Here is a 71,771-nt window from a genome sequence, read left to right on the forward strand (position 1 = left end):
TTTTCCTTGCAAATTTTTAAAATTTGCAGGAAATGTTGTTCTTACAAGTTTTTCTGCGAAATTTTATCTGTAGGTAATACTTTCGTGGATAATATATTTTTTAAAATTCGCAGAAAATTTTCTTACGAAATTTCTTGCGAAAAAAATTCGTAGGAAAGTTTTCCTGCAAAAAAAATTCACAAGAAAGTTTCGTGCGAATTTTTTCACAAGAAATTCTGCAGGAATATTTTTAATGAAAAAAATTAAAAAAATTACTATAAATTCTATCAATAATTCTTCAACTTTCAAATGCTCACAATGAATTCATACGAAGCATTTGTTTCCATGTCTCTAACATGTGATACATAATCTTTTAAATTCTAAGATTATAGATTATGAGTTTAATGCTCAACTATACAAATCAACTTATAAAATAAGTGTTACCCCAACTTATATACTCTTTAATTATTTTATTTTCAATCGATGTGAGACTTAAATTTTTTTTTTAAATATTAAACTTATAAATTTAAATATTTTTATTTTTATTTTTCCTACGGATTAAAATTTGTAGGAAAATCCGCAAGAAAAATTACCTGCAAAATTTTTCTACCATTTAGTAAACATTACTTGCGAATTTATTTTTGCAAGAAAATCTGCAAGAAACAAAATAAAATTTTTACAATATTTTCTGCAAATTTTTACCATGAAAAAAAATTTCTATGATCATTAAGATTTTAGCAAAATTTGTAAGAAATATCTGTAAATTATTTTTCGCAAATAAATTCGCAAAAAATTTCTGCGAATATTTTTTTGCAGGAAAATTCGTAAAAAAATTCTGGGAATATTTGTTTGCAGGAAAATGACATTTTTCTAGTAGTGTATTAAGATAAGCTGTGAAATTATATTAAGAAAGTAAATTTTAAACAATTCAATTTTATAAAATACATTATATATATATATATATATATATATATATAGAGGAGGAATCCATTTATTAGACTTACTTTGTTCAATAATTTATATCTGATAACACATTTTAACGATCTGTTATTTTTAAAAGTTCTTAATACATAAATTAAGTTTATAAATTTTTTTAATAATTTAAAAATTATTTAATATTACGTTTCATTAATTCAAAAATTTTGGAATTTTCAACTATAATTTTTTAATATTTTAATTTTGACCATATTAGGGATGAATGTGGGATATCAAACTATCTTAGCCATTTTAATTAGTTCCGCATTTTTTTTTTCATTTCCATTTATGTTTTTTTTTTTTTACTAAGCAGAATTGCTATAACCTAAAAATTGTACCTTTAAAAATCATATCAAGAAAGCTTTTGGCAGGAATTTTGACGTGATTATGGAAATGCTGATTCCTGTAATGCACACAAAATTCAGGATAACGGGATAAAGTTTTTGTTTTACAATTCCATGGAAGACAATTCTAAACAAGTTAAACGACACTGTCCCAGCAACATCACAAGAATTTTCCATAATTTTTTGAGCACTGATTTTGGTGTTTATTATTATCTATCCCACGGATAATGTTTCGAATGCTCATCCACGATGGTAAAACTAAAATTGTTTTGGAAAAGCATGTTACACGGGGCCAGTTATGATATTTATAATTTGCACACATAGCATAATGGTAAAGGTTGTCCAGCTGAGAGAGGCTTTACTTTGTAGTTGGTCAAACTTAACGAAGCAAGAAATGGGATGGAAAAGTCCTCTAGACTTCCACAAGAAAAACGTCTTCTTGGGATAGAAGAGAAAACATGGATGGACACAATACAACACAACACAACACAACATCGTCCAATACAAGCTCTTTCCAATTGTAATCTTGGCCCGGGTGCTAGGATCTGCTTTCTCAGGGAACTTTAGTTGTCTTTGCTGAAACGGGGTTTCTCAATCTTCATGGCTCTCTCAGGTATTTGTTGACTTTGACTCTTCCCCTGTTGCTTCTTCTAGAAATCAGAATATGCATCATGTCAAATGGGGTCTCCCCACTTCTTTTAGCTTTCTTCACATCTTGTTTACCTTGAGCTTTTGCTATAAGATACTTAGTTCAGGTAGCAAGTAAGTCCTTGCTTTTTTGTGATTCATATTGTTGCCTCACCAAAAGGGGTAGAGAGGGGATACAATTCCTTAGAGGGGGTGTTAATGGAGAAAGATAACTGAAAAAGTGGCAGTTTTTGGCACCCCAGAAGCACATGAAAAAGAAGGGGTGTCAATTGGTCAAGTCAACTTTGCCCCTTTTGGACTCAGTTCTCCAAAATTTATAATGGCATGAACATTTTTCTTTCTCATAGAATATTGCAGCCTTGTAGATTGGAGAAGATCAAGTTGTGTGTACGAATGTAGTCTAAGCAATTTTAGGTTCTTGATTCATCTCAATTTGATCCTCTTCCTTGCATTACAGCAATGAGCTTGACAAGGTGTTAGGTCCAGAATCTGTTGCTTGAGCTGATGAAAAGTAAAAATGAGAATTGAGAAACGTGACTTGTTTTTTTATCAGCTCAAGAGACTGCAGTATTTGTTCAAAGTTTAGTGTGATTTCCTTATTCTTAATATCATCACAAACCAGTGAAAACATTAAATGCACACTGATTTATGATAATAGTTTATTGAGTAAACAGTTTAGTTAGTCTTTGATAGATGTAATGTCAGTCATGTTATTTTCTGGACGATGAAAAATGAAATTAATTCGTCATCTCTGAACGATAAATATGCGTTTAATTGTTAAATTAGTAATGTGTATTCCGTTGATCAGATTAGCTTCTAAGGTTTGTGACAAAGGGACTAATTTAACTGAAAAATGCACATTCAAGAACCATAAACACTATAAGCATGTTTGAATAAATTTCCCCAAAAGAACTTAAGAGAAAAACAGAGTAATGAAACATGAAATTAGTGTTTTCATAAGTTAAAATTAACTTTTGCATTGGTTAAAATTAAGTTTTTGAAGAAACAATATGAAAGAGTTTCTATAAATTAACTTATGCTTGAGCTGATTTTAGATTATGGAGAAACTAATTTAATTTTTTTGTTCTCGTTTTCTTCTCTTGGAAGTGCTCTCGAATAAATTTACCCAAACAAGTCATTATTTGGACTAATTTGACTGTTTGCTCATAATTTACTAATAATTGGTAAATGAATCTGATAAGGTCTTTTTTTTTTTTTTTTTAATATCTTGATATCAGATTTAGGCATTTGGAATTGAATTGGAATGAGTATGCAAACATTTCCATCGGAAGTTTTTGGAAATTTCTGCTACCCTTGTGCCAACATTAGTGACTGTGTTCTTGTTCCACTGGAAGAAAAAGAGTCATATTTCCTTGCCTAAGTTGTGTTGCAAGATGATGGTTCTAGATGTGTTATCTTCTGGTCCAACAGGAACAGCCATTTCTCAAACTGTAGAGACCATTGCCGAGTTCCTAATTACTGCTAACGAAGTGCTTGTGAAGAAGGATAGTTTTAAGGAACTTGCAGCTTACATGGAAAGAATCAAGCCTATATTAGAAGAATTAAAGAAAGGAAAAGTCAGTAATTATGAGTCATTTAACCAAGCCATTGAGACCATGAATAAGGAAATTAAAGATGCAAAGCAACTGGCTCAAGAATGCAGCAAGAAGAGCAAGGTTTATCTGCTAATGAACAGCAGGTTCATTGTTAAGAGCTTAGAAAATCACACAGAACAGCTGAGTAGGGCACTTGGTCTTCTGCCTTTAGCCACAACAGGTCTTTCTTCAGGAATCCTTGAAGAAATTGAAAAGCTATGTGACAATATGCAGAGTGCTGGATTTAAAGCAGCTCTAGCTGAAGAAGAGATTTTAGAGAAAATTGATTCAGGGATCAGGGAAAACAATGTCGATCGTTCCTATGCCAATAATTTGCTATTTCTCATTGCTCAGGCTGTTGGGATTAGGAATGATAGGTCAACAATAAAGATGGAACTTGAAAAGTTCAAGAGTGAAATTGAAGATGCACGCCTTAAGAAGGACTTGGCTGAAGCTAGGCAAATGGATCAAATCATTGCTTTGTTGGAAAGGGCTGATGCAGCTTCATCACCTAGGGACAAGGAACTCAAATACTTTGCAAAACGCCAATCTTTGGGTAGTCAAATCTTGGAGCCTTTGCAGTCATTTTATTGCCCCATCACTCAGGATGTTATGGTGGATCCTGTAGAAATTTCATCAGGGCAGACATTTGAGAGAAGTGCAATAGAAAAGTGGTTTGCAGAAGGAAACAATTTGTGTCCCATGACCTTGATTCCTTTAGACACATCAATTTTGAGACCTAACAAAAAGTTGAAACAATCCATACATGAGTGGAAGGATAGAAATATAATGATCACAATTGCTACATTGAAAGAAAAAATCCAGTCTGGAAGCGATGAAGAAGTGCTGCATGACCTGCAAACTATTCAGAAATTGTGCGAAGAAAAAGAGCAATACAGGGAATGGGTGATACTGGAGAATTACATAATAACTCTCATCCAAATTCTATCAAGACACCGTGATATAAGGAAACATTCTCTTGTCATCCTCGGCATGCTGGCAAAGGATAATGAAGAAGCTAAGGTACTTAAATTCATACTCTCCTTATTGATATTTTAACAAGGTGCATACTGGATAGCAAATTTACTACATTCAATTTTTGGCTTTATAAAGAGATATATGGATTAATGAATGCCATAGTTATAGATAAAATAAAATAAATGCATTCTAGACATTTTGGTTAAAACTGATTCTAGTTTCTATAACACAACTATAACTGAATTTCCCTTTAAGCTAGATTCTAGAAACCAATCATAGACAAAAAAGAATCTGGAGAAGAAATTCGAAGTTAATGTGAATATGTGATGCAATCTATCTGACATGCAAAAGGATCGATTGGTTAGGACCTTTCTCATCCATTCCGCACCAGCATTAAACATTATAAAACACTACCAACATAACGAGCTTGTGAATCAAAAATATTTTCAACACAATTTTATCCAGAATTTTGATCATGTTGCACTCCTTAATCCTTTCTCTTCTTTTAACTAACTCCTCCTGATTTTCTTCTAAACCTATTTCATTTTATATGTCTACAAAATTGATGGTTGTATCTCCTTTTTAAGTGTTGCTTTACATCTACACACGATTTCATAATGGACATTCAGCCATGCTATTGAACTTTCTTATCTGCAGGAAAGAATTTCAACCGTTGACCATGCAATTGAATTAATTGTCCGGTCTCTTGGTCGTCGTCCAGAGGAAAGGAAGTTAGCAGTAGCATTGCTGCTCGAATTATCCAAATATGATTTGGCACGAGAACAGATTGGAAAAGTTCAAGGTTGCATACTATTATTGGTGACTATGACTAGTGGAGATGACAATCAAGCTGCTAGAGATGCAACTGAGCTATTGGAGAATCTTTCATACTCCGATCAGAATGTTATACAGATGGCAAAAGCAAATTATTTCAAGCATTTATTGCAGCGTCTCTTCACAGGTTCGTTTTTTAACCTACATAAGTTGAGTCAGTGTCACAGTATTAGTATTCCATAGCAAAATTATCTCCCCTTTTCTCTTTCTTTAAGAAGATATGCATGTAATATAAAAGATTGGAACCATATATATATATATATATATATATATATATATATATATGTATATATTTTATCGTGTGCAACCCAATAGAATAATAAACTTTGTTACGTTTTTTTCTATGAAGTTTCTAAGAACTAAATAAATTTTAGTTAAGGACAACGTTGGCTACAAAATCACAAGGGTGATTGTGTGAGAACATCAGAACAAGCCTTTAACATAATCTGTTTCTCTCTCGTTCTGTGCAGGACCGGATGATGTAAAGATGATTATGGCAACAAGTTTAGCAGAAATGGAGTTAGCAGACCACAATAGGGAGTCCTTGTTTGATGGTGGTGTACTGGTTCCTCTTCTTCACATGTTTTCAGAAAATGATCTTCAGGTGAAAACAGTTGCTATTAAAGCTCTTAGGAATTTGTCCAGTTCAAAGAGAAATGGACAGGATATGATAAGACAGGGGGCTGCACGACCGCTGCTTCAGCTCCTTTTCAATCAAAACGTACAAACCGCAAGTTTGTGGGAAGATGTAGCAGCCATAATTATGCAACTGGCTGCATCAACTATTTCTCAGGATGCTCAAACACCTGTTTTATTACTAGAATCTGATGATGACGTTTTTCATCTCTTCAATTTAGTTAGTTTCATGAAGCCTGTTGTGCAACAGAACATTATCCAGACCTTTTATGCCTTGTGTCAAACACCCTCGGCTTCATATATCAGAACCAAACTAAAAGAGGTATGAATCTTACTGAAGCTAACTTCACTTACAACAGCTAGAAGTGTTTGTTTGTTGAATCACTACACTAATGCATTAAAGAGAATAGACAAAACTCTGTACATTCTAGCCCTACGAATATTGCATGCCTAATCTAGCAAGCATCCAGGAAGCAATTGCTTTCAGAGTTGTTTTTAAGCACTCTATTAAGTTTAGGAATTCACTACATTTGGCTTATATATGACAAACAAACTTGTTCTCGTATTTCCATAATTTCCTGAATTTTCATTCTTCAATATCGATATGCCATGGCTGATTTCTGATAATTGATGGTGTCATAGCTTGCTAGTCTTCTTAAAATTTTATACCTTATGCTTTTTAACAAAATTAATACGTACATATAGACCTTATGGCTATGCCAATATAACAAACACATACACTCATAGTTATACCTTATGCCTTGTAACAGAATTATTACATACATTATACATATATACCCTATGGGTATGTCAATATATGGTGGATTGAGGATCAAAATTTCCAGTGTTTGGCTTTAAGTTCACTTACTGTTGTTCCGCCACTCCTTCACTTGTCCGGATCTAAAATGTTGAAACTATTTTCCAGTTTTTGTTGCATGTTAATATACCATTATTGAATTGTCTGCTTATTTATAAACAGTGCTCAGCTGTTCCAAAATTGGTTCAACTGTGTGAGAATGAAAACCTAAACCTTCGAGCAAGTGCTGTGAAGTTGTTTTCATGCGTGGTGGAGAGTTGTGATGAAGCCATCGTACTGGAGAATGTGGACCAGAAGTGCATTAGTACTTTACTCCGGATCTTAAAATCTTCATCTGATGAAGAGGAAACACTTTCTGCTATGGGAATAATATGCTATCTTCCAGAAATTGACCAGATAACTCAACGGCTTCTTGATGCTGGAGCACTGCCAATCATTAAAAGTTATGTCCAAGATGGGAAAGACAGAGATCATCTAGTAGAGAACGCCATTGGTGCCCTATGTCGATTTACAGTTCCAACAAACGTGGAATGGCAGAAAAGTGCAGCTGAAACCGGGATCATAACTGTTTTAGTGCAGCTTCTTGAGAATGGAACCACCTTGACAAAACAGCGCGTGGCACAGTCTCTTGCTCAGTTTTCTAAAAGTTCAATTCGCCTGAGCAGGCCAATACCAAAGCGAAAAGGACTATGGTGCTTCTCAGCTCCTGCTGATGTTGGCTGCATGGTTCATGGAGGAATATGCTCAGTGAAATCATCATTTTGCCTCTTGGAGGCTAATGCAGTGGGACCACTCACAAGGACTCTTGAGGACTCTGATCCTGGAGTTTGCGAGGCTTCTTTGGATGCTCTATTAACACTAATTGAAGGTGAAAGACTGCAGAGTGGTAGTAAAGTTCTTGCTGATGCAAATGCCATACCACTAATAATAAGATATCTTGGTTCACCCTCCCCTGGCTTGCAGGAAAAGTCTCTACATGCTTTGGAAAGGATTTTTCGGCTAGTCGAGTTCAAACAGACATATGGAGCCTCAGCTCAAATGCCTCTAGTTGACTTAACTCAGAGAGGCAATGGTAGCATTAGATCATTGTCAGCCAGAATATTGGCACATTTGAACGTGCTTCATGACCAGTCTTCATATTTCTAAAGGAAAATCTTGGTTCAAGTTCGTGTACTCAGGAGCTAAGATTCGGATAACCATGTGGAACTAACCTTCTCTTGATCCATTCACTGTGCATGACACAACTACATGCTTGGACAGGAAATGGAACATTTGCTTCTTTAACAGTGATAACTGCTTTCCTCAGTGCACCAACATATTGTTTCACTTACCAGGAGAACCCCACAAGGATATGGTGTTCCTCAATCTTGTAACCATTTGACCAAAAAGTTTTGCAAGTGTGCACTTGGCTAGTTCTCATGGAGTATCCCATTAGCTCTTAAACAATTGTGACCAATGTTGAGTTGGGGCTGTTAGTGTGTCATGGAATCAGCACCATTGGACATGCAGGGATTTATTTGGGGCCTATATTAAACGTCTCAAATAATATATAGCTTGTACATTTGAAGATTGATTGTTGTTATTGCTTGCTGTAAAATGAATACAGAATTCCCTTTATGGAATAATAATTGTATTCTTTGCTATTTGAACTCATTGTGATTCTTCTTATTATATAGTGAAAAGGTAGCGAAACATCTCTTTGTTATGACGTTGAGAACTGCACAATAATATTTATGCCACGCAGGAATATGTTGGCACAGGATGTCTATTAATCATATCCATAATATATATTGGAGTGCTAATATTAAATATTTTTTAACACATTCTTTATCAATAGTCATTTTTTAAAAAAAATTATAAAATTATGAGTGAAACTCGTTGATTCAGAAGTAAGACTCTTAAATTTTTTTTTGTAAATTTAATAAATTTTAGTTAATAATAGTAAGGGTGTTAAAAGGATACGTATTAAAAAAATGTTTGTAGTTATGCAACACGCATACAATAACAGACTATTGGATGAAAATGCAATCTAGAATTACACATAAGTTTGGAGCGGTTATTTTGATACACACTTGTTTTAGTATTATTATGAGCTTCCATGATGTTGATGTTGATGTTGATGGTTTCTTTTTATAAGCTAAGAATTTATTAATCACAAGTGGACTCTGCATAAAAAGTGCAAGTCATAGATAAAAAAAAATTGTTCCAAAAATAAGAAAAAATAATAAAATTTAAGGGACAGTTGCACAGATATTTAATTATATTGGTCAGTTCTAAAAGTTTTTTAAATGATCTAGAACTTAACTTTTACGAATAAAGAGATAAAGAAAACTTGTTTGGTGCCAGTTGCAATCGTTGATGAGTGGTTTGACATTTTAGATGATTGGTAAATTCTGTATTATAATAGTACCATTCCGTTATTATGTCATATTTTAAGTCATAAACTAATTTTAAAAGATAACATTTAAAAAAATGTCATTAAGATTCATTTTAATGATTTAAAAGACTACATCGAAATATAACTGTTTTTATTTTAATGTTTAATTGAAATTTGCGCTATAAAATCATTGTTTGTAGCATTTCTAATAGGTAAGGTGCACTTTTAAAAGTACTACTCAAAATGAAATTAATTTTGAAAAATGAAGTTAAGAAAATATACTTTAAATTAATGTTTTAAAATTTGATTTAGACAATTTAATTTAAATTGTAATTCATATTTGTGTTTTGTTTTTAAAAGTATAAATATATGGATCTTTTCATTCTGTAGAACTAACTTTAATTTTAACAGTTATTAATTATTTTCATTAACAATAAATAAATCTGAACTTTCTAAAATCAATTTTCACCCTTTTTTCTTATAAAAATATACAGCCAAACACCACACTTGTCATTATCCTATGAAATAATTGAACCATGGGTTCTCGATCAAGCTATTTTTTATTTTTTATTTTGTAAACCAACCACACTGTCTGAAGTGAATTGTCTGAGACAACAACTTCAAGTTTCCAAGTTCCAACATTTGAGGAACTCAAACCCAAAAAAGATTTGTTATGTAATGAATCAAGTGAAGCAAATCCATGGTTACACTCTAAGAAATAGCATAGACCACACCAAAATCCTCATTGAGAAGCTACTTGAAATCCCAAACCTTCACTATGCACACACGGTGTTGCACCATTCCCCAAAGCCAACCCTTTTCCTCTACAACAAGCTGATTCAAGCCTACTCCTCCCATCCTCAACACCAACACCAATGCTTCTCCATTTACTCCCAAATGCGCCTTCATGGCTTCCCACCAAACCAACACACTTTCAACTTCCTCTTCTCTGCATGCACTTCCCTTTCTTCCCCCTCCCTTGGCCAAGTTCTTCATACCCATTTCATCAAATCAGGCTTTGAACCTGACCTCTTTGCTGCCACTGCTTTGCTTGACATGTATGTCAAAGTGGGTACTTTGGACCTTGCACGCCAACTGTTTGATGAAATGCCTGTAAGAGGGGTGCCCACATGGAATGCTATGATGGCTGGATGTGCAAGATTTGGTCATATGGAGGGAGCATTGGAACTGTTTAGATTGATGCCTTCTAGGAATGTGGTGTCATGGACCACTATGATATCCGGTTACTCGCGGAACAAAGAGTATGGGGAGGCTTTGGGGTTGTTCCTTAGGATGGAGCAAGAGAAAGGCATAGTGCCTAATGAAGTAACCTTGGCAAGCATTTTGCCGGCTTGCGCAAATCTTGGAGCACTGGAGATTGGGAAGAGGGTTGAAGCATACGCAAGGAAATATGGGTTCTTTAAGAATTTGTATGTAAGCAATGCTGTGTTGGAGATGTATGCAAAATGTGGTATGATTGATGTAGCTTGGCGGGTGTTCAATGAGATTGGTAGCATGAGAAACTTGTGCTCGTGGAATTCAATGATCATGGGTTTGGCTGTCCATGGACAATGTTGCTTGGCCCTTGATCTTTATGATCAAATGTTGGTAAGCAGCTTGGTTTACCTTGTCCTTAATTTCATCAAATTAAATTATTCATTTGATTCCTATAGTCACTCCATTTTAAGCTTTAATCACTCAATGAGAAAACTGCAAGTTTAGTCCTCATACAAGCATAAAAGTTAAGTTTTGCCAACATAAACTTTCTAGCATTATAAAATCACTACTAATTTTTTTTAGTGGTGACAAATCGCTAAAAAAAACTGCATGGGAATAAAACTTATCATTTTTCTCATACAGGGACGAGAACTTAAAATGAGGACAGCTATAGGGACTAAGTGAATAGTTTAACCCTTTTAAGAAAGTGATTTTGAACCTTGGGAAGTTGTAAAGGATACTAACTATGTATGTCTGTGTTTCTGATGGTGCCAGGGAGAAGGAACTTCACCTGATGATGTGACATTTGTGGGCCTCCTCTTGGCATGCACTCATGGAGGCATGGTTGAAAAGGGCAGGCATATCTTCAAGTCAATGACCTCATCCTTCCACAATACTCCCAAACTAGAACACTATGGATGCATGGTTGGTCTCTTAGGCCGTGCCGGGCAATTAAGAGAAGCTTATGAGATCATACATAGCATGCCTATGAAACCAGACTCGGTGATATGGGGGGCTCTATTGGGAGCTTGCAGCTTCCATGGTAATGTTGAGCTTGCTGAGATTGCAGCTGAGTCTCTATTTGTGCTTGAGCCTTGGAATCCGGGAAACTATGTCATTCTTTCCAATATTTATGCATCAGCTGGCAAATGGGGTGGAGTTGCAAAGCTCAGGAAGGTGATGAAGGGAAGCCAAATTACAAAGTCAGCTGGACATAGTTTCATTGAAGAGGGAGGTCAACTGCATAAGTTCATCGTGGAAGATAGATCACATCCTAAAAGCAACGAAATTTTTGCCTTGCTTGATGGAGTTTATGAAATGATAAAGCTTAATAGAAGTGCATTTGAATGTCATTTGGATCAGGGATTTTACAACTAATCACAAGGAATACAATACATAGTAGATACACCAAAATTACCACCATGGAATTTTCATTCCCTTTTGTTCTAGCAAATGTGTTGGCATGATCAGTTTTCAATATTGACAAAAGAAAATGATATATATATATATATATATAAAAGAATAAATTTTCATATTAGTCTTTAAAATTACAATAATTAGTCTGTATAGTCTCTAAAATCATGAAAAAAAATTAATTCTTAAAATTAGTAATTATTAGTTATTTTAGTCTTCTCGGACTATAAATTAGAGATGACAATATAGGTTGAATTCCGTGGATCAACCCGTTTATCTTTTGTGAGTTAGATTGAATAAATAAACCTACAACCTACCCAACTGGTTAGCTAGGTGGATCAATCTGTCAATCCACTTTTTTTATGTGTTTATAATATAAGGATATTATTTTAATCACATATTTTTTACACGTACATTTTTCATTTATATTGTCTTTCTTTAATGGAAAGTATATTACATTTATCCTTTATATGAAAAAATATAACTCCTCTAATCAATTTTATAAATATTAATAAAATTATATATTGAAGTGATAATTTATATTAAAATATTTTAATAGAGAATTTGTTCCGCTTTAAGTGAGTTGACCATCATTATTATCCTTACTATAAATTAGGAATGACAATAGGATGGGTCGGAGGTGAGTTTTGCTTTCCCTATTGCTGCTGCTTTAAAAGGCAAGACAGGTTCGGGTTTTAAATAGTGAGTTTATATTTTTAAAACCCATCCTCATCGGATTTTGTTGGGTTCGGGTAAATCCATGGAGATCCATCAATTTTTTTATAATTTTAATTTACTTATACATTTTAAATAAGTTAAATTATAAGTTAATAATTATATTATAATATAAATAATATATATAATAAAATAATAAATAAGAAATAATTTATAAATAGAAAATTTAAGGATTAAATTAAATTTTTAATTAACCATATAAATTTAAACTTGTTACTTAATTATTGTTATAATTTAAATTATTTAATTATTAAAATAATTAGTTTGTATTTTTTTATATTTATAAAAATTAAACAAATAACTTTAATTTATATATATGTATATATATATATATATATATACACACACATATATATATTTCTCTACTGTAAAAAAAAATTAAGAGAAATGTAGCTGGACAAGTACATGGTGAGGCAGGGAGTTACATACCCGAAACAAGTCAGAGAAAATTCATACCCAATCAAAACAAGTTTTCCCAATCAAAATCGAGTTGGGGTTAGATAGGTACCCATGAAATGGGTGTAGTTGTCATGCCTATTATAAATATTTTCAATAATTTTGATTCTTAGTATCACTCAACTTAATCAGTAACTTCATTGTATATCAATCAATTTGTTCCAAGGGACCAAATTGAGTTACATAATTACTAAATTTTGGGATCAAATAGATAATGGTAGTCAAATTCAATAATATATTAATTGATTTTGTAATGTTAGGATCTAAATTAACTAATTGCGTAATGACCCAACATGATCTCTGCATTTAACTTTCAACTATTACCAACAGAAAATATAAATACAACTACCTAGGATGAACATACATACAATACCTAGATATATACATCATAAGAAAGCGAGTTAAGAACCTAACTCAATCTTACAAAGCCAACTTATAATGTGAGGATTGCTCCTCACTATATATATTATTATGGTCTTATTCCTAGTCGATAAGAGATCTCCAATATACCCCCCATGCTGAGAATTGGATATCTCAAGTGTGAAGTTTGCACAACCATGTTCCTAGATGATGTGAGATCTCCAACACATTTTCCCCACGTCGAAGATTAGACATCTCTAGCATGAAGTTTACAAAACTGGACATATGTGGGTGGTCCGAAAATAGTTTAATAATGGGTGGCCTGATAAGTCGACTAATAATTGATAATCGCTAGGATATAGGCATTTGTGGGTGGTTTACTAATAGTCCAATAGCAAGTGGTCTAATAAGCCCACTAACAATTGATAATTGCTAGGATATAGGCTCTAATACTATCTTAAAAAATGGGTTAAGAGTCTAACTCATCCTTACAAAACCAATTTATAAGGTGAGGATTGCTCCCTACTTATATAAACTATTATAGTCTTATTCATAGTTAATGTGGGATCTCCAACACACACCCCTTATGTCAAGAACTGGATATTTTGAGCGTGAAGTTTGCATGGCCATATTCCTAGATGGTATGGGATTTCTAACACAACCCTTCACGTTGAGGACTAAACATCTCAAGAGTGAAATTTACAAGACTGGACATTTGTAGGTGGTCTAATGACAACCTAATAGCGGGTGGCCTGATAAGTTCACTAATAATCAATAACTGCTAGGATATAGACATCTGTGAGTGGTTCAATAATAGTCTAATAGTAGATGACCTAATAAGTCCATTAACAATTGATAACTACTAGGATATAGGCTTTGATACCATATTTAGAAAGTGAGTTACGAGCCTAACTCAACCTTACAAAATCGACTTGTAAGATGACGAATACTCCCTACTTATATACACATTATTATGATCTTATTCTTAGTTGATGTGAGATCTCCAACAATACATGCCATAATATATATATATATATATATATATATATATATATATATATATATATATGTATGTATGTATCGCGCTCGCGTGTGTGTGTGTGTAAAAGTTTAACAACAACCGAAATAATATAATAATTATATAAGTACATAAATATGTATAATAATCCAGTGCTAAAATAATAATCCTAAATTGTTGATCAAGCAACACACACAATAACTACAAAAGGTAGCAAGTAAGCTACATCGCCAATCCAACATGGTTTTTTCGACTTAACCTCTACCTCTAGCTTATCCCTATCATACTCCCACATAAATATGATCATTGTAGTCCAACTACAAGAAAACATGTAAGGGCAATATAGAATTCAAAGGGATCAATATAATAAGTATAGAAGTAAAAACAACTATACTACCAACAGAAACAATCCAAGTGATTTCAACACATCATCAACTTGTAACTTTTCAACACAATGCAACATGTTTTACAACTTGAGCAACACAACAACACCAACAACACCTCAATTTATCATTCAACAACAAAGTAAATCATTAACCATTCATCATACGATATGAATATCACATCTCAATCAACACATCATCTGCACAATACAACAACTATAAGCGTTGGTCACGCATTTAACTAAGAGACGTTGTGCAACACAAGTGAGTAGTCAAAGTGACTTGACCCTATTGAACCAACAATACAATTTTTTCATTCCAACTAGATTAACAACCATTTTTTGGATAAAAATCCACAACAACATGGTTTCTTAGATTTTGTAACTTAAACTAAGAAAGTCTAATATTCCTATCAAAGTAGAATAACTTGGGTGTGGGTCTACCACAATATTAGCATACATAATTAAGCCTCCTATAGGATAAGTTCGCCAACTACCATCTAAATATTATGACCCTTCCATTACTGAGCTAGGATTTTAGCTTCAACCTTATACCTTACTGTAATTTGGTTTCTTTATAAACATATAACTCGACTTGGCCCCCATATGGATCAATAGTTGGTTACTTTATAATTAGTATAGTTTGACCTAATCCCTATAATATGGTCGTTTTATAGATGGTATGACTCAACCTGGCCCCCATACCTCATTAACTAAGGTCCTAGAGGAGACTCACAATCCACTTTAGGATGCAACTTCTTAAAAAAGGTTTTCAACAAAAATGGACTCTTAGAGTACCATAACACAATATCCTCACAATGGGATATTCAACTTTAAAATGATTTATCCTCTAACCTTAAGTCAATCAACACAACACAATACAACTTAATGTATTAAACATTCTCAACACAACCACCTAATATTTTAACATACAACTCAACTTACAACTTCCAACCATTTAATCATCTATATACATTATCCTATGTCAATGTATAAAGATTCAACATCACACATCCACACATAACATGTATCATTATTACTTACTCACATTATGTTCAAAACTTAGCCAAAAACAACACATTTTCATTAGACAACCCACACTCAACGCCATTCTCCCCTTGTAACGTAGCAAGTTGTTTTAGAAGGCCTAAAAGCCCAGTATGGGTGATTCAGTAGCCCAGAACGGGCCGTTCCAAACTACTGAATTGACCTATAAAATGTAGTTGAGAATGGGGCATTCCAAACCCTAGAATGGGTCGTTTTGGTTGGAGTACGGGCCGTTCTAGTTGGAGTACGGGCCGTTCTGGAGGAAGTACTGGCCGTTCTGGATAGAGAACGGGCTGTTCTGGATGAGTCCTAGAACGGGCCGTTCTGATTTCAGAACAGGCTGTTCTGCATGTGATTTTTTCACATGATGAAGGCGTGCAGGACGGGCCGTTCCAGATTCGGAATAGGCCATTCTGGCCACTCCTGGACTTCTATAAATAGTGTTTGGGTGGTTGAGGAGAAAGTGAAGCTTTTAGAAAGAAGTTTTAGAGAGAAGAACTTTGGGTATGTGAGCTCCTTTCTCTCCCAGATTTCTCTATATGATTCTTTTTCTCCTCTAGATCACTAATGCTTTCTGTCTTTTCTTGAAATTCAGATTAGGAAGCTTGCTTTGGGAGGATTGAAGTTCCGAGTTGAACTTCGGAAGGGAATTCTACTTCTTCTCAGTTATTGGCTATTTTGAGCCAATCTTCAGGTGAGGGAAACTAGAATATTTGTTGTTTAGGTTGCATGTGAGTTTAGAAACTCAATTGATGCATGAATGTTGAGAATCCATAGATGGATTGAAGAAAATCTCATTTTTTTGGGGTTTTTAGAAAAAGGAGGATTTTGATGATTTTGATGCATAGGTTGGATGCATGTGAGATTTAAGTTTATTTTGATTTGTATGGAGCCTATGCATTGTATTTTGTGTTTGCATGTGGCTAGAGTTGTTGGTTTGGATGAGAGTTTTGAAACTCTCTGACTAGGGTTTAGGTTAGGCGCAGGTTGAGCGCGCCAGGCGTGGAAGAGTTTAGGGCTCTCGGGTTAGATGTTGAGCCAGGCGTGATTTGGTTGCGTCAGGCGTGGAGACTCTTAGGAGTCTCTGTCTCAAGGATACCGAGCGTGAGTTGAACGTGTCGGGTGTGGATGAGTTTTAGGACTCTCAGGTTGGGATTAGGCTGGGCGAGCTTAGGTTGTGCCGGGCGTGAACATGTTTATGAATAAAATGATGCTAATGCATGTTAAGTTGAAGTTTTGGATCATGTATGTATGATATATGATGTATGCTGAGGTGTGATTCATATGTATGCATAGTGATGATATATATGAATGCTTAAATATGATATGGCATGAGTATATGTTCATATGTGTATGATTATTGATCATAATGGTGGGTAGACCATGTATGATGTATGATGCATTATTGCATGTGATGTCTTATGGCATGTGTATGATTGTTGATCATGATGGTGGGCAGACCATATATGATGTATGATGCATAATAGCATGTGATGCCTTATGGCATGAGTCTAGCCTAGGACTTGAGGAGGAGAAAAATATTTTCGAACTGGAAGAGCTCACATAGAGTCTCTTAAGAGAGTGGTGCTTGGATAGGCCACTGATATATGAGAGTGGTGCTCAGGTAGGCCACTAGATTTGGGAGTGGTGCTCAGGTAGGCCACTAGGTTGGGTGAGTCTCCTCTAAGTCCTTAGCTAGTATTGGAGCGGGGTATGAGGTCGAGGGTTATTCCCTTAACCAAGTACTTGGGAAGGTGGGTGGATCCTTGCGGATAGTCGGTGGGTGAACTCCACAATTGACTTGGTTATGCATGCCAAGGTCGTGGTAAGCTCGTACCCAGCTGTGCTAAGCCTGACGGTGGATCTGGACTTTCAATTGTGTAAGTGACATCATCCAAGTAAACCCGAGTGAGGATTATATCTTGTTTAGCTGTGACCGAGCGGGCGCATTGGACGTGAAAACGGTTAGGGTGGTTTCGGTAGGATGGAATGTCACTTATATAGCTCTGTTGTTAGGGAGATCTCCTAGGTGTATGCGTGACGACGCATTAGATGATTGATGTGCATTGATATCTGTCATGAAATGCATTTATTGCATGATTATTAATATGATGAAGTATGGTGTTTGACTTCATGATTGGTGGATTGTATTTTATGCATGAGTAGTATTGGATAGAGTGTATGGTGACTCTATGAATATGATTGATAGTTGGATGGTTGTGTAGTATAGATTATTGTTCCATACTTATATGATTGATTTTTGAACTCTAGCTTATCCTTCTGTTTCCATGTCGATGGGCTGCGATGATCATACCTTGTATGAGAGCAGGTCAGGGCTAGCTTGGAGGTGGGGTGACCGCTGCGAGACGGGGAGTTTGATCCTCGTGTTAGAGTTACCATTTTGGGTAACAGTTTCGTCTGTGCTTGACCGGCACTAGAGTCATATTATTTTTGGGATGACTGTATATATATGGTGTTTTATTTTATAACCAAAAACTTAGTTATTTTTATTTTTATCTATACCTGTATGTATGATTTATCCAACTTAATATTTCTCTTAGTTCACTAGTAATAGTGCGATTCCACTAAGTGTAGAGACCATGGCGGGTCGTTACACCCCGTGTTTAGCGTGAAATGAGACAAAGAGCCTCTGCCTCGCCCACATCTAACGACAATATACCTACAACAGTGTGGATAAGGTAGAGAGCCATGTTGCTCTCACGCTTAGTGTGGTCAAAATCCACGTCCAACATCATTTCAGACAAAGAGCCTGTATACCTAATTCACACCTAGCGTCACTAAACTAGCGTCCATCGTCGTCTAAGCAGAGAGCTTTTGTCTTGATCACACTAGGCATCACTCAACTAGGGCCTAATGTCACCAAATTAGATAACTCCAAGGCTTCCATGTTTGACACCATTCAACCCACGCCCAATGTGACCAAGTCAGAAAGTTCTCCTCAAACTCATGTTTAATGCTACCAATTTCGTGCCCAACATTAGTGAGATAGAGAGCCTCTAACTTATGTCATATTCGTCGCCTTGAAGTTGTGCCCGACGTAATGGTGAATCATGCACTTAGCAAATTTACAAATTGACCTAATTCCACCTGAAACTTAGGAAATCCAAACATGCAAAGTACCAAATAACATCCATACATCATTCCTAATTCATTTTCAACAAAAGAAACACGCAACCATTAAATAGCTCAAATTCTACTAATCTTCTCCAAGGTACCAAAAGCCTGAAGAATAGAAAACCTAACCTTCAAATTTACAACAATACAGCCACCAAGATATGCAATTTAAGCAACAATCCAAGTGAAAATCAATATAGAGAACATGAAATCAACAAAGATCAAGTATAGATTCTCTTACCTCCAAAATCACAAGAATCAAAGAAAAAGAGGAAGAAGAACTTAGCTTTGAGAACTCTACATCGACCCTATGGGATTCTAATTCCCAACTCTCCAAACTTGAATCTCTACTCAACAACTCTACTACAATCTTCTACAATTCTCAGGAAGGCTACAAAGAAGAAGAATTTCATAATTCTAGAGTTCTTCTCTCTAACTTCTTTCTAGGTTTCTTTAAGAAATGAATTATCAAGCTTAAGTCTTAAAGGATTTAGGGTTTAGAGTTTAGTGTTTAGAAAATCTTATATTTTTCCCTACAAGTCAAACTTGACATCTGTTCAGAAACATTTCTAAACAATTAAAGTTCCTCAAGAATTTCTAAATTCTAAGCTTCTTAACAATGAACAACAATTCATCATAAATACAAAAACCAACAAAATTAATAAAAAAAATATACTGTTAGAAATTATGCCAATTTTAGAAACTAAATTTGAATAAAACCTCAAGTCAATGACTAAGTTTGCTTTTTTATAATAATGGCAATAAATTGACTGCTACTTGTAAAATTATAGAAACTAATTTAATATATAACTCGATAAAATATCCATTTTGTACAAAGCTAGATTCATAAAAAATAAATAAAAAATAAAACTAACGTGGTTTCTTTGCCTCTTTCTGCAGGATAACTATCTTTTGAATAAAATGAAATCGCTAAATAATCTATATCATTATTATCAAGATTTTACTATCAACTTCAATACTTCACAAATAGCCGAATGTCTGTACCAAAAATGAGTCTGTACCAAAAATAGTCGAATCCCACTTCTGGCTGGCTGGGAGATGTCACCATTAAAAATTAAAAATAAAAAAAAAATGTAGAAAGCTATTTTCTCAACATGCATTTCCCTAACGTCCCAAAAAAATTCATTTTCTTCATACATCACTTGAAGGTATCATGCAAAAGGCCTAAAAGTTATTTTATATATATATATATATATATATATATATATATTCGTAGTTTTGTACACCAAAACATAAATAGAACTGCTTTTTTTTTTTCTTCTTTGACCCAGCATTCAGATTTTTCTCAAAGGAAAAAAAAAAAGCAATTAAACAAGATGTTCACAAAATATATTTACCGTAATGACAATAGAAAGTGACAAATTTCTTTCCATAAATTAATGAAGAATAATTTTCCTAAAGACTAAAGAAAAAAAATATGTATCAAAGAATAAGGCTTGGTACTTCCATTTATCATCCTATCTCCATTTTGTATTGCTTTCTATAATGGCCGTGTACCTAACACTTCAATCACTTCATGCTTCTTTCTCCTTAGTCAACAACCTTCTTTGACTCCTCACCACTAATTTTAGAATCTCATCAATGAGAATAACAGGTGCTGATATTAGCAGGACCATAAACCACTCATTCAAACTAAGTGGAACTACACCAAACACTTCTGCAAGGAATGGAATATAGAGTATGAGGCAATGGAGTCCTAATGATATTGACATGGCTACCAAAAGCCAAGGGTTCCTCCAAGGTGGTAATGTCCTCAAGCTGTTCTCTTCTGAGAGTGCATTCAAAGAGTTGAACATCTCAATTGCCACCAAGACCGAGAGAGACAGAGTCATGGCCTTTACTTTGCCAACTGAGAAATAGTCACAAGGATTTGAAAACGTGATCAAGCGACCCCCTCCAGCCGAAAATGGAGCAACAGTGAAATTAGACCATGAGTGGCACTCCCCCCAGTTGCGAAGCTGGGACAATTCTATGATTGTGTGACCATCACTCACAAGGTTGATGCCTAGAAAAGATTCTTGAGTGTACCACAACACAAAAATGCCAACTGTTGCAAGTCCCACATACGAACCAATTACCTGCCATGAACATTAGTTTGGTTAACATGTGATTAATAAAAAGTTTAAACTAAATTGGTATTGGTATTCAATCAAAATTAGAGTTTTAATTTGATGATCTGCATAGGAAAAGTTTGCATTAAAGGTGGGAATGTGCAAAAAAAAATTCGATTCATATTATAAAATTTGATCTGTTTTGAAAAAAAAAATCGAATCAATCAACTTGATAAAACAGTTTTGTTAATCAATTTGGTTTTACATAAAGATTGGGTTGATTTAGTTATCGTTTCATATATGATTATAAATTAGATAATTAAACTGTATCGAAACCGGTCTAATTTAAAAAAAAATCTAATCCATTAAAAAATAAGTAACTAATTTACTTTGTAAAAAAAGGTTCTCAGTTCAGTTTGAATTTCGATCCAAGAACAGGCTTAATTAAAGGTCAGAAACTCAAATTCTAATTCGAGATTAATACCAAAAGCACTAGGAATTGCATATAAGTTTAGTAATGGACTTGAGCATAAACTTAATTAAACTTACCAAATAACGGAAAAGAACCCAAGAACTTATTAGAGCATCATCACGTCTGCGAGGTGGCTTCTGCATGATATCAACATCAGCAGGGTTAAAACCAAGAGCTGTTGCAGGTGGACCATCAGTAACCAAATTCACCCACAGAAGTTGCACTGGTATCATGCATTCTGGGATCCCCAGAGCAGCAGTCAAGAATATGGATATCACTTCCCCAACATTGGATGATATCATGTACCTTAAGAAGATTTAGTATATGTGAAGGACAAGAGCAGATAAATCAAATTCAAAAGGAAGTGCCAAGAGACATAACATATACCTGATGAATGACTTCATGTTATTATAAATAGAACGACCCTCAGCAACAGCTGAAACTATGGTACTAAAATTGTCATCTGCAAGCACCATATCTGAAGCTTCTTTTGCAACCTGAAGTGTTTAGTAGACAAGGTTATTGAACTTTCAATCAGAATGCCAAAAAGTCCAAATAGACACTTTATGTTGATATTTCTAACAAATAGAAATATACATCTCAACTTATAATGACAATACTGACATAAATACAATGCCACAAGAGAATAAAAGAAGAAAGAAATTGAAGGGTTATGATATGACATTGACATGAAACAAAGTTACACCCCACAGCCAAAAGTTGTTATCTTACCTCTGTCCCAGTTATGCCCATAGCAATGCCTATGTCTGCAAGCTTAAGTGCAGGTGCATCATTCACACCATCTCCAGTCATTGCAACAATCTCCCCCATTTCCTTCAGTAGTCTAACAATTTCTTGCTTGTGTCTAGGTTCAGCTCGAGAGAAAACCTTGCCTCCAGGTCTCAACAATATTTTAACTTGTTCTGAGTGAGAAAGAGATATAAATTCCTTACCAGTCAAACTTTGCCCTGTAAGATCGTCATCTCTAGTGAACAATTTGATTTCCCTACAAATGGCCTCTGCTGTTGACTTATTATCTCCAGTTATTACCATAACTCTAATCCCAGCGTCCTTACAATCCCCAATTGCTCTATGAACCTCCTCACGGGGAGGGTCCTGAATGATCAAGACAATTATTATGAACTAATGAATGTCCTAAAAAGTTGCATTGCATGACAAAAGAGTGATCACAAACTTACCCTTAAGCCAACAATGCCAACAAAAACTAGATCACTTTCAATGGATGAGTAGTATGTTGGATCAAGCAATTTCTTGTGAGCAGGATGAGTTTCAGCATAGTAATCTGAAAATTCTCCCAAGTCATCGTTGAATGCAAAACCTAAGCAACGCAATCCCTTTGAACTCATTTCCTGGAGTCTTTGAAGAAGTATTTCCCTACATTGATCATCTATTGGAACCAAGGATCCATCAGCAAGTTGCACGTGTGAACTACGCTCCAGTAAACTCTCAACAGCACCCTGTGATTCAACCACTTTATAACTTAAAAAGCAGCACTAGAATACTAGATGAAACCTTGCATAGAAAGCCGTCCCAGTTTGTTAATAGGGAATATCAAAACAACTCTCAATTTACTCAAGGAGACATTTTACCATTAACGCCAAATAAAGATAATCTTTCTACCTATTGAAACATACCCCACAAGTTAAGAATTAGTGAGACACAAATAAAAAGCCATTATGTTAAGCACTGAAAAAGTTGAGTTTAAGAATTGAAGGAAAAAAAACATAATAATAACATCAGGCAAAGAAAGTAGAGATGTATAAAAAAATGTGGCACAAGAGACAAAAAGGTCACTGTCAAATTTAATCATAAGAATTCAATAATCAGGCTCAGCATGATAAACCCTTTTGGCCCCTTTCTGCCCAACTTGGAAATATAGTCAAAATACGTTAGCCTAGCCCTTTCTACTTGTTTTAGAAAATTTCACATGCCATTTCTACATATGTTAGTACATTACACAGAAAGAAAAGTATAAAATATGCGAAAATAGTGAAAGTTGCTAATGGTATATCTTTTGACTTTTAGCTATGCAGCATAATATCATTTATTTATTCAAATGATAGTAAATGGTTTATATAAGATCCAATTATAAATACTTATTTTGACCATTGATAATTTTAATTATGCAACTTCCTGTGCCTAATACTTCGCTTCAGTTCAAACAGCCCTTGATAATTTCTTTTCTGATAAAAGCCAAAGTGGTGATAAAGCATCAGATCAAGTCACCTTGACAAGAAGCCGATTTTGACCATTTGGTTCACGAACAATAACACTCATTGACTTCCGAATGCGATCAAACTCCAATGTAGCTACCCTTTTGGATCTTTTGTTCCACCACTCACAACATCCTGTATAACAAAAATTAAATAACACTTTGTTACTCCTAGCACTATAGCACTTTGACAATTTATTCACCTTCCACAAAGTGAACTCTACTTGCTAACCTAACTTCACCACAGTGTTGCCATCCATCGTGTTGTTTGCAGCAACTTGTGTACTATCATGAACTTTGCTCCTTGACTTCACATCTGGAACTCCCATCTTTTCTACCAAAACTTTGAGAGCAGCTTCAGTAGGCAAACCTGTGGCTCTAAAAAGGCGACCATCGAAGTAAATCCCAGCATCATTACAAACAGCACATATTTCAGCCATGACTTGCAAATTAGCATCCATGTTATAGCATCCCCAGTCAACAATGCCCCCATCCTTTGGATCATAAGTTGTGCCTTCAACACTAATAAGTCTAGAAGCAGTGGTTTTCCCTCCCAAAGTAAAGAACTCTGTCACAGCCATCTGATTTGTGGTCAAAGTGCCAGTTTTGTCAGAACATATCACAGTAGTACATCCCAAAGTTTCCACACTTGGAAGCTTTCTCACAATAGCATTCTTTTGAGCCATTTTCCTTGTGCCTAGTGCCAAACAAGTTGTAATAACAGCAGGAAGGCCTTCAGGAATTGCAGCAACAGCAAGGGCAACAGCAATTTTGAAATAGTAGGTACACTTTTGGAATGAAAATTGGATGTTTGAGGGCAATCCATCCACAACATCCCAAGAAATGAAATTCTTGTAGTTAATAACCCAAACAATGAGACAAACTAACCCAATTGCAGTGGTGAGCCTGCCACCAAACTCATCCAGCTTCTTCTTCAAAGGGGTGTCACTTTCCTCCTGAGAAGCCTCATGTATCTGCTTCTGTATCTTTCCAATTTCAGTGTTCATTCCTGTGGTGATAACAATGCAAACACAACTACCATTGACCACAGTGGTTCCTGCAAACACCATGTTTTCTTTAGCCTGCAACTCACAATCATCCAAGAAAACAGGATTTGTCCCCTTGAGAACTGGCATAGCTTCTCCAGTTAAAGAACTTTGCTCAGCCCTCAATGTTGAGGTTTTCAAAGCTGCAACTCTCATGTCAGCAGGGACTTTATCTCCAACATGCAACTCCACAATATCACCAGGAACAAGCTCTCTTGCAGGCAAATCAGGCACAAAGTAGCCATCCCTCAACACTTTTCCTGACTCACATTGCAACTCTTTGAGAGCTTCAAGAGCCTTTTCTGCATTGTTCTCTTGCCAAACACCAACAATGGCATTGAGGACCAAAATCAAAATTATCACAAGTGGCTCCACATAAGCCTCAAATCCAGACTCCCCTGAGTCACTTCCATGAAAGTAGGCCAAAAGAAATGATATGAAGGCTGCAACCAAAAGTATCTTCACCAGCATGTCATCAAATTGTTCCAACACTAGTTCCCACAAGGGCTTCCCTTTCTCCTTTGCTAGCTCATTCCAACCATACTTCTCGCGCCGCTTCTGAACCTCATTAGTACTCAAACCCTTGTCCAGTTTCACACCATACTCTTTCAGACACTGTTCAACAGACCATGACCATGCAGGGAATGGCTTTTCCTCCATTGGATACTTCACGTGCTTGTCCAGAATCCAAATTCACCACTGAAAATTATTTACGAAAAAGTATGTAATATGCTGTTAAAAAACTAATTCACATACATCAGAGCACTCCCTAAACAGATTATAACCACCAGGAAATAATCTCAACCATGTTTACTTACACAAAACCACAAGAGAAAGAGAAAAGAAAAGAAAAGAAAAACATTTCCTGTTATTCAGGATTAAGTAATTGAAAAAGACAAATTAAGGGTCATTATGATACATCAAAACATCTAATGAGAACATCAAACCAAGACAAATTGCATACCTTACTTAGCCCTCACAGTACACACACACACAACATAAAGTGCATGGTGAAGCTAGATATTTGGTTAAGTAACAACATACATGGAAAAAGGAAATTTTGTACCATTAGAAGAAGCAGACAAGGTTGAATTGTGTTGGCTTGGATACCAAGCAAAGCTATGGCCTGGAATTTTCCAAAGGTGCTGTGGGGAAATCCTCTCGTCCAAGAAATAGAAGTTGTGAAGACTAGTCAGTGGTCAATTAGTCTTCTCTTTGAACACCTTTAAGTAAATTGTCTTGTGTTGTGGGGTTAGGAAACTCTCATCGCAGAAAGAGAATTTTAGAATCTGATGCCTTTAGAATTCTTCTTCTTTCCAATATAATTTTATAAGCAGTGCTCAAGTCCAGTCAGTTACTTTAGAATTTTCTAAAGGGTGTGAGTTGGAAGGAACTGCACACCCCCACTTTCTGCTTTTGACTTTGCTTATTTAACTATTTAATAACTGTAACGTTACGCATTTTGAAATTTGTTTGTGTTTAATTTCGTTCAACACTTTGCTTCAAATACATTTATACATGATGCAATACTAGTGAACCGTTTTGTTGCTTACGGATTCGTCAAAGATATAATAAAATGAGAATAGTAATTAAGAAGAGTTATGATATTTGTTGCGTTTATCTTTCTCTGCTTTATTATTAATTACATTTCAAACTTCTCTTTGGTTTTTTTTCCTTTTTCTCTCTTTATCATGTCTGAATTAAAAATGAAGTTGATATGAATGGTTGAAATCCAACAAAACTATCATTAAAAATTTGAAAAGAACAATAATGTCAAGTAAGAAAATGGTGGCAGAAGGTTGGTGAACGCGGTTTATGCAGATAGTGGGAGGCCAAAAAACAAGTACACAACATTACAACAACATTATCAATATCAAATGCTCTAGGTGGTGTTTATACTTCTAATTTATTTTGGGAATTGACTTTTCAAAATTATAGCTTTAGCTGTCGTGTTAAAAAGGAGTTTTTGTTTGAGTCAATAATAACAAAATGAGATCCCTTAAAATGAAAAACGTATTTTTTTTATCAGAAATGAAAAATGTATTTAATAGATTAAAATCATTTATGACAACTTTTGACAAAAAATATGTTGAATAATTTTAAGAACTTGATTAGAGTATACTAAGTTTATATTTTTATTTAATTATAAATTGTTGTATATGGAAAATTTGTTGATTTTAATAATAATTATTTTATAAGTTATGTTTATGTAATTTCTAACTCAATAAAAAAAATGTATTTTTTTCACACACAAAAAAACTAACCATTATAGGGTTATTTTTAACTATTATATTTATTATTAAAAAAATGATTGACTAATTCATAACCGTCCAATTATTTTGATAACGTATTCATTAGTTAGTTAAAAAAATAATCTGGAGTCATTTTATTAGGTCTTCACCTTGGAATTCACCGAAATTGATTGGTTTAATAATTTCCTCAATTTTGTTTAAAAAAAATGTACTACTATTAAACTACTAAACCATATACTATAAAGAAAGCACGTGAAAATTAAATTAATGAGAAAGTAATCGTAATCCTGGCAATTGGGAATACAGCTTGAAACTTGAATAAAAAGGTCTTTTAATATGCTACATGATTATCTCCTATACTTTAAAGACACGAGTGCTAGGCTGTTAGGCTAAGTGTTAATGTCATAATTATGGCATCTTGTGCAATTGCAACAACAACGAGCGTGTAATTATAATTAGAAGTGTACCTTTATACGCGACCAAAGTTGATGGGGTGAAAAAACATGTTTGTTAAGTTAACCAAACTTAGTTTTATTTTTGTCATTCCAATTCAAAATACCCTGACACTGTCCTTCATTTGTTAAACCTGAACGAGACCTAATAATACCCACTTCTTTTTCTTTACTTTCTCTTCTTTTTAACCTAACCTTTTCTTTTTCTTTCTTTCGATCTATGTATGCATTTTTTTTTCTACATTGAATATGCTTGAGTCATACCAAACCCAGATTCTGACATATATTTAATGTTGTCGTGTATTAATTTTGTGGAAGCTTCCAAGTAATTTCCTACTTCCTTTTCTATCCATGATGTCTGTTTCGTGCTTCGTGACCAACTACTACACTTGGCTCCTATTTTTAACGTTCAAATTATAATATCTTTTACTCTGACTTTTTGCAAAACGCATAAGCCGCAATGTAATCTTCCCAAAATTCTGAAATCTTTTGTCACCCTAGAGTACACTGGTTAACAATTAAGGAAGTGTTTGTTATAAATAGGATTAAAAATACATGATGTTTGTTATAACTAAGTAACAAACTATCTATCTTTATATATATATATATATATATATATATATATATATATATATATATATATATATATATATATATATATATATATATATATATATATATATATATATATATATATATATATATATATATACACATGAGGGGAGTTATAATAATATTAGTGTAACTTTTACTAAGTATTATATCGCTTGATAATTTTATATTAAATGTGAATTTTGTAAATTTAACCGTTAGATTGAAAGTTCTTTACATTTTATATGTGTATATCAAATTTTGTTAAAATTAAACAAAAACTTGAAGATAATCAAAGTATTTATATTTTAATATATTTTGAAATGTATATATTACGTCAATTTTGTTTTATAAGAATGAAATATCAAATTATCTTGGATTAATATAAAATTTTGTATATATGATCTAAGAGTAAAGAACTTTCAATCTAACGGTTGAATTTACAAAATTCACATTTAATATAAGATTATTAAGCGATATAATACTTGGTAAAAGTTACACCGGTGTTATTATAACCCTTCTCTATATATGTATAGAGAGAGGAGGGATCCGTTTACTTCAAGAATAAGTCTATCTATATTTACTTCATTTCATAACTTATGTTCTACATCAAATTTCAACGTCAACTGTTGAATTTAAAGTTCTTAATGCATGAATTAAATTTTCAAATTTTTAGAAAATTTAAAATCATTTAATACTTCATTTCATTAATTTAAATTGACAGATAATCATAAAATCATTTTATACATTGATTTGAATTAATGAAATGAAGTATCAAATGATTTTCAAATTTTTTTAAAATTTGTAGATTTAATCTATGCATTAAGAATTTTAAATTCAACGGTTAGATTGTTGAAATTTGATGTAAAACATGAGTTATTAAATAGAATTAATCTAGGTAGACTTACTCCTAAAATAAACGGATCTCACTCTATATATATAGAGAGAGAGAGAAGAGTTCAAACGACACCAATATAACTTTTATTTAGTATTATACCGCTCAATAACTTTATATTAAATGTGAATTTTATAAATTTAACCATTAAATTAGAAGTTCTTTGCTCTTAGATCATATGTACAAAATTTTATATTAATCCAAGATGATTTGATACTTCATTCTTATAAAACAAAATTGACGTAATATATACATTTTAAAATATAATAAAATATAAATACTTTGATTACCTTCAAATTGTTGTTCAATTTTAACAAATTAAATTTTATATAAACATATAAAGTGATATAAACTTTAAATTTAACAATTGGATTTACAAAATTCATATTTAATATAAAGTTATTAAGCGGTGTAATATTTGGTAAAAGTTATACCGGTATCGTTTGAATCCTCATATATATATATATATATATATATATATATATATATATATATATATATATATATATATATATATATATATATATATATATATATATATTCAATAATATTATATAATACTAATAATATATTTAAACTTTATTTCTTTAGTTATAGTAAGTATATATTTTTTAACACGCAATTGAATTTATAATTTATATAACTTAAATATGTCATTAATTATATAATTTCAAAAATAATATATTAATAATATTAATTTATCAATAATATTTTTAATAATAATAATAAATGTAACATTGTAAATTTATTTAATGGTTAATTTAATTGATCTTGTGATTAGTTGTTTAATAATTGTAACAACTCTAAGGATTAAGAAATTCTTATGAGTATAATTGGTTAGGAGTTGTTTCAAGTTGAGGTCAAAGTTGATCAAATATAGGGAAAGATATAAAAGATTTTTCTTAATACTTAAATTTCATAAGTTCATTTCTTAAGAAACCTACATATGAGTTAGAGAGAGCAACTTTGGGGCTAGAATTCCTTCCTCTCTTTTTTTTTTCTAAGCCCTTAGAGAGTTCTAAAGTCTTTCCTTGAGTGAGGTTGAATAGTTGTGTAGGGATTCAAAGCTTCTAAAACTAAGAATCTAAGTATGTGAAGCAATAGTGCAGAGTTCCCCCAAAGAGTCACATTTTTCTCTTCTACCTCTATTTTTGGTGATTCAAAGATAAGGGAAGCTCTTGGATGATCTTTATTGAATTGTTGCTTGAATTATATATCTTGGTGGTTGTGTTATCGTTAATTTTGAGATGGGGTTTCTTGTTCTTGGGGTTTTGGTGTCTTGGAGAAGAATTTGTTGAATTTGAATTATGTAGTGATTGCATGTTGTAAGTTTTGATGAAAGTGAGTTGAGTAGGTTGTAATTGAGTAGAATTACTTGTTGCATGTTGGTTGTGGCTAATTTCAAGTGGTTTTGAGCAAAAACGTTATGCAAGTTAGAGGCTTTTTGCTCCACTAATGTCAGGAATGAGATTGGTAGTGTCAAACATGGGTTAGAGGAGAGCTCTCTAACTTGGTCACGTCAGTGTGGGTTAAGGGGTGCCATGGGTTGTTGAATTTGAATTATGTATGATTGGATGTTGTAGGTCTTGATGAAAATGAGTTGAGTAGGTTGTAATTGAGTAGAATTACTTGTTGCATGTTGGTTGTGGCTTATTTTCAAGTGGTTTGGAGCAAAAACATGATTCTATTGAGTGCAAAATTCACCATCGCATTGGGCATGATGTAGGTCAAAGGCTCTCTACTTCACTAATGTCAAGAGCAGGATTCATAACATAGGACATGGGTTGGAGGAGAGTTCTCTAACTTGGTCACACTGGACGTGGGTTGAGGGGCATCAGGCATGATTGTCCTTTGCACTTTTTCACTTGGTGGTGTCAAATCCTAATTTATTGGCGTCAAGCAAAATCAAGACATTGGCTCTTTGTCTAGATGAGAATGAATGCATGTTTTGTGTTGTCGGGTATGAGTCAAGGAGAGATTTTCTACCTAAATAGGGTTGGGTGTAGGTTTAGCTACATCAGACGTGATTGATATAAGAACTCTCTACCTTATCCACGTCATGTACAAGTGGATTGGTATCCGGTGTGGACGAACCAAAGGCGAATTATACATTGATTTGGAATGATGTATAATAATGTTTAAGTTGTTTAAAGTTGTAAGTTAAATTGTGAATGAAAGTTTAACTATAGTAGAGTTGTATGAAATTTATTCTTGAAGTAATTGTGTTGTGAATGCTTCAAGCATGTAGTTGAGTTGTATTGATTGACTTAAGATCAGATGAGAGATGTTATTTTAAAAAGATGAATATCTCATTGTGGAAATATGGTGAATTAGTACTTTGCCAGCCTAATTGTTGAAAACTTCTTGAGTATAGTTGATTCTTGAAGTAGAATATTAAGTTTTCATATAGTATGAGAGTTATGTCAAATTATACTGATTATAAGTAACAAATGTAGAACTGTATAGGGACAGAGTAGAGTCATACATATATCAAGTGACTAATATTTTAATTAAAATTAACATCTTAATCACTATATTAATTTTAAAATTAATATTAATTAAATATCAATTATGTTAATTATTTTTAATATACAAAACTAGTTTAAAATACTTTGATTTTTTAAAACATTATTTAAATTTTTATATTAATTTTGAACATCCAGTGTCTTATATGTGACACTAAAGTACATATGTTCAATGATAATGTTTTTTAGAATTTTTTTACTAAAAAAAAATAAATAAAACTTTAATTACTAAATTGTTTATTTTTTATATGACACGAGTGATAATTTTAGTATTATTATAACTCAAATTAATATTATTTTTCTTAATAAATTACTCAATTAAAATTTATTTACTTATTTAAACAATGCCACTTTTTTTTATATATATAAATAACAAAAAAAATGAAAATATTTATATACCAGCATTAGTAATTGAAAATTATTATCTACAAAAATAATAGCAAGATGATAATCAGTATTTACACTCTAAATCTTTTTTAAAAAACTTTACATACAATAGTTTGTTTTAGTTATACATGATGCAATAAGTTGTGTGTATGCTAGTGCATGTGTGTGTATGCACAGTAAAATAGTAAACACCTTGTCTCTTTCATTGTGGAAGTTCAAACAAAATCACCATTGTCCTCATTAACTAGGCAACTACTAATAGTCATGACTTCCTCCAACCTTCAAATGTAACTCTTTTTTTTTTATATTTTATTTTATTGATCTAATCTCAAGGCATATACATATTTATATCTAATACATGATTAGTGTGACTAATACATGCATAGTGATGTTGGCTAGTGTGGGAGGCAGATACAAGTCTCTCAACCATGGGAAACAAGTTTAATTTATACTGAGATATGTTAATATTTAAATAAATAATTTAGATTTTTTATCTGTTTACTTTTCTAATTTTTCTCTCCTGCTCGTTACTCTTCCTTCCTCTCTCAACACCTTCTATTTCACCACACCTTTCTCACATTGTCATTGTGTTGTGTTGTGAGAAGGTGAAAAAAAAAAATAGTTTACATTATTTCTACAAATTGCACAAAATTTAGTTACATAAAATTTAACATTTTAAAAACAAATCTAGAAAGAATAATATTAAAAAAAATTACTTCTTGAAATCATTTTTGTTCCATATAATAACTTTTATGAATTATAATATAAAAGTAATTAATTAATATAATAATATAATTAATCTCTCTATATAAAACACAAACAATGTTATTAAGAATTTTTCTTGAATAAATTTTTTTTTAAAATTTAATATCTAATTCAATTTTTATTTTTATAATTATTTATGAATTAAATTTATATATTTTAAAACTTTACTATAATATAAATTTTATCATAAATTTTAAATATATATTATATATTCAAATATAAAATTTATTTATATATATAATTTAATTTAAATTTTAATTATGTGCAATAAATATTTATTCATCATACAAATTAAAATACTATCTAGTTAAATTAAATTCATCAACAATCCAAAATAATCACCATAAAAAAAATTAGGGTTTTTGTGTTGGGCTCATTTGGGAATTGGATTAAACTCAGCTCACCTGACTACTATATTAATTTAAAATTATCTCTCTCATTCTTCGAACCCAAAAAATTCCAAAGCTTTTTTTTTTCAGGTAGGGTTTCTCTTTCTCTCTCTTTTTTCATTCACCTCCTGGATTTCTTGAAACATCTAAGTTGGGTTAGTTATAACAGTGCTAGGGTTAGGGCATTGTGGATTTTAAGTCTTTTTCTTCATCTCGCTAGTTATGTTTGAATTTTGGAGTGTTAGGGTTTCTTGACTTGTTTCTTGGTTTTGTTGTGTGAAATAGATTTGATTTTGAAAGCGAATTGGGAGAACAGGATGAGGCCGATTTTTGCTGGGAACTTGGAGTATGATACTCGTCAATCAGAGCTTGAACGCTTGTTCTCAAAGTATGGCAGGATTGACCGCGTGGACATGAAATCTGGTAAAACCTTAGGGTTTGTGTCTTTTCATGTGCAATTAGAATATTTTAATGGGAATTTATTTGTTTAATTTTTTCAAGTAGTTTCCTTTGTCTAGTGATGACGTAGTTTGGATTTTTTTTTTGTTTCGTTTAACAAATCCTATCTTGTCGTTCCATTTTGAATTTGCATCTTATTTACTTAGAATGATCAATTGTCAAACTGGTTTCATGGTTCCCCATATTGTGTGTCGTCTAGGATCAATGGGGACAGTTTTTTATGGCAACAGTTGTCATTGTTTGTGTGAAGTTAGTGTGTGATTAGTAAGCAGTATTTTGTAGTTGAATAAGATGTTCATCTAAAAGCTAGTGATACTGGGACGACCATGTTTTGGAATTTGGATGTGGACATATGGCTGCATTTGTGGCTTGAATGTCCAGTTCCTATGTCCTGGTGGGAAATTTGGAAAGAAAATCCTCTGGTTTTTAAGTGTTTCTTTTGGCGCAGGAACTTCTACTAAGGGGAAATATGCTGAGCAAAGTCTTGGCTTGCCAACCTCTGCCAATTTTTTTTTGGAAGGAAACCTTCCTGCTTGTCTGCCCTCCTTCTACCTACCGATCTGCATTTTCTCATCTGATCATTCGTCACTCACTTACTTCATCATCATCACCCAACATTGACATTTCACCAGAATGTTCTTAGTGGGATCATCAATCAATTTATTAAGTCATGCCTAGCTTCACTGAATATAGGGGATCAATGAAATTCTGTCAAGTCATGCCATTCTATTTCTGAAATCACTTGTGCTGTCTGAATGGAGAAGCATGCTTGGCAGTCTCAGATCTGAATTTTGGATTTAAACCTTTAATTGCAATCATGATTTTGTTCCCCATTCAACGCCTCTACAGCTTCATGTGCATCAGCCCTCACTTATATTCAGGTGTTGTATTCCTTTGTTCTTGACAGGGAAAATGATTTCCTGATTTGGCTGATGTACTTCTGGTGAGGGATAATGTGCTTGATGTCTTTCATAATCTTTTATGCCTCTAATACTAGTTACTTTGCAGGTTTTGCTTTTGTTTATTATGAGGATGAGCGTGATGCCGAAGAAGCAATTCGTGCACTTGACAATATTCCATTTGGTCATGAAAAGCGAAGGCTGTCTGTGGAGTGGGCTAGGGTATGATAGTATTTCTGTGACATGTTTCAGTTTTATTTACTTATTGATGAGGTCATGAAACTATTAACAGTGTTGTACCTGAGTTTAAAAGAACTTTCTGGGATTTTTTGGCAGGGTGAACGTGGACGTCATCGGGATGGATCGAAGGCAAACCAGAGGCCAACAAAAACCCTTTTTGTGATTAACTTTGACCCAATCCGTACTAGAGTTCGTGATATAGAAAAACACTTTGAACCTTATGGGAATGTTCTTCATGTTCGAATTCGGCGGAACTTTGCATTTGTGCAGTTTGAAACACAAGAAGATGCTACCAAAGCTTTAGAGTGTACAAATATGAGGTAAATGGTGGGATTATATTATTTCGTTGTAAAAAAAATTTGTTTTTATTTTTATTTTTTAATTTTACTGCATAGGATAATGAAATTCTTGTTTCAATACACTTGCAGTAAGATCTTGGACAGGGTGGTGTCTGTGGAGTATGCCCTGAGGGATGACGGTGAGAGGGGTGATAATTATGACAGTCCTAGAAGAGGAGGTTATGAGAGATCGCCCAGTCCAGCTTATCGAAGGCGGCCAAGTCCTGACTATGGCCGTCCTCGCAGCCCTGCATATGATAGATATAACGGTGGACCAGATAGACGGAGTCCTGATTATGGTAGGCGTAGGAGTCCTGATTATGGTAGGCGTAGGAGTCCTGATTATGGAAGGCGCAGGAGTCCTGATTATGGGAAGCATAGGAGTCCTGAATATGGTAGATACCGCAGGTATTTTCATCATAGTCAATTTAATTCACACCTGCAACTGTTTTCCCTGTCTTTTCAGGGCTTACTTATTATGTTATTTATTTACAGTCGCTCACCGGTGCGAAGGTCAAGAACATAAGTGATTTCTGGTTTTAGGGTAAGAAGCAACGCTCCTGTGGTACTTTGTTTTACTTTCTAGTTGTTAGAATAGCAAGTGGTACATTATGTAGTAAGGGTACTTCTCGGTTTAATGTGGTATGCGTGTTTGCTGTTTGGCAGACAGTGCTAATGTTTCCTAAAACACGAGACTGTTTAGTGTCAAATTATGGATGCATATTTTTTGCAGTGACACCGTACTTTGCTACAATCGAATTTAATTTTTTTTAGTGCCCTGGTTTGCAGAGTTTGTTTAAATACAAATTTAGAAGCATTTTTAAAAGTTTTTTTTTTTACCAAAAAATACTCTTTATTTTTGGTAGAGAAGTTTTTTCTACTTTGTATCTAAACAAACTTTATTGTTATTGAATCCGTTCTTACCTGTTAATTTGGGACACATAAGTAGGATCATATCTATCAGTAATGGTTAGATATAGACTGTGCCCCTAAGAGCTATATCATTTGCTGATTGCTTGAACACTCAACCTCGACGCTTTAAAGGGTGATTAAAAACTTGATAGAACTAGTTCAAAAATTTACACTGGATTAGAATAGGCTTTTTGAAAACTTATAAAAAATATATGTTTTAGGTCATTTTAAATAATCTTTACTGATTGAGTTGCCTAAGTAAATGTAAATAATTCTTTATTATTATTTGTAGATTGTTTAAAAGCTTCGTTTCATTGTTATTATGCATGATTTGACAAGATTTGACTATATAACGAAATCGATATCGATTTAATAGCTTTGTATCATTTGATATATAAATAAATCTATGAAACTTATAAATCATGTGATTTAACAATGTTATTTTTTGTCTACTTTACCAATGCTGTTGAAATATTGAATAGACAAGCTGCAATTTTAAATGGGAAAGAATTGAAAGAATGTTTATAAATTTATTTGATTATTCCAATATTTTAAAGCAGGTTTTTTTTTTCCTTTCAAACAAAGCTCGTTTTAAGATTTTTTCTTTTATTTGCTTAATAATAAAGTTATAGGTAAAGGCTTGTATGATGATGAAATTATATACCACTCGACAATGTTAAAATACGTGCAAAACAATTTTCGCACAATTCAGGTATTATAAATTTTTGTTGTTTAGTATTTTGTTAAAAGTATTTGATTGTTGGCAATAACATCATTCTGTCGTCAGCATCCACGAGAGTCTTATTATACAACAAAATTTATATTCCACAAATAGTAATTTAGGTAGAGCAAGAGGAACTAGATCAATGAATTTGGCTTTATTTCTTAAACTGAGAGAAATGTACATCGGAGATTTGGAGGATACAATATAACTATAAATCGTTAACTAAAAATTCAATAATTGAGACTGTAAATAATTTCAAAATTATTATACATGTATTTTTTAGTTTTTATAGCATTCTCAATCCTTAACTTTTAATTTTTTTTTTTTTGCACCAACCATTAATTTTTACTTATTGATTGCGAGTGTATTTTCTTTACTTTAGAGGGGTCAGATTAATAATAATAATAATAATAATAATCTTCATCTTTATATGTATAAAAATAGTAGAGTTGAGTCATCAATGTTGATAATTTAACATTAATTTTACAATTTAGAATTTAAAAACAATTATATATAATAGTAGAGTGACTATCACCAATGCAGATAATTTTATACTAATATGCATTTCATGTCATCAATGCAATTATAATGGTAGACAAAATGCTTAGTTTAAAATTCTATCAACAATAAACGAGTATGACTTCTCATTTATCATTTATACATAAAAATAATTTTTAATATATATATATAACATGAAATGACTAGTTTACTCATGTTATATAGATTTTTAAGTAAATGAGCATTTAAATATTTAGTAATAATGAGTTAGTATGACAAGTAATAAATAAAGAAGACTGAGTTTCTATTGAATTCAACTTATATGTATCAAACACTTTTATAAAGTGATTGCTAAGTAAGGGACTCATGTTCAGCCAATGATTTTGCATAATGGAAAGATTTGTATAAATTCTATGACGTGCAACAATTTTTTAATTTTAATCTTTCAAAGTTGGTTAACTATATTTTGTAAATTTGAGAACCACCAAATGAATTTGTAAATTACTCACCCAAAAAAACTTATTTTTAAACAAATTGATCTAAAATTTAATGAATATTTGAGACATAAGACGAGTTGAATATAAAAATTTTTATTCAACTTTATTATTCAGTAATTGATAATAAAAATAATAAATATGCATTAGAATTTTATTATTTTTACATCTTTTTTATATTATATGTTTATATTCATTAAAAAAATTAATTTCAAAATACTCGCATAATAATTTTTTACTGTGCATTGCTATAGTCAAAATCAAGACAAAAATAATAATGATATTTGCTCTTAACAAGGAAAGCCATCTTTGAAAGAAAATAACAAAAACTATCCCTCATTCTTTTGACTTTTATCCTTGATAAATGATGAATCTTTGTTGGCATGAATTAACTGAATTTGTGGCTGAAAGTTAACGCAACTCCGTCCTCTTTAACTCTTATGTCCACACATTGTGCATAAAATTATTAAAGATTTTTCCCCGCTTGGTCTTTCATTGACTTTTGGTTTTAGCAAAAAGACCAACCTAATCATTTATTTCATTAATAACTATATAGATCGCCTCTTTATGTCTCATGAAGATGAAACCATCAAGTGAAACTGCTCTTCACTAGTTTGGTAAAATTGCAAAAAAAAAAAAAAAAAAAAAAAAACAGACACCTTACTCTCTCTCTCTCTCTCTTTTTTTAATAGGACAAACACATTACTTAAGTCATCACTAGTATGAGTATCATCTTAATCATCATTTAAAGGCGATTAATTAAGTTTTCAGGAACAGATTATCAGTAAATTTAATGTATATTTTTTTTACTAATAATGTGATTAAAAGTATACTTTTTTTATCTTATAATAAATGACATTTTAGGTTATTTTACACACAAAAAAAAAATAGATGAAAGAAAATAATAATTTTATAAAATTACCTTTATAATTAATTGTTTTTACCATACATGATACAATACAAAAATTACTTTTTACATAATATTATTAAAAGTAGAAATATGAAATGAACAATTGATAATACATTAAAAAAATTAATATAATATTTATTTTTTTCTTGTAATATGATAGTTATAGAACCGAGGGGATATATTTTTTCATCGGAGAAATTCATTTCAATAGCAACCAAAGACCCTTTAGCACAAAGATGAGTTTCACCAATTGTAGCAACATAAATCTGATAAGATCATTAAATATACATAATATCATAACTTACAATTGATATTCCAAGAGGAGCAATAATAACATGTCTAACTTGAGGATTTCCTAAGTTCTTCATCAATTGCCTTCTCTAGCCATGCCTCAGCATCTTCCATCATTCCAGGGCTAAGCCTCACCATGAGGATGCAAAACTCAGTTTCATTTAGCTTTCCATCGCCATCAAGATCACCTTGTCTAACCATAGCCTCTGCATCCTCCTTGCTCATCTCTTCCATGCCAAGAAGAGCCGAGTTTCTCCTTAAACTCTCACTTGTGATCAAACCTGTTTGTGGGTCTGATAGAAGCCTGAATCCTCCACAAAGTTCTGACACAAAGGACTCCACATCAAGCTTCTCTGCCATCACTGGCAACAAGTCCTCAAACTCCATGTTCTCCTGCTTTCTTTCCATTTCAATAGCACCTTTCCTTGTCCTTCTGCTTCAGAAAGTTGGGAAGATTGGTTGAGGGAGAGAGTCACTTTGGAAGACTTTGTGTTGTATAGGAATGAAGACTCAATGAGAATTCGTTTGGACAATACAATGGCCTTTTATATAGAGATGTAAAAGTCCATTGTTTTTGGAACATTTTTCTTGTAATTGAGAAATTATTGTATGCTCTAAAATCACACTTGTTCATGATTTTAGTTAATCTTACAATATGTAATGTCAAAATTTTTAATTTACAAGAAAATATTAGTAAAATTCGTCTATAAATTTATATAAATATTGGTTAAAAGTATAGACACGTGAATAGATATAATCTCTAGGAGATAATAATATTTTTTAATTTACAATTTTTTAAAATAAAAATCTGTTTGGTTAAATAGAAATTGGCCAAATTAAACTTTGTGCGTTTGTGTGTGTGTTTTTTTGTAGGACGGTAATCTTGAACTTTGTACCATAATTTCTCTTTTGATGCCATTTTTGTACTTCATGGTGTCAACTTGGTCAGCTTGTGTTTGTGATCTCAGCCGTATATTTGCAAGTTGTATTCTTGATTGGCTTTACCCATTGGTTTGTTTTTTGTGACTAAAGTAATCAATGAACCAAGTTCTAATACGAGACTAACCATTTATTTGGGAGCTATTGACTATTAGGTCTTAGGTCTTCCTAACAATTGTTTCACATAAGTGTAATTTTAAGTCCCCATGTGAAACAAGCCCTGAACCTGATGCACACCTTTTATTGTGCTACAATAATCCACTTTCATGCATAGGTACACAAAACACACATTGGGGGCAGATTCTATAAATAAAATAAAAATTAGGTAATACTTTAATTAATTAAGAGTAATGAAGGGCACAAAAGAAAATGAAGTGGTTATGATGAGGTTCACAGGATCAATATTTAAGTTGGATTGGAGAGGTGGGAATTGTACCAAGTCAAGGACTTAGGAATCTAGAGTATTGCCTGTGACAGTTAGATGTATTAATTTCTGTCATTGAATTTTTATTTGATTTTGATTTTAATAGATATTCTATCTATTTAGGAAGGTTTCTAGGAAGGTGCCTTTGGTGGGAACAGAGGGATATTCTTGTTAAGACGTAATCTTCAGCGGCAGAAACTGTTGTATAGTTTGGCTTCCATGAAGCTTCCTCTTCTACTTATATCCATCAGATTTTTGTATTCTGTCGTGTTCTCAATCAATCATATACATGACAAGTGCCATAATAATTTATTTGTTGTAAACCACACCAAGATGGTAACCTTTCCACATGCCCATCATTCTCAATCATAATATTTCTGTCTTCTTATTTTTTTACGAAATAGTAAAACATCACAACACTAGCTTTTAACTTGCTTTCGTTTGTGTCTTTCTTTTTCCCCTTTATTTTTTATTTGGAAGGTTGAACCGATGCACTCTTTACGTGTTTCACAACTCTCAACTAAAGTATATCATTGTGTTGTTGTGTGAATTTAAATCAAAACTAATTCTTTTTATGATATACATCATTTGGATCATTTAAATTAAAACTTATATAACTAGATTTATTATGTTTAATAATTCATTTTATATCAAATTTCAACGATCTAACTATTAAAATTAAAATTTTTAATACATAAATTAAATATATAAATTAAAAAAATTAAAAATTATTTAATATTTTATTTTATTAATTTAAATTGATGGATAATCATAAAATTATTTTATACGTTGATTTGGGTTAATAAAATGAAGTATTAAATAATTTTTAAATTTTTTAAAAAAATATGCAAATTTAAATTATGAATTAAGAACTTTAAATTTAATATATAATTAAATCTTGAAAATTTAATGTAAAACATAAGTTGTTAAATGAAATAAATCTAGATAAGCTTACTCTCAGAGTAAACGAATCCATCTTCTCTATATATATATTAAAAAAATTAAACTCTAATTAATACCTCTAAGGGATGCAATATGTATAGCCTAATTACTTGATTTTAAGTTTGAACATAAATAATGAATACTTAATTTTTTTCTTAAGTAAATTCCCATTTTGAATTCTTTGAATATTAGTTCTTAAACTTTAAAGTAGTTCCATCCGGGTCTCTAAAACTAATAATTTACTCATCTTTCGACCTCTATACTTATGTTAATATTAACACTTAAATCACAATTTTTTTTGAACTAATGTCATGATGAATTATATTTTTAATAATTTATTTAGAAAATTTTTAATTTCAATCACTAATTTGATGCTATACAGTTCCATATACTAAAATAGTGATATAATAAAACAGTCGATTTTAGAGACCGAAAAAGACAATTAAGGAAATTATAAAGTTTCTTCAAATGGTATTGTCACCGATGACTGGGATGGTATTCCCTTTCCACATAAGAAAACAAGAAAGGTAGAAATGTTGGAATTTTCTTAAAATATTTTCCAAATTGTTGTAGGCTACTTCCGAATCAATTCGTGTTTAGTGAATGATTGATGAAAACGCAAGTATCGAATACAATCATGCAAACTGAAGCACATGTCCTCTTCAATTTAAGCATGAGAATAATGCTTCTGATTTGATGCTTAGTTAATACTCCTCCGACTTATAGTCGTTTTGTCAGAATTTATTGTTTTTTTTTTCATTGTCATTTTATTAAAATTAATGACTTATTAATTTTTTTCTCTTATTTTTATCTTTGATAATTAATGTATATTTATTGAACAATGTGTCTATTTATTTCTAATGTTTACCTATTTTTTTTTCCAACCATCTAGGTAAAGTTAATGTTATATTTAAGGGTAATATGTTTCTAACGAAATACTATAAAAAAAATAGAGGGTAAAATAAAAAAATAAATAATAAATATTTTTAAAATTTAAAATATCAATCAATTTTTTAAGTCTCGTACAAAACCTTAAATGACTATGAATAAAAAACAGAAGAAGTACAGCGTAATGTGGGAAACATCTAAGTTCAAATCAAAATAAAGGGTCATGCTTTACCTTTTACCTTTATCATTATCCTTATTAAATATACAAAAATATCAGTAAGATGTTTTTGTTTTTTGTTTCGTACTTGTAAGATATATATATATATATATATATATATATATATAAGGAATGCTAATATACTCTCACTTATTTTTTAGTTGGAGTATGTTAGTAACTTACACCAAAATTTTAGGATAAGAAAATCACTCATTTATTTTGATTTAGTTTATTTATATAAAAAATATTATAGTAATTTAATTTAAGTTTAAAAGAAAACAAAACATTTTCTCTCTCTTATTAATTTCATTCTCTAACTCAATTTTTATTAATTAATTCTTTATTTGTTCAGAGAGAGAGGGGAAATATCATGATAAATGAGAGAGAAATGAGTTAAAGAACGAATTTAATAGGAGAGAGATAAATGAGTTAAAAAAAGAATTTAATAAGAGAGAGATAAATAAGTTAAAGAAGATATTTAATAGGAATCAGAAATGAGTTGGAGAAGGAATTTAATGGGAGAGAGAAAAGACTTATTTTTTTTAAAATTAAATTAAATTACTATAATATCCTTTATACAAATTAACCAAATCAAAATAAATGAGTGATTTTCTTGTCCTAAAATTTTGGTGTAAATTGCTAACATACTCCAACTAAAAAATAGGTGGGAGTATATTAACATTCCCCTATATATATATATAACTAAATTATATTTGTATGGCTCAGAACCTATACTTGTTGCATTTTCTTTTAAAAGATTTAATTCTCTTGTTTTTGGAGGATGTATAAACTCAAAGCATAATGTATTTTCTAAGACTTGAGTTTCTAATCCTTTTGATGTAACCTTAAAGGGATATAATAATGATAGAAATGAGGTTCCTAGTATACAAGAAATATTCATATTTTTAACTAATACAAAGGAAGTTAGCTTTTAATGCTTTTGCTCATTGTCCTGTAAAAATTCTCTTGTAAGATAATCTGGTAATGTGTTTGTTTCTCCTTTGATATATTCAATTTCAAAATCGAAACAGGATAATAATGCTTGCCATCTTGCAAAAATATGTTTTGAAACTAAATTTTTAACATCTTTTTGTAAAACAGATATCATCCACCTCAAAAGAACAAATTGTCAGATATCATTCAGGTATTTGGCATTCAGCTCAACAAAAATATTCCACTGTCAAAAAAGAAATTTTATCTATAGTTTTATGTCTTCAAAAATTTCAAGATGATTTATTTTCAAAAAGATTTTTAATTAGAACTGATTGCAAAGCAACCCCATCTTTTTTACAAAAAGATGTTAAAAATTTAGTTTCAAAATATATTTTTGCAAGATGGCAAGCATTATTATCTTGTTTCGATTTTGAAATTGAACATATCAAAGGAAAGACAAACACATTACCAGATTATCTTACAAGAGAATTTTTACAGGACAATGAGCAAAAGCATTAAAAGCTCAAAAGATCAATATGGATCTCCCGTGAGATCTAGTTCCGACAAGACTATTATCAAAGCTGGTCAAACCAGTACCCCAAGACAATTATCGGCCTCGCCGACAAGTACAAGAAAGTTACCCAGTTCTATCAAGACAGAAATTCCTATATCATCAAAAAAAAAATTATCCCTCAATCCTTCATATTTAAAAGCTATCAAATCTCCCTTACTCAATCGATTTAACCCTCTCATATCATTAGGAGCAAGTCCAGAGCCACAGAACATTCCTTCTCCCTCAAAAATATCAAGAATTACTCCTCTAGTAGATACACCTACAGGATCTACATCCTACTATGAAGATTATGTCCAAAAGGATTATGATCTTGATATCATTATAGTTGAACCTGAATGGAGAGACCTGACTCCATCAGCCTTAGCTACAAAACTTTTCACTGGCCAACATCATTATCCTCCCTACTACCATAAAAGATTATTTTATGAATTCATTCTTGTAGACACCGATTCAATAGAATTAACCCATACCAAAGATGAGTTAGGATCTATACAATTCTCAAAAGTCAAAATACAAAAGATCCTTTCACCTTCTGACTGGAATCAACCCATATATCAAGGAAAGTCTTTCTCCAGAGACTTCCAACCCCAATACTATACCTATTATGATTACATGTTAGCATGGACTAACATGTTATACCTTCAACCCAAAACACATTCATGGTTTTTCTGGTTCCGAAGAGGAATCTCATTAAAATTTCCAAAATGGTTTCTTAATTGGTTTCAAATTTGGGGACCAATTAAAGAAATATTTCCCCCAGAAGTCTCAGAGTATTATGACTATTTTAAAACAAAAACTTCTTTTCAAAAAAATTACAGGATGATATCGTTTGTAGCCTCACAAAACATTACTTGGATTACAACATGAGATTACTTATACCGACAAGGAAATGATGAAAGCACAAAAATTCTCACAAGAAATATTAAAGTTAAATGGTGGAAACAGTTCGACATCAATTTATTAAGCAAAAAAAGATTGATGAATGGACAAAAAATAACTCTTCTCCCACCATCAAGACCTCTCAAAACCATAAAAAAAATTAGCTGAACAAGAAGCCCAGTTTTTAGCTGACAAAAGGAAGATTATGGTTGAACTAGCATCAGCCTCCTCTCAAGAAGAATTCGAGGAACGATTAAGGTTAATTCAAATATATATATATATATATATATATATATATATATATATATATATATATATAATTTTAACATGGAGCCACATCCACGTCAGTATGTTGATATTAGTGAGAGTGTTTGAATTCGCGAAAAATATATATTAATTTTTAAGTTTAAATAGATTTTTATTCACAAGAATTACAATTTTACTATTTTAGTTTTTTAAATTTTAATCAATTTTAGTTCTTTATGTAACAAGTTGTACAATTTAGATTTTCCAATTTTTAATTAAAAAAATTTAATTTTGTTTCAATTATGTAATTTTAGTGTCTTTCATTTAAAATTTAATAACTTTTATCGATGTAGTTTTAACGGATGATATGATATATCAATATTTCTAATTATTTTTTTTATAATATATTTATTTTAATTATATAATATATTTATATTTTTCTAAAACTATATTAATTTATACTAATTTATATTTCTAAAATTATTAATTCATTTATAAATATTATACTAATAATAATATTGATATTACTTATCAGTCATATTATAATACTAATAATATATAAAAAAATATATGTATTTATTACTAATAAATATATATTATTTGATACATGAATGAAAATTATAATATATGTAACTTAAATAAGTCAATAATTATATATTTTTAAAATATTATATATATCTAAAAATTTAAAATTATTAGATTTTTATGAGAGGATTAAAATTATATAATTTTGATAATTAAGGAACTAAAATTACTCAATCAAAATTTAGTGAACTAAAATTGCATAATTATAATACTTTATGAACTAAAATTATTCAATTAAAACCTCAAAAACAAAAATCACACAATTATAATATTTGACAGGTAAAAACATAATTAAATTAAATTTTATAAAGTAAAAAATGTCATATAAATTGGTATAAAAGACTTTGTATGTTGATAAAAGACCTAATACATGCTTTTTTCATTATATATATATATATATATATATATATATATATATATATATATATATATATATATATATATATATATATATATTGAAGTTTGTTTTAGTTGGGGTGGGCTGAAAACTTACTTGAATTTCAATTTAAAACAATGTATTGTCATATATTAGAAAGTATATTGAGAGTATATATGTTTAATATCCAATCATATTTTAAATATGATTGCCTTCAGAAAAAAGTATATATGAGGAAAAAATCATTAAAGTGTATTGTTAATATTTTTTTTATTAATTAATTAACATCATCGTAAAAACAAAAATTGAAGTTAAGAAATGGATGGCTAAAATTTAATTGATATTAGAACCTACAACATTTTCAAATCACATGTTTTTATTTTTATGATTAAATTGCATATTTATCTAGTTCTTAAATTTAAGAGTAAAGATGAATCATAGTTTTCATACTTGAATCTTAAAAATCAAGAGTTTTTTTTTTTAAATTTTATTTTGTATTAGTTGGTTAAAATTTAAATGTGATCGAAGAAAATTAGATTTAAATTATTATTAAATTTGGTTAATTAAATATAAAAGAAATATTTATTTTTCAACAAATGTAAAGGAATGTTGGTTTTCCTGTTACACAAAAAGTAAAACATTTAATTTGATTATATTTGTACATTCTTACTTTAGAGGAGAGAGATGTTTTATGACATGCAACAATCGTAACATGTAAAGCTATAATAATGAATAATATACTCAAATAATAAAAAATCTCTATTAAAACGTGTCTTTTAGAATTATAAATTTTCTTAAGACACATTCTCCTACATTAATTATGTCAATGAGAGATTGAAAAATATCTCCAATGAATAAAAAAAAGGATGAGAGTAAGAACACTCACTTCCACTAAAAAGAGCCACATCCAATATAGAAATTACAATTAAGATCACAAACTTTACAATGAAGCAAATTCGACAAGGGTAAAAAAGAGGTTAACTAGCATGCTCAAAATCAAAGAACAACCAATTTCTTCTTGGCCATCCATCTCCTTTTTGTGGCTTCCAATGCCTCTAGCTTTATTTTATTAAGTTCATCAATCCAATGTTGATAATGCGACTCGATTACATGAAGTTCAAATTTTAACTCAAGATCAATGTCTTCATCTGTTGAAGATAAATAAGAACAACTAATTGTTGGACTCTCAACATTAGTAGATGCTCCAAGAACTCCCCCCATGTTTGTTGGAAATTCATTTACCACTATTTCTTCCCCAATTGAATAATCTTCTGCTTGCAATTTATAGTCCTCAAAATATGCATCTTTATCCTCAAGTTTAGAGATAGACCTACTTAAGCATTTAAAACTTACATCAACATTAGAATCATGATAGTTATCATTTTTCACATTAGTATTTCCAGCATCCATCTCATAAGCTCTAGATCCTTGTGAATATCGGTCTTCCAAGTTAACTAAATTAGAAGAATTATAATCACCATCAAAAGTTGCATTATCAACATTTTTTGAAAAACTACTCATTTTAGCTACCACAAAATCATCTTTGGGAATTATGTCAATCCCAGAGAAATCATCTTGGTCAATAACAGATTCAGATGGAATACCAGTTAGGACAGAACCCCATGGGCATGCCATAAAGGTTTGACTATCTATATTTGGACCATAAAGACTTAATTCTCCATATGAGTAATGATCAGGTGAGGGTTTCCACCAAGGAAGAAGTTTCATTATCAAGTAATCAATAAGCTCAGCTATAACAGGTACATCATGATCTGCCAACTCCAAATGTTCAACCATCTCTGTGGCCACAGAGACAGCAGTATCTGTATCAAGGTAAAAGAGAAAATGTATATTCCTTACTCGACCTGCTAATAAAACAACAAACACCATTCAAATGTCAAAATTCAAGGCATAAGAAAACATGTCAAAAACTAATTAAGGTGTTATCTAATCGGTTACCACACCTTGAAACATAAAATAAAATAAAATAAAAAAGTGAAGGTAAAGAAAATACCAAATACTCACCAGATGTGTCAGCAATACGCAATGTCAATGATACTGAGTTATCATCATTTTTAGTCCCTTTCAACTTAAATTCATTATTTTTATTTGCCCTTTGCACTTCAAAAACAGGACAATGTGAGCTTCCTTGGTTTCTTTCAGAACAAATACTCAAAGAAAATTGTTTGTAGTCAGCATCCATGTCCATAGATTGAGAACTAGACTTGAATGAATACATAGCTCTTAGTGTTCTGCTAGGTGGTTGTGGAGGGAAAAGGATGGGATCCTTAACATTTTCAACATGTAGAAATGGATCTTTAAGAAGCTCTTCTGCTGACAATCTTTTAGATGCTGGAACCAAACATTTCTCAATAAACTCCTTAATTTGAGGATCATTCACCTTATTAAGGGAAGCAGGTTTGATGCCCTATAATGACATACATCACAATATTATATACATGAGTTAAATTATTCATCTTACATGCATGCAATTGTAACTAATAAGGATATGTTGACAATTGATTTACTCACCGAGGTAACTTTTTTAAAGATTTGAGCTGGATTTTTGCATTCACTATAGGGATACTCGAGAGTAACCATCTCCAATATGCACATTCCAAAAGAATAAATGTCAACAAGTTCAGTGTACGACTCTTCATATAGTTCTGGAGCCATAAACTCAGGAGTCCCTTTTAACATAAGGAAAAGGCAAACAAAAGCATAATTTAGTGTCATATGGGGCCAATATGTTAAAAACATAACATTTAAATAATATGTTACCAATAACGCTTCGGGCAGTTGGTTGTTGCATGACAACTGCCAATCCAAGGTCCCCAATCTTAACTTCACCTTGGTTTCCATTCACAAAGATGTTGTCACATTTTAAGTCTCTATGAATAATAGGTGGTTTGTGACTATGAAGATATAATAAGCCTTGAAGAATCTGTCTAGCCCAATCTTTTATAGCTTTCATTTCAACATATGTATGCTTCTTACGATATCTGTCATACAAAGGTGTACAATAATTTTGTATGTGCCCATTACAACCAAATAACATAATAGAAAGGAGAAAATCAAGAGAACCTACTGCCTTAAATTTCCTGATGTGAAGAGTTCAGTAATCATATTAACAGTGTTTTGCTTATCATCAATCCAAGAATCATAGAACTTAATGATATTTTCATGATTCAAAGACTTCAATAGATTAACTTCAAAATACAATTTTGCAATATCATCTATTGAATGCAAGAGACCATCGATCTTAAGTTGGTTCCAAGCAACTTCTATTCCATCAACTTCATCAAAACCCCTATAACTGCAAAAGAGAAAGATATTAAACACCATGCTTTAATTAGAAAAAAGTATTAAACAAAATAAACTTGAAAACTAGAAAGAAAAATAACAAAATAGAGATGATAATAATAATAATAAATTTTAAAAAATAGGTAATAGAATCTTACACTGTTTTAAAGGCACCCCTGCCCAAAATTTCATTGTACTGGGACAAAACAAGAGGAAAAAAAAAGTCAAATTCATAACAAGCATAAAGAACAAATGAATCATAGAATCATTAAAAATAAGTAAACAAGTTTCCTTGAACGATGTGAGCATATTGAAATTAATGCCCTTAATTGTGCTTTAAGCATGAAAAAAGTTTTACACTTGTATTAAAAATGATAATCACTAACACGGTTTATAATATAAAAAAAATAAAACTTAGTTTGTGAATATATTTTTCACGATTATACCATGATAATTCATTACACATATATCCTAAAAAAGTCAAATACCAAATAAGCAATTTATAACTATTTTTCTCTAATAATAACAATATTTTCAAGCTTAACAAAAAGAATCCCTAATTCAAAATGAACAACATGGTATATTTTAGCACATGATATAGAGTCATTAGCATGACATAATTTATTCAAATTAAATACTATAAAAAATCCTCCATCACATCATAAAGTTTGTAATTCAAAAGTTATGGAAAAAAAAGACTAATCAACATCAAATTACATTTTATTCAAAAGCTAGTATATGTGAAACTATAATACTCCAATTTAAAATTTATTCCTAATTTGTTTGCCTACCTTTTTAGCTAAACTAGCATATTTTCACTACAACTTAAGTTATTAAAACACATCAACCATCCATCCCTTAAAATAAACAACACCATTATTTCACACACACACATTCAATAAAATTTGGAATGACCACTAAAGTTGATAAAAATTGAATCTAAAAAATAAATAACAAAAAAATGGTGTTAATGTGACTCAAGTCATAATACCCTTATGTATCGTCCAGTTGGATCTTTCTCCGCAAAGTCTTCCTCAAAATCACGAGGCTCCTTTGTCTTGAACACATTGCTCATGGGAGGCAATGCCAACATAATACCAGAATTCATTCTGGTAGTTGAAACAACACAAATTGTTTCTTTTTTTTGTTTATTTATATTTATTGGATGGAGCCTAGTTTATGATTGGAATGAAGAAAGGTTGGGATCGAACAAAGGATGAATCAAATGTCGATCGTAGTTGGAATCGACATTCAATGACAATGGTTGGAGGTAATGAACCTAAATCCAAAACCCAACCCTCCATGTCATAGCAAAAATTCATTCTCAAACGTAACACAACACTGCCACCTTCCTTTTGAAGTTCATTCTTTGCTCCGACCCAGGTACCAAAACCTTTAAAAGGTTCAAAATTTACCAGATGGGTCTCCCATTATCCAATCTTCTAAGGAAAAGAATCAAAGGAGAAAAAGAAAGTGGGAAAACGAAGAATTATGGTTGGTGCGAGAAGAGAGAGAAAACGAGAAAATAATGGATGCAAAAGAAAAGGGGGGACAAACAGGTGGGTGGTAAATTAGAGCCAATTTTGTGCAAAAATTTGTGTTTGAGAAGAAGAAATATGAGATTTGACTTTAGAGGTCAAATGAGAGAAGTTGAAAAGTGAAAACTAAGAGTGTGTACGGACAAGTAAAATATTTTTGCTTCTTATTTTCACGTTTTTATCTCAGACGGACGTGATTAAATGTGTGGAAACGTATTTCCAAACACACTATAAATAACAAAACAAAACTTGAATATATTTTACTTTTCATAAGAATAATATATTAGTTTATTTTTCAAGTTCTTATTATTTGTTTACTATTTAAATGTATTTATGATTTTATTACTCTTGAATTATTTTAAAGTTTGTTTTTATTCTCATTTTTTTCCTTGTTGCATACATTTTATATATGTTTTATATTTAAATATAATTTTTAATAAAAAATGCATAGAAGGTAAAATAGATTTCTTTTAGTGTTGGAATGCTAGATTGTATACTATCATAATAATTGTGTTTAAATATTGAATTTTGTAATGTGATCAGTACAAAAAATAAATTAAATTTGATTTCTCTAAAATGAATATCAATTGTAGATGAAAAAAATAAGTAAGGAGGGATTGTATCATATGTTTTTTAAATTTTTAAAAATTTTATAAACTTGATTTATACATTAAGAATTTTTAATTCAACGATTGAATTATTGAAATTTGATATAAAACATGAGTTATTGAGTGAAATAAATCTACCAAAATTTACTGTTGGAGTAAGTGGTTCTGTTTTCTTTATATAATTTATTATGTTTGTGTACATAATATTAATCATTTTCTTATTATATCATGATTGGTGTTACTTGTTTTTATTAGATAATATAAAAAAATTGTTTTTTTAAATATTTTATTTTCAATCTTTTACAATATGAAATTTATTCTCCTCTTTATCTCCATCATTCTTATCTACAACTGGTTCTATAATTATATATTATACTCTCCCTACAACAATAATAGTGTCATGATGTAGGTTATCATGTCAATCGAACACATTGAAGGTCTTTGGTTTGAGCCCCAATGATGCCAATGTTGTTGATTTTAATTTTAAGATTAATTTAATTTTAAGATCAATTTTTTTCATTGTCCCTCCTACACTTCATTCACTCTGCTTGTATCCTCTTTTATTTTCATATAAATTTTGATTTTGGATTTGCATTGAAAAGTTTTGGTGTAAACACTAGATAAAGAAGGTGGTAACTTCCATAAGATTAATTATACTATAAACTCCTTCTTGGTTGAACACAACTCATTTATACTATCAAAATATATGTGGTTGTCCTATGATTTTGATAACTTTAATTGGTTCACATGACCTTTCTAAGGTAGATTTGGAAAAATGAATCCACTAAGATTAAAAGACTTATAAAGTGGTAATATTCAACACATGGAGGTTAAGTTGAGAACTAAACACATTTATGAATAAGAGAAATGTTAGCAACACGTCTTCTAACACACTTTTTTGATTGGTTAAAATTTATTAAAAACATAAAATTTGTTGGGACTTGAACCTTATTAAACAACTCTCACTTGAATTTGTGATTTTTAATAAATTTTGACCAATAAAACAGAGTGTACCATGAGGAGTGTGTTTCTAACACTCCTTTTATGAATAATGATTTCGTTATTATGATGAGAAACATGAGAATGAACTCCCAAAGCATACCACTTACATTTTATGGAAGTATCCCCTTCGACAACATAATTGGCTCCTCTTTGTGCATGTGTTAGGAAAGAAAATGTAACACCATGCATCATTAACAATTGTGATTTTATTAAATTATGTGTTGTGGTGATTTATTATTTAATTGTTTGAAAAACACTAAGAGTTTAGAAATTCTTGTGAGTTTCAGGAAATTTGAAGTTATTATAAACAGAGATAAGTTTGATCAATTTGAATTCTTCTTAGTCGGGATTCAAAGCTTTCAGGGCCAAGAATCAAAGTAATTAATAGCGGTGGTTTGAAGTAGCTCAAAGTGGACATTCTACTTCGTTTTTACCTCTTTTTAGATTGATTCAAAGGTAAGGGAAATTAGAAATTGAGTTTTTTTTATGAATTATAGAGTTGTATGTACTTGACTTCATCTAAATTCATGGTTGTGTTGATGATTAGGAAGTGAAATTGTTATGTGTGAGATTTTGGTGTTTTGAGCTTTGTTGGTGAGAAAATTGGTGTCTTGATCATATGATTGTTGCATGTTTTTCTGGTTGAAATTGGACTATTTATGAAAAATATATATGATTTATGGTGTTACATGTTGGATTTTCTTGAATTTCAAGTGCGGATAAGCCAAATTTATGAATCTGCCAAGTGTAGAATTCATCATCACGTTAGACACAATTTCAAGTCACTGAGCATGATATAGGATAGAGGCTCACTGTTTCACTGACATTGGGCGCGTCATTGGTAGTGATGGACATGAGTTAGAGGAGAGATCTTTGATTTGGTAGCATCGAACCCCAAGTTGAGTGATGTTAAATGTGATTAAGGCAAAGACTTTTTATCTAAATGATGTTGAACACCAATAGAGTGATGCAAGACGTGAGCCAAGCAAAGGCTCTTTACCTAAATGAGGTCGAACATGGGTTTGAACACACTAAGTGCAATACCCCGTTTTTCATAAAATATAATATAAATATTTTATTAATAATTTTTTTTATTTTTATTTTATTAATTGGGACCATTTAATATTTGTTTTAATTATGTAATATATTTTAGAATATATTATATGATATTTTATTAAAGAATAGTATAATATTTTATTAAAAAGCGAATGGATCTTTAGGATAATTGTGATTAGTAATCTTTAGCTAGAGGGTTAAAGGAAGGTTAGGATTTTTAAAAGAGGATTTTTCTAATCAAATCCTTTTTACGCCCTATTTTCATGTACGCACTTTAGAATTCAGAGAACAGGAACAGGAAGAAAATCACCTCAGAGTCATGCACCCATCGTCTGTAGCTTATCTAGGTAAGGGGGAGTGAGAAACATTGCTCTGGACATGAGTTTGTATGTCGAGTATTGGAATGATGGAAAAAGCCTTACCTTGGCTAAGCAATTGAAGCTAATCAGACCATGCTTCACTTTCCTTTTAGCTTCCTTCTAATGATTGAATCGGATTTGGATGAAGAACAAAGAGAACTCTCGGTTCAACATTCCAATAGAGGTGATCAAGCCAAGACAACTCCTAAATCTCTTATAAATTGGCAAGAGGAATGGAACCTAGTTCACTAATTAAGCTCATTGGGACTTCTAAGAGAGAAATTTGAGAGAAAATGCACTCAAATATCATAGATCTCCAAAAAGTGTCTAATAGAATAGGAAAGGGTCCTTTTTATAGATCTTGGTGGCTTCTAAGAGAAGTTAAGCTAACTATGGTTCGCAAATGAACCGTAGTTGCTAAACTAGCATGTAGCACGCCAAATTCGAATTCAAAATTCAAATTTGGTGTGTGAACCAAGGCATTGACATGTGCTCCCATGTGCAACTAGATCTAGCAGTTTGAATTGTGCATTTGCATGCCATATAGAACACATTTGCATTTGCATTTGGTAGCCCATGTGTGTCTAACAACATGATCGACCACATGGCTACCAATTCAAATTAAATGTGTACTCATGTTTAGGGTTTAGGGTTTAGGCCCAAATGACTAAACCAACTTCTAAGGCCCATCAAAACCAAATACCTACTCTACTTGGCTCAAGAAATACAAGGCCTACAAGTCCTAAATTATAGGGCTCAAAATACAAGACCCAAAAAATACAAGCCTTAGTAATAGTCAAATCCTACACTACTAGGCCCATAATACATGGTCAAAAATAAGAAGTATTGAACCCCAGTCCTGTGTTTGTTGAATGCTCATGTATGAGGGATTTTCCCTAATTGTATATGTTTTACTTCTTGTTCTAATTGATGTGAATTGTGTGTGTGTGTTAGTAATTTTCAAATTGGGTTGTAAATTATATGTTTTGATGTTCCTGTGAGTTCCTACGAGAACCCTGAAGAAATGCATTGGGGGTTGAACGAAGAGATTGTCTGAGTATGAAATTATATGCATAAATTATGTTGTTTAGAATGTTTATTATGTGGTTTGGAAAACTTCTATGGATTGAATTGTGTATTTAGTGAATTGGTGTGTGTCTTATAATTTTTGTGTTTTCTAATGTGTGATTTTTGCTATGTTGTCAAGCACCACTTGGGGCATTCTGAGCATCGTTGAGACAAAGAGCAAAGTTTGCTCTCGGTGTCTCTCATGTCGAGTGTGGGATGACCCTCGCTAGGCACAAAAGTTCCAGGGGTTCCATGTGATGCTTTTGCCAGGTGTGAGCTAACTCTTACTAGGCGTGGACACTCCAAAGAGCTCTCGGTGGTGTTCTCACTAGGTGTGGACTCGATCACATTGGGCATGATTCAGATAGAGACCAATGTGGTCCTCTAGAGGTATTGCATCGGATGTAGGACGTGCGTAGGCCTTATCCTACCTACGAATTCCCTATTGAACTTTTATTAAATTTAATGATGTAATTCCTATATTATAATGTTGATGTGGATGTGAATTGAACTTTTTTTATGAATATATGAAGGCATGTGATGAGTAATGAGACATGATGAATATGTTAAATGTGAGATCATGGAATCATGTGCATGTAATGCATTGAGTTTGATTGGCATGCATCATGTTCATAAAGATCTTTTTAAAGGATACGATATGGAATACACAGTCAGAGAAGGTCCTTTGTGTAAAAGTTTGGAATTAACCTTAAGGATAGCTCGGTTTTGAAGTCCTAGTCTTGTCCTCGTGAGCATGAGATGTATCTTGCACGACTTAGCTATCCCGATCAGACCCTGGTAGTATGTCTTTCTAGTGAGGGTGTGCAAAGGGTGTGACCCGATATGTACTTCTAGACTACTCTAGTGTGTTACTAGCGACAACGCACAAGTGTTATGTTTTTACTAGTGCCACATGCATGATAACATGTAGTCTGTGTCCATTGCATATGCATTATAGTTATATATGTTGTTGTTTATTATGTTGTAGATGAGCTACATATGATGATAATTTGCAATTGTATATGTTATGTTATGATTACGTAATCATCATCATGGTGTTGAGGATACCGTTGATGAGACTTAGTCCTCAATGTTGATACGACATGTGACACCGAGGATTAGTTAGGACTAACTAGTATTTGAATTATGTTATTTAATTTGAATTATTTTATTTTATTTCCTTTGTAATTTGTTATTTCCACAAGGTCTAGTTATTTCAAATGTGATTCTTTTTTACTTGCATGGATTTTGAGTTTATTATTATTAGGCTAAAACCCTATTTTGGTCCCTTATATTAATTGTTTGTTTCAATTTAGTCCCACTTTTATTTTTTGTTTCAATTTGGTCCCAAACTAATTAATTGGTTTCAATTTAGTCCCAAATTAATTAATTGGTTTCAATGTGGGACTTCCGTCCAAATTATTTAAACGGAGTTAACATTTGGCCACGTGTATGTCACGTAGATGCATACGTGGATGCCACGCAGATGACAATTTTTTTTAAAACACCTGGACCCAGAACGGCCCGTTCTAAAAATGGAACGGGTCGTTCTGGTTGCACTTTTGGTGCGTTAATTTTGCATCCGGAACGGCCCGTTCCAGGTGCAAAATAAACACACCAAAAATGCAACCAGAACGGCCCGTTCCGGTTTTAGAACGGCCCGTTCCGGTTTCATCCTTTTTTATATATAAAATATTAATAATTTTATAAAATATATATTATTAATTATATTTTAATTATGTTGTTATATCTAATAAAATAAATATATTAATATTTTTTTATATTTTATTTTATTATATTTATTTTATTAATTTTTATCATTTTATTCCTCTAATTTTAAATAAGTTGCAAAAAATTATAAAGTGATACTTAAATATTTCTTCAAATAGAAAGAAAAAAATAAAAAATTATTACTTTATTTATAAGATAATTGTATTTTATAAAAATAAGTAATTTTAAAATTTTTACCATAAAAAAATATTTTTTAAAATTATTATATTTTTTAAAAAAATTAATAAAGAATATTGGTTTAATTGCATTTTTTATCCCTCAAGTATTACAATTGTGCAGTTTTGATCCCCAAGATTTTAATTGGGTAATTTTAGTCCTTAAAGAATTGCAATTGCGCGATTTTGATTCTTCAATTTTTAATTGAACAATTTTAGTCCCTCGAATATCATAATACTACAATTTTAGTTTCTCCCATTAAAAATTAATAATTTTAATAATATTATTAATATATTTATAGATAAACTAATAATTTGATAAATATAACTTGTTATATATTAATATACTTTTACAAAAATATAAGTATATTAATTAGAAATATATATCTGATCTTATATATTTATATTTTTGTAAAAGTATATTAATATATATTAAGTTATATTTATCAAATTATTAGTTTATTTATAAATATAGTAAAAATATTATTGCTATTAATTTATCAGTAATATTAAAATACTAATAATATATAAATTTTATTTATTTAGTAATAATAAAGATATATCATTTGATACATTAAAAAAAATTATAATATACGTTAATTTAAATAAGCAAACAATTATATAGTTTTAAAACATTATATATATATATATATATATATGTATATTAAAATTTTAAAATTATTAAATTTTTAATTAGAAAGACTAAAATTGCACAATTATGATATTTAAGAGATTAAAATTGTTCAATTAAAAATTGTGAGACTAAAATTACACAACTGTAATCTTTTAAAAGTTTGAGAAATTAAAATTGTTCAATTAAAAATTGTGAGATCAAAATTGCATAATTATAATACTTGAGCAATCAAAAAACACAATTAAGGCAAGAATACTATATTCTCAGTTTTGGAACGGGCCGTTCTGAATCCAGAACGGCCCGTTCTGCTGCACTGGTGGTGTGTTATTTTTGCATCTGGAACGGCCCGTTTCAGTTGCAAAATTAACACACCAAAAGTGCAACCAGAGCGGCCCGTTCTAGTTTCAGAACGGCCCGTTCTGGTTTTAGAACGGCCCGTTCTGGTTTCAGAACGGGACGTTCTGGGTCCAGGTGTTTTCAAAAATAATTGTCATCCACGTAACATCCACGTCGCACCCACGTATGCATCTACCTGGCATCCACGTAGCCAAAAGTTAACTCCGTTTAAATAATTTGGACGGAAGTCCCACATTGAAACCAATTAATTAATTTGGGACTAAATTGAAATCAATTAATTAGTTTGGGACCAAATTGAAACCAAAAATAAAAGTATGACTAAATTGAAACAAACAATTAATATAAGGGACCAAAATAGGGTTTTAGCCTTAATTATTATTATTATTATTATTATTATATATATTTGATGTATTTGTATTATAATATGTGTTATGATATGTGGGGTAGAGAACATCACATTTAGAGGTATCAGAGCTATGATTTGGTTGTGGAGACTCCCACTAATGGTCTCATAACTACTTCTAGTATTTGTCTTAACTGTCTAATTGTTATTTTTGAAAAGTAGTTTCTGGTTGACCTCATTCTTGGATATCATTCTTGGAATGAAATGGTTATCTTCCAATCATCTCCTTTTAAATTGCTTTGAAAAATCCATATTCTTTGGTGAAAGTAAGAATGTAGAGTTTTTAAGTGCTGATAAGATAAAAAAATTGTTTAAAAGAAAATGATAAGGTATACATGAGTCTTGCCTATTTGAAACTTGAGAAAGACAATGAGCTTAGTGAGATCCCCTTAGCGAGTGAGTTTCCTGAGGTTTTTCCTAAGGACATGTATAGGTTACCACTTGAGAGAGAGACTAAATTTTACATAGACTTAGTACCTAGTAATGCACCCATATCAATAACACCCTATAGGATGTCCCCTAGGGAGTTAGTTGAACTTAAGAAACAAATATAGGAGCTTAAAGAAAAATAGTTCATTAGGTCGAGTGTGTCACATTGGGAAGCGCCTATGTTGCTAGTGAAGAAAAAGGATGGGACCATGAGATTGTGTGGAAACTACCGTCAACTTAATAAGGTTACTATTAAGAAGAGATATCCTTTGCCTCAAATAGATGGCATGATGGACCAACTAGTTGGGGCTTGTGTGTTTAGCAAGATAGATTTAAGATCAGATTACCACCAAATTCGGGTGAAGTTTGAGGATATTCCAAAAATTACTTTTAGGACCCGCTATAGGCACTATGAGTATGTAGTTATGCCTTTTGGTGTGACTAATGCACCTGGAGTATTCATGGATTACATGAATAGGATATGTCACCCATACCTTGATAGGTTTGTAGTGGTCTTCATAAATGACATCCTTGTATATTCTAAGACTAGGGAAGAGCATACTGAGCATCTTAGGATAGTGTTGCAAACCGTTAAGGATAAGAGACTTTATACTAAGTTGTCTAAGTGCGAGTTCTGGCTAGATATTGTGAACTTCTTAGAACATGTGGTTTTCGAGGGAAGGATAGTTATAAACCCTTCTAAGGTAGAAATGATACTTGAGTGGAAAACATCTAAATCAATTTTTGAGATTAGGAGTCTCATAGGTTTAACTGGGTATTATAGGATGTTTGTAGAGGGTTTTTCTAAGTTAGCCTTGCCTTTGACTAAGTTGACTAGGAAGAACCAATCGTTTGTGTGGGACTCCAAGTGTGGGAAGAGCTTTTAGGAGCTTAAGAGGAGGTTAACTAGTGCACCTATTTTAGTATTACCTAACCCTAATGAAACATTTGTAGTGTATTGTGATGCCTCTAAGATAAGTTTAGAAGGAGTGCTTATGTAGAAAGGGAAGGTAGTAGCCTATGTGATGGAAACCTTCTAGAGAAAATCGGTTGGCTTTGGCTTCTTCTTCAAGTTCCTCCCTAGACCTTTGGCTTCTTGACACTTCTCAAACTTCTTTGAGGCTTCTAATGGAGGTAGAAGCCCCTGGGTTCACCTTGGATGGTGAAGAATACTCTTCAAGAGACGCCACTCCTTGGAAAAAAGATAAGTCACTTCAATCCTCATTATACTCTTTAGGAAGATGATAAGAGAATTGGATCTAAATCAAAGAGTTTGAAGACTTTTGGGAGAGAGAAATTTGAAGTAATAACTCAAAATTTTCTCTATTATGCATCCAAAAGTGTCTACAAAGTGAAGGAAAGACCTTATATAAAGAATAGATACCTTATGGTGTAAGCTAGTCTAACCGTGGTTCAAATAGAACCCTAGTTAGCTTTTTTACACTTAAGCTAACTATCCCTAGTTACTTTCCTAGAAGCTTATGGAACAAGCCAAGCTAACCTTAGTTTAAAAATGACTTAGGTTAGCTTAATTTAGCTCCAATTAGCTAACCTAATGATTACTTCTAGTAGTTAGTTGAGATGTCACTTTCAAGGCCATGTGAAAGCTTCTCTTACAAGCTTTGGATGTTGGATGGCTTCCTCACCAAGCTTGGACGCCCAAACCACTTGCCTAGGCAAGTGGACATCCAATCTTGGTGCATTTTAGAAATCCATTTGGGCCATCCAACCCCAAACCATCCCATGGTCTTTCTAGTTACACCTCCCCTAAACTAATAATTACACCAAAATACAAGGAACAAAAATCCTACACTACTTGACCCAAAATACAAGGTCAAAAAATATTCTATACAATATGTACAATGTATTTACAATGAAGACTAAGAAACTACTAAGAGGAATCATACTCAATGCTTAAGTAAAGCATAGGTCTAAAATGAACCCCTCTATAGAAGCCTCTTCTAGCCTCCTAACCATGGACCTAGTTAAAGGCCCAATGGTCTTCATGTGTGAGCTTTCTTATGATCAACCTTCACCCTTCTTGGTCTTACCTCTTCCAAAGGGATCCTTGGGGATTAGGTTTCCATCACTATGCATCTAGGCAGTTGAAAACCTATGAACAACATTATCTTACCCATGACCTAGAGTTAATTACAATAATTTTTGTGTTAAAGTTGTGGAGGCATTACTTGATGGCATCCTAGCTTGCATGAACTTGAGATGATCAACAAAGAATAGGACGCCTTCTCCAAGGATCAAGTTCTTCGAAGGTGGCACAAGGTTTTAGGGTGGATGATGATGGAATGGACGAAAATGCAGGTTGGGTAGAAGGTGTTTGAGGAAATGCTTGAGAAGGGTACTCTAGGGTTGGCTCACTTCATGATGATGAAGGCCACTTCTAGGGTTGTTTCTCTCAAGGTGGAGATGGGAGGGAGGTGGCCGAATTAGCCAAGGGTGACTAAGGAAAGATATAAAGTCACCAAAGGCTCTCTTTATATTCAATATCCAAAGTATTTACAAGATGTGGTGCCTAGGATATTTATAGGAGTGGGAGGCATCTAGGGTTGCATTGGCCAAAATTTACAATGCCAAATGCACACCAAATGAAACCCAAATTAACCCTAGATGCAACTTGGTGGCCAAGGATGAAATCTTTGGGTTTAGTTAGGCTACATCTAGGTGCATGATAAGACCATGCAACCTTTGCCCTCCACTTGGGCCTAAGTCTTTCTAAGTCCAAAAATAGGTCCAAACACCACCAAAAATACGTCTAGCTCCCTAATTAAATACCTTAGCCCAAAATTAAAAGCCTATGATCTAAAGCACCCCATAATACAAGGGCAAAATGGGAAATACAAAAGAAAATAAATCCTATGACTAAGATACCCCATAATACAAGGGTAAAATGGGAAATACAAAAGAAAATAAATCTTATGTTTAAGATACCCAAAATACAAGGGTGAAAATGGGAAATTTAAAGATAAGGGCAAAATAGGAATAAATTTTATGCTAATAAAAACATAGGAGCTAAGGCCCAAAAGTAGGCCCACTCCTCTTAGGGTTTTCAAAACTAACCCATTCCTCTTGTCTCTTTCAAAATATCACCTCTTGGTCTTCTTGGCCTTTGTGTGATTCCATCATTACTTGTTTGGATCTAGATTTGAGGTGTTTAGTGACCATAAAAGCCTTAAGTACCTATTTGACAGAAAAAAAACATTACCTAATTATGTCACATTCATATTATAATATGTATTGTCACAAGGGTTCTTTGTCTCATTCACGCTAGGCGCAAGTAAATTGGCGTCAAGCATGAGTGAGTTAGAGGCTCTCTACCTCATTCACACCAGATGCAAGGTGAATGGTGCCAGGAGTGGGTTGCGTAATGAAAATATGTTGATTTCTTGACTAAGTGTTGAACATGTATATGATAGTTTAATTTCTCAATGTTATATGTTGATATATGATAATAATTTTTTTATACATTGATCTAGGATGATGTATATTGATGATTAAACTATTGAGGTTGTAAATTGAGTAGTATGTTGTAATGTTGAGGTGATTATGTTGAGAATGCTTAAGACATTATGTTGAGTTGTGTTGATTGACTTAGGACTAGAAGAAAATTTGTTTTTAAAGTTGAATATTCCATTGTGAAGTTACAATGTTATGGTGTTCTACGAGCCCAATTGTTGAAAACCCTTCTTAAGAAGTTGACTCTTGAAGAGGATTGTTGAATCTCCTCTAGGACCTTAGTTAATGTAGTATAAGGTTCAAGTCGAGGCATACTGTCTATAAGTGACCATGATATAGCGGTCAGTTGAAGCTATATTGATTATAAAGCAACAAAAAATGTTGATCTGTATGGGGGCTAAGTCGAACCATATGTATATAAAGTGATCAAAATCGAGTTAGGTAAAAGGTTGGAGCCAAAATCCCTAACTAAGTACTCAGATGGACATAGTATTTGGAGGGTAGACGACGGACTAATCTTTTAAGAGGCTTAGTTATGAATGTTAAGGTCGTGGTAGGCTCACACCCAAGTTATTCTACCTTGACAAGAATACTAGAATATCCTAGTTTAAGTGGCAAAATCTGAGAAACCATATTGTATTGTGGATTTTTATCCAAATTAGTTATTGATCTATCTGGCCCAAAAAAGTTTGTGTTGTTAGTTGGTTTAGTAAGGTCAAGCCACTTAAATTGCTCACCTATGTTGTAAGAGATCTCTTAGTTAAATGTGTGACGACACATGTAGTTGTTATGTTGTGCATGTGGTTGAGTTGTTGAGTTGTGTTGTGCATATGCTATGTTGTTATATGGATAAGCTGTAGACTTGTAATGTTGTTGTGTTGCCCAAGTTGAAAATTGTGTTGTGTTGTTCACATGTCATGTTGATATGTTGATGGTTGTATGATTGTGTTGTACCTGGTTGTGTTGTGTAGTTGGATGGAAAGTGGATAATGGTTGGTGTTGGGTTGTTTAAGTTATAGTATAGTTAGTTAATTCTTCTATACTTGTTGATTATTTTTGATTTCTAGTTTACCCTTGCATATTTTATTGTGTTTGGATTGCAATTATCATATTTATATGAGAGTAGGGTAGGAATAAGTTGGATGAAGAGTATTATGAGACAATATTGGATGATGGCGATGTTGATTTTATTTTAGGTTACTTTTATGTAGCTATTTTGTAGTTGTGACTTGACCAACAACCTAACTTTACTTTTTTTAGTACTAGATTATTGTGTGTGTGTGTGTATATATATATATATTATTGCATGTATAGTCAGATATTGCTTGCATGTTAATCCTAAGTAATTAAATGTTTACTTCTGCTTCTAGTTGTTGAGCTGTGAAGTATAAGGACCTCACAAGACGTTAGAGTAAAAATTGTGACATTTGTTTATAGTGTTGTCTCTTTTGCAAATTTTACCTTTCTTCTTTCCATTTTTTAAGTCCACATTAGTAATAATGGCTTAAATCATTATTGTCTAAATTGGACCACTAATAGGATTTGAGTTTAACAAAAGAGACAAATCTTCGATAAGGTGGCAAATCAAGGTTTAATTTCTTGTTAGGAGAGATGCTCACATATGTTTGATCTTGTCTTAAATAAGATTATTTCCAAAAGATTATACATGTGAACAATCAAAACAAAAAATACTAGAGTCTCAAAATTTTAGAGTCAAGTAAAAATTTATAATATAATATAAGTTATTAAATCTTATATTATTTTTTTTAATTTTGTGTTGTAAAATTATTAATCAAAGTTTTATAATCAATTACTTTTAACATTTTACTATCAAAGCTAAATTATATTTTATTTTCTCCTTAGATTATATGTTGAAATTTTTATCATGTTTATGACATTTTTTTGTTTAAACTTTAGATGTGTTCAATAATTTTTATTTGAAAAATTTAATGAAACAAATTTTAAATCTTGAATAAATCAATAAAAGATTCAAAATCGTATATCAATTAAAAGCAATCATTGTTTAAAAAGGATCAAATCTGTGGAAGAAAATATGCACAAAGATTTGATGATGCCAAAGCATTGAAGAAAATAAAGGTCAAGTTAAAGCAAGCTGATCAAGAAGCAAGATCTCAAGTAATAACTAGATAAGTCTTGACTGCTTAGCTTAGTATGTAAAATGAACTTTTAGAATTTGCAAATTTGACTTGGCCATTAAAATAAGAATTTCAAGAAAACCTAAACTTAATACTTTTGAATATAAGAATAAGTTGTTTGAAAAGAAAGCAAAAAGAGTATTCAAAAGATTAAATAAAAATATTTTTAACTGGAAAATAGAAGCTCTTTATATCTTAGGTTTTCATAAGCCAAAACAAGTGACATGTTTCTGGTAATCGATTACCACTTGCTATAATCGATTACCAGAGAAAGAAAACCTTTCAAAATGTTAAAATGCTCTCTGGTAATCGATTACCACTGACTGTAATTGATTACCAGAAGAGAAATTTCAAAATTCGAATTTGAACTATACAACGTTTCAAACATTTTGAACTTAAACCGTTGTAATCGATTACCAAGTCTTGTAATCGATTACCAGAGCCTATTTTCTGAAAAATTATAGAGAGTTACAACTCTTCATGAAAAGACATAACTCAAGATACAATTGTCTATAAATACTTATAAATTTTCAGAGAAAGGTGACGAACTCTATTGTGAAAATCATTTACAAAAACTACTTGGCCAAAATCATTTGCAAACAATTATCTAAAGATTTCATCAAGTTCTTAGAAAGTGTAATATCTACTCTTTAAAGAGAGTCATTCTGTAATACCTTGTTGATCTGTTGATCTGTAAAGGAGAAAGGGTTTTTCTCCTTGTTGATGTTTGAATCTCAACACAAGGAAAGAGAGTTCCGAGGTGTTGGATGATTCATTTTCTTGTAAGGTTTACAAGAGTAGTGGAAATCTCAAGTGGGAGACTTGAGGACTGGATGTAGGCAGGATTGGCCGAACCAGTATAAAATCAAGTTTACAATTCTTCTTTCCCTACACTTTTAATTTCTTGTTATTAATTATAATTGTGTAGTTTGCATCATCATTCATTCTTTACATACAAATTTGTCTAAGGAAATAAATTGATTAAGAAATAATTGGAAAAGTTTTTATAAGAGGAAATTTAGTAAACTTAATTCACCCCCCCTCTTAAGTTAATTGAGGCTAAGGGACTAACAAAATCAATTCAAAATTTAAAAAATAAAGTAACAAGATGAACATTTTAAAAGATAAAAGAATGAAATGAATCTTAAAAATAAGATAAAAGACCAAAAGTATAATTTAACCTACTAATAATAAAGTAATTTAATTATTTTGTTTGATCTATCTTAAAACATTGTTGATTTAAAATAGATTTTAAGTAATAATATTCAGTTATATATATATATATATATATGAAGAATTTGTTTACTTTATAAGTAAATTTATTTAGACTTAATTCATTCAATAATTCATGTTTTATATCAAATTTCAACGATCTAATGTTTAAGTTAGAGTTCTTAATACATAGATCAAATTTGTAAATTTTTTTAAAAAAATTAAAAACTATTTAATACTTCGTTTCATTAATTCAAGTTAATATATAAAATATTTTTATGATTATCTATCAATTTAAATTAATGTAACGAAGTATCAAATAATTTTTAAAATTTTTAAAAATTTACAGACTTGATCTATATATTAAAAATTTTAATTTCAACGGTTAGATTGTTATATATATATATATATATATATATATATATATATATATATATATATATATATGAATGTATGAAAAATAATATAATCTTTGATGTAATTTTATATTTCAATTTGAGTATTAAGTTCTTTTATTAACAATCTATTAACAATTTTTTTCCACGTATTCAATTCTAAAACCAAATCATGATCATTAATATCATAATGCTTCCTACTTCTTCTTCTTCTTTTTGTTTTTTTTTTACTTGTTGGGCCTTTATGTGCATGGTGCAGTCTCTATAATAGTAGCGAGTTCACTAATAAGTAATAACTAATGAGTGAATGACGGTTGGGCCCGAATTGGCTTAGGGCTCATGATATATACATATTTTTATTTATTTTTTTATAAGTACATTTCTATTTTTTTTAAATATCTTTAATTTTTTAATTTTATACCCCTATATTTAATATAACATTTTTTTTTTTACATATTTCCTTCCTTTTATATATATATATATATATATATATATAAATTTTACATGTACACTCTTACCTCTTTTCCACTCTTATCTATTTCAGTAGGTAATTTTAATTATTTTAGTTTTACATTATTTTATTCTCCCATCCTCTTTCATTTTTTTTTCACTATTATCTTCTCTCTCCTTCCTTTTAGTTTGACACGGACCCATAATGTATAACTAGTTTTCAACATTTTAGGTGTGTGTGAATTTTATAACAATGTCGAAAGTGTCGAGACAAATGTATATTTTTTCTTCAAGTACCTCTCCCATTTATGTCTAGAAAACACAACATCAAATAATTTTGGTGTCTTAGAAAATACTTTTCAGAATGGGAAAATTAACGTTATGGAAACCATGTTTTAAAATTAAGTTTTAAACATACTTCCAAAAAGAACTTTCCAAAACTATAAATTTAGTGTTTCATAAAGTACTTTCCAGAATTATGTAAAACAATATACTTTGGAAAAGTACTCTTTGAAACATCAATTTTACTGTTCCAGAAAATATTTATCGAAAGTTAGTTATTTTACATAATTCTATAAAGTTCTTTCCGGAACAATAAATTTAGTATTCCGGAAAGTACTTTCCGGAATTATGTAAAACAACATATTTCTAAAAAAGTACTTTGTGGAACATTAACTTTACTATTCTGGAATGTACTTTCTAGAAATGTGTTATTTTATATACTTACAAAAAAATACTTTTCGAAACATTAAATTTATTATTCCATAATCTACTTCCCGGAAGTTTGTAAAAAACACAATTATGGAACACTAATTTCACTATCCCGCACAATAGTCCAAAATAGTGAAAATATCTTATGTGTCTAGTTCGATAGAAACTGCCGTAAAAGCCGCATGTACTTATAATATTGTCACGTACCAATTCTACGACTTGGGTGCATGTGAAAAAGTGAAAGAGTTGAGGAAAGAAGAAAGTAATGTAAAAATCAAGAAAACTAAAACTACCTACTAAAATAGATGAGAAATTGAAAGAAGACAAAAGGGAGCATGTAAAAACTGAAAGAGAAAAAGAAGGAAGAATATGAAAAAAAAGACAAAAGTAATAAATTAAAAGTTAAAAGTGTAAAATTAAAAAAAATAAAAAATAAAAAAATTATAAATATTCTAAAAATTTATTTTAAAATAAATAAATAAAAGAGATGTAATTATTAAAAAAAAGGGTGAATATATCATGAGCCGTATCTTCTTATATCGTCTATAATCAGGATAATTCTACATTTCACATTTGGGCCAACTATGAATGTCAACCAGGCAGCTACAGTAATATTCTCTACATTTCTTTGCTATCCTCCTTATTACGTAAATATCCTCTCTACTCATTTCTATATTTGCACGAGCATTTGTTAAACATGTATTTGTGAATTATTTTAATATTTAAAAATATTCATGAATATTTATTAAAATAATTAACATAAAAATCTAAATAAAATTAAATTTGCATTAATAAAAAATTGCACATAAAATTAGACAAAAAAAATCTGCATTAATACAAAATTACACATAAAATTAGACAAAAAAAAACTGCATAAAATAAAATCTATATAAAAGTATGCATAAAATAAAATCTGCATTAATAAAAAATTGCACATAAAATTAGACAAAGAAATCTGCATAAAATATAATATATATAAAAGTAGGCATAAAATTAAATCTGCATAAGTAAAATTTATATAAAAAAACCCACATAAATAAAAAAAATACATAAAACTCCTTAACAACATATATTCTAAAAAAAATCACATAACTTAAGTAATTTAATATTAACAAGTGTCTACAAATATAAATATTATATTACTCGTATCTATTATCACATTTACTCATTAATAATATTTATTTTTTACTCGTAATGAATTTATTTTGTCATCTTTTAAGATCAATTGTACCCAAGAAAACTTGTTGTGTTATTAGCAATTTTAATGCCTGATTCAGCAGGTGTGGCTAAGTGACATTTATGTGATCAAGGGGTAGTTGAGAATTTTGCTTTAAACACAGAATTAATAGACATGTCCGGGTTAATGAAGATGGAATTAATGGCAGAAGACAAATTTTCAGATATGAAATAGTCACATTAGAGTCGATTTGATGTGCACGTAAAGCTGCTGCAATATGTCATAAAATAAATAAATAATAAAACTGTTGTAATAATTGGTTGATACTATCACTAATGAATGGCTGAAGTTGTTTCCTCGTGTCAAATTGTTATTTCTTGGGAATTGATATATATATCTAGTTACTAGTTATTGTCATTAATTTTATTTTTCTATAATCGGTGGTGGTAGTATTAGTTTTCCAAATTGAATTGCCTCAGAAAATGACAAGGCTGCTTGTAACAATCGATGTCACGTTTGGAATTTGGATGGAGAAACCCCAAAGATAGAATACTCCTTACTCTTTATTCTATTTTTTCTTTTCATCTTTATTTCCAATCAAATTGCACCGAATTTATCTGTTGAGTTGAACTGGTAAAGTGGTAATAGTTAAATCGGAACCAATTTTATTTAATTTTCAGGGTGGTATATTTTACGAAAAATGATAATACAAATATATATATATATATAAACAAACGTGCTTCTATTTATACATACAAAAATGATTGTCCAAACTCCAAACAACCACTTAATGAAAAAAAAATGTTGTGGGCATTTCAATTTAGTTTTGTAATCTGTTAAACAACGATGTCCCTAAAATAAGGTAAGAAAGAAACCGCATGCGAATGAGAAAGAAGCGAAACGACGTCGTTTGGGAGCCGTATATATAAAGTTGAGTTCATTCGAAGATATTTCGTCGCCCCCATTTTATTAATTATATAATCATTATTTTAGCGAGTAAATGAGAGTATAATTTTAGCTTTTTTCTTTTTAATTTTGATTTTGGCATCACAGAAGGCCTCAGAGAGAAAGGAGAGAGAGAGAGAGAGAGAGAGAGAAAGAAAAGGTTGTGTTTCTGTCTGGGTTTTGGAATTTTGAGCCCCCATCAAAGCCCCCATTTGAAAGGTGGAAGCTTTAGCATTCGGATCGCGTAATTGGGGTTTTGCACATCGGTGGTGGTTTTGTTTGTTTGGATGGCGAATCTGTACGTGAAGGCGGTGCCACCGGCGGATCTGAACAGGAACACGGAGTGGTTCACTTACCCCGGCGTTTGGACCACCTACATCCTCATCCTTTTCTTTTCTTGGATCCTCGTTCTCTCCGTCTTCGGTTGTTCCCCCGGCATCGCTTGGACCATCGTTAATCTCGCTCATTTCGCTGTATCTTCCTTTTCTCTTTTCCTTTTCATTTATCATCATCTGCTTTAATTAATGCTTTCAATGTCTTAAGGGCGTGCCGGATTTCTTATCTCTTATCATGCAATTTCATTGTCTTCCCTTCAAACTGATTTTCCTCGCTGTTCCTCTGATTTACTGTTTCACCTTGCTTTTTCTCTTGTCGAGGGTGAGGCTGGCCCCAATTCCTACTTTGTGTTGCCACCGATTTTCTTATTTTATGGATTGGTTGTTAGTTTTCTTCTTATTCTCGTCTGGCTGGGATGTTGGTTACCGGGAATGTGGAATTACGCGTTGAACGTTCTGGACAAGTTTTATGAGTTTGTTAAGAATCTGTGTGTTAACTATTAAGAAAGTTGGGCTTATCCTGTTAATCTTTGGCATTGGTATTTGGGTCTTAAAACATATCTTGTTCACTAATCAATGAACATTGCGTATGGTGAAGCCAAGGGAAATATTTGGTTATTAGAATATTTCACAATTGGTTTGTCGTTCCCATTTCCATGGCCCCATCGTGTTCTAAACTTTGTTTGATAAATGTTTATATTATTATATCAGACGTATGCTCACCACAGCCCCACCTCCTCTTTCTTTTCTACTTCCCCTCTGCAAGATGCATAAGCACACTTTGGTCTTTACTTGTTCTGGTCTCTTCCTGAACCATTGTTTGCCTCGCTTAGTTTAGAAAGACATTGAGACAGTTAGAGGATTTGCTTGGAAAAGTCCAAGGATTCCTGTATGTCTCTAAATTTCCTTGCCTGCTCATGATGGTCTGGCTTTGCTCCAAATTGCTGGCCATAAGTTCGTTTTTTGTCTTAGTTGTGAACTGTTGGCCTTCTACAGTATGAATAATTCTAAGAGGAACATTTTGTTTTCGTGAAGAGGTGGAGTGCCAACTGTTTCTTAAATATGTTAAAAGAAGATGAATGTGGGGTTCTGGGAAATAAGGCCATAGAACAGGCTGGGAGTCGTTTTTGATCTTTGCTTCCTCTTGATTCAATTAATTGTTGTGAATCTTGAACTATATTTGTTTTTATTTTACTGTACTTGGACACATCTTCCTTTCCAATATTCAAAATTATCATCTTGTTTTTCCTTTGTTTGACTCTAGAAGTATGCCAGTTCAGGTTTCATGGTGCCTTTTAAGGTGTGGCCATTCCTAAAAAGTATAATATTAGTTTATTTCTTATCATCAAACATTTTTCCGAGGTTTGGAACAAAGTGTTTGTCACTTTTTTTTCTCACACTTTTGGTTTTTGGGTGGAGGTTATGTCTTTCAATCAAAAACATATTAACATAATTCTTGGGGAACCCATTTTTTGCTCATTTATTACTTTGTGATATAATGGTTTTTTTTACTTATTATCACAATTGAATCAGGTTATAAATTAATATTTTGTTTGTAAGTTATTGTTAATGAATGTTAAAAGAAATTAATATCTCTACATGGCTTAATTGATTATGCTGTGTTCATCAGGTAACATATCACTTTTTTCACTGGAAGAAAGGAACTCCATTTGCAGAGGACCAGGGGATCTATAATAGATTGACTTGGTGGGAGCAGGTTGACAATGGAAAGCAGCTTACTCGTAACAGGAAGTTTCTAACAGTTGTCCCTTTGGTGCTGTAAGTTCTCTAATTTGCATGCCATCATTTTCAGATACAATGGTATCCGTTTCTGCCTTTCTGGTGATGTCATAGGGTCTATGAATGTGTGTTTGTATGCACCCTTGTCATATAAATGTTAAGTTGTTAACATTATTCGTTAAAATATTGTTTACACTTTACACTGATGTGGACAAATGTATGTGGCATTCTTGGTAATGCCAAATATTGGAAGCATTTTATACTGTTTTGGTTATCAACTTCTTGTGGTGCTCGAACTTGGTGCCAAATAGTGGTCCTATATTGCACAAGCTGCAAAAGTTGAATAGCCACAATTTAAAGTAGCGTCTGTCACAGCTGTTGTGGAGGACAAAATTGCCGAAAGTCACTGCTGGAGCGAGTGTTATTGGAGTGTGTTACCAGAAACCTGTTTTATCTATGAAACAACATTGTTTAGGGGGTAAATTCTAGATTTTGCTCTCCTGTGAATCAGAACTGAAACTCTACTTTGTCAGTCAGTTGCGCACACTTTGTTAAGAAATAGTACCTACTGTTATCCTTTCCTAAAAACACCACACTTTGATTAGAATGACTGCCATCCCATTATCCTTCTATAGCATTTTGGATTGACAGCTGTGATTCAATTTAATAGATTTTCTTTTCT

General features: G+C 31.6%; 7 protein-coding genes across 12 annotated transcripts in view; 4 read left to right on the forward strand and 3 right to left on the reverse strand.

The window, feature by feature from the left end:
• Positions 1-1,601: 1,601 nt before the first annotated feature.
• LOC109807867 (U-box domain-containing protein 44) lies at positions 1,602-8,459 on the forward strand. The gene is made up of 5 exons (XM_020370552.3): positions 1,602-1,911; positions 3,185-4,564; positions 5,177-5,480; positions 5,824-6,311; positions 6,969-8,459. The coding sequence occupies exons 2-5, from the start codon at positions 3,341-3,343 to the stop codon at positions 7,950-7,952; spliced, it is 3,000 nt and encodes a 999-aa protein (XP_020226141.1). The 5' UTR covers positions 1,602-1,911; positions 3,185-3,340; the 3' UTR covers positions 7,953-8,459.
• Positions 8,460-9,709: 1,250 nt separating this feature from the next.
• Positions 9,710-11,854, forward strand: LOC109809224 (Pentatricopeptide repeat (PPR) superfamily protein). Its single transcript, XM_020372472.3, has 2 exons — positions 9,710-10,791; positions 11,176-11,854. The coding sequence occupies exons 1-2, from the start codon at positions 9,862-9,864 to the stop codon at positions 11,776-11,778; spliced, it is 1,533 nt and encodes a 510-aa protein (XP_020228061.1). The 5' UTR covers positions 9,710-9,861; the 3' UTR covers positions 11,779-11,854.
• An 8,431-nt stretch (positions 11,855-20,285) lies between these two features.
• ECA2 (ER-type Ca2+-ATPase 2) lies at positions 20,286-26,169 on the reverse strand. 3 transcript variants are annotated; one of them, XM_083074883.1, is made up of 8 exons: positions 25,815-26,169; positions 23,957-25,469; positions 23,739-23,860; positions 22,691-22,969; positions 22,224-22,607; positions 21,879-21,988; positions 21,569-21,797; positions 20,286-21,046 (listed from the first exon to the last, which is right to left on the reverse strand). In XM_083074883.1, exons 2-8 carry the CDS (start codon positions 25,428-25,430, stop codon positions 20,483-20,485), a joined length of 3,162 nt encoding a protein of 1,053 aa, XP_082931009.1. In that variant the 5' UTR covers positions 25,431-25,469; positions 25,815-26,169; the 3' UTR covers positions 20,286-20,482. The 3 variants fall into 3 exon arrangements, with proteins under 3 accessions (XP_082931009.1, XP_082931008.1, XP_082931007.1); XM_083074882.1 differs by having other exon boundaries at positions 25,735-26,169; XM_083074881.1 differs by having other exon boundaries at positions 25,837-26,168.
• Positions 26,170-32,988: 6,819 nt separating this feature from the next.
• LOC109808657 (serine/arginine-rich splicing factor RS31) lies at positions 32,989-35,735 on the forward strand. 3 transcript variants are annotated; one of them, XM_020371735.3, is made up of 6 exons: positions 32,989-33,116; positions 33,312-33,449; positions 34,494-34,606; positions 34,721-34,944; positions 35,053-35,370; positions 35,458-35,735. In XM_020371735.3, the coding sequence occupies exons 2-6, from the start codon at positions 33,344-33,346 to the stop codon at positions 35,486-35,488; spliced, it is 792 nt and encodes a 263-aa protein (XP_020227324.1). In that variant the 5' UTR covers positions 32,989-33,116; positions 33,312-33,343; the 3' UTR covers positions 35,489-35,735. The 3 variants fall into 3 exon arrangements, with proteins under 3 accessions (XP_020227324.1, XP_020227325.1, XP_020227326.1); XM_020371736.3 differs by lacking the exon at positions 32,989-33,116 and adding an exon at positions 33,159-33,181; XM_020371737.3 differs by lacking the exon at positions 32,989-33,116 and adding an exon at positions 33,934-34,366 and having other exon boundaries at positions 33,294-33,449.
• A 3,006-nt stretch (positions 35,736-38,741) lies between these two features.
• LOC109808658 (calcium-binding protein KIC) lies at positions 38,742-39,336 on the reverse strand. Its single transcript, XM_020371738.3, has one exon. The coding sequence runs from the start codon at positions 39,197-39,199 to the stop codon at positions 38,840-38,842; it is 360 nt and encodes a 119-aa protein (XP_020227327.1). The 5' UTR covers positions 39,200-39,336; the 3' UTR covers positions 38,742-38,839.
• Positions 39,337-46,532: 7,196 nt separating this feature from the next.
• Positions 46,533-50,605, reverse strand: LOC109808558 (putative serine/threonine-protein kinase WNK10). 2 transcript variants are annotated; one of them, XM_020371602.3, is made up of 7 exons: positions 50,089-50,605; positions 49,256-49,293; positions 48,883-49,110; positions 48,576-48,796; positions 48,327-48,484; positions 47,820-48,222; positions 46,533-47,659 (listed from the first exon to the last, which is right to left on the reverse strand). In XM_020371602.3, exons 1-7 carry the CDS (start codon positions 50,203-50,205, stop codon positions 46,791-46,793), a joined length of 2,034 nt encoding a protein of 677 aa, XP_020227191.1. In that variant the 5' UTR covers positions 50,206-50,605; the 3' UTR covers positions 46,533-46,790. The 2 variants fall into 2 exon arrangements, with proteins under 2 accessions (XP_020227191.1, XP_020227190.1); XM_020371601.3 differs by having other exon boundaries at positions 46,533-47,662; positions 50,089-50,603.
• An 18,458-nt stretch (positions 50,606-69,063) lies between these two features.
• The window catches only part of LOC109808043 (uncharacterized), a 4,466-nt gene continuing 1,758 nt past the window's right edge, over positions 69,064-71,771 (forward strand). Inside the window, exons 1-2 of the mRNA XM_020370856.3 lie at positions 69,064-69,487; positions 70,980-71,128. Coding sequence (XP_020226445.1) covers positions 69,302-69,487; positions 70,980-71,128 — 335 coding nt within the window. The 5' untranslated portion in view covers positions 69,064-69,301. The remainder of the gene's footprint in view (positions 69,488-70,979; positions 71,129-71,771) is intronic.

Source organism: Cajanus cajan, chromosome 5 (assembly GCF_000230855.2).
Source record: "Cajanus cajan strain Asha chromosome 5, NIPB_CcT2T_4, whole genome shotgun sequence".
Classification (NCBI taxonomy): domain Eukaryota; kingdom Viridiplantae; phylum Streptophyta; class Magnoliopsida; order Fabales; family Fabaceae; genus Cajanus; species Cajanus cajan.

Bases quoted from the DNA above. Each gene is read 5' to 3' on its own strand.
- LOC109809224 (XM_020372472.3), top strand. From the start codon at position 9,862: ATGAATCAAGTGAAGCAAATCCATGGTTACACTCTAAGAAATAGCATA. The intron at 10,792-11,175 runs GTAAGCAGCTTG...TGATGGTGCCAG, and splicing joins ATCTTTATGATCAAATGTTG to GGAGAAGGAACTTCACCTGA.
- LOC109807867 (XM_020370552.3), top strand. From the start codon at position 3,341: ATGATGGTTCTAGATGTGTTATCTTCTGGTCCAACAGGAACAGCCATT. The intron at 4,565-5,176 runs GTACTTAAATTC...TCTTATCTGCAG, and splicing joins AGGATAATGAAGAAGCTAAG to GAAAGAATTTCAACCGTTGA. The intron at 6,312-6,968 runs GTATGAATCTTA...ATTTATAAACAG, and splicing joins TCAGAACCAAACTAAAAGAG to TGCTCAGCTGTTCCAAAATT.
- LOC109808558 (XM_020371601.3), bottom strand. From the start codon at position 50,205: ATGAATTCTGGTATTATGTTGGCATTGCCTCCCATGAGCAATGTGTTC. The intron at 49,111-49,255 runs GTAAGATTCTAT...TCTCTTTTGCAG, and splicing joins AGGGGTGCCTTTAAAACAGT to TTATAGGGGTTTTGATGAAG. The intron at 48,797-48,882 runs GTAGGTTCTCTT...TTTGTATGACAG, and splicing joins ACATCAGGAAATTTAAGGCA to ATATCGTAAGAAGCATACAT.
- LOC109808657 (XM_020371735.3), top strand. From the start codon at position 33,344: ATGAGGCCGATTTTTGCTGGGAACTTGGAGTATGATACTCGTCAATCA. The intron at 34,945-35,052 runs GTAAATGGTGGG...ATACACTTGCAG, and splicing joins TTAGAGTGTACAAATATGAG to TAAGATCTTGGACAGGGTGG. The intron at 35,371-35,457 runs GTATTTTCATCA...ATTTATTTACAG, and splicing joins GAATATGGTAGATACCGCAG to TCGCTCACCGGTGCGAAGGT.
- ECA2 (XM_083074883.1), bottom strand. From the start codon at position 25,430: ATGGAGGAAAAGCCATTCCCTGCATGGTCATGGTCTGTTGAACAGTGT. The intron at 21,989-22,223 runs GTAAGATAACAA...TAAACACTTCAG, and splicing joins TGGGCATAACTGGGACAGAG to GTTGCAAAAGAAGCTTCAGA. The intron at 21,798-21,878 runs GTATATGTTATG...AATCTTCTTAAG, and splicing joins AACATGAAGTCATTCATCAG to GTACATGATATCATCCAATG.
- LOC109808658 (XM_020371738.3), bottom strand. From the start codon at position 39,199: ATGGAAAGAAAGCAGGAGAACATGGAGTTTGAGGACTTGTTGCCAGTG.